We start from the raw sequence: 72,089 nt of genomic DNA on the forward strand, positions 1-72,089 counted from the left end.
AAAAAAAAAAATTATCCATAAGAAAATTTTAGAAAATAATTCTTAAGTCCCTTCATCTTTCGGAGCTTCGGATTTTTTACTTTCAAATTTTTAACTTAACGTCACTACAAAAAAAAAGTTTCCAATTGTAGTAACCTCATACCAATTATACTTTCATAAGTTACTTTTAATGCATTAAATTTTAAGATAAAAGTATGAACAATCTATTTTACATAAAAGAGATTTTGAACAACTTCCAAGAATAATCAATTTTACGGAAGTAATTTTTTGTTGCATTATATAAATTCGCAAAAACAACAAATAACGATTACCAATTTTTTAACAAATTTCTATTGTAAATTAAATACTATTAGAAAGAAAATCTATAAACGAAGCTATATTTAAGCAAAAAAAATTCTGTAAGAAAAATCTAGTAAGAGTATATTAAAGATTAAAGTTCTTAGCTTAGAAATTATTTATGGCAAGCAAAATTATTATAAAGATATCATGAAATTCTATAAAATTACATAACTTGATGATTAGATTAATAAATAAACATCATAACAAACATGACATTTTTTCTCAGCAAAAAATGTGAAAATTTTAAATATATTTTATAAAGTAAATGTTACTCACTATCGATTGCTAATACTTTCATTTTAGATTTTGACGTCCGTTTTGTTTTATTATCTACCCATGTTAGTTCTGCCACAGCATGTAACTTTCGGTGTTCTTTGGGTATCTTTATCAAAGGTAGAATATCCGTTTCTTTAGTATCTATCCACCAAATCAGTGCATGTTTCGTTTTTCGAACTTTACTCATAATTAAAAACTTTTTCTATGATAGTAAATGTCCAATTATTTGAATTAGAATAATATCATTAATCTAACCTTCCGTTGCATATAATCTTTTGTTATTTAGTTTTGTTTTTTTTTTTTTTTTGTTACTGATTAATCTGGATTGAACTATATTCACATTAGTTTATTAAAAAAATTTAACATGGATGGCGAAAATAATAGAAGCGAAGTTAATAATAATCATAATAATATGGATGGTGACGAAGATGATGGAGATTTGAATGCAAATGAACCTTTATATGATGGAGCTTCTATAAATGTTACCGAAAGTAATCTTCTAATATTAACTCTCTTAGTTAATCATAATCTCAGTATGACTTGCATTGAGGACATAATTCGAGTTATACAATTACATTGTCCTAGGCAAAATTTGATAAAAAATAGTTTGTATAAATTTAAGAAATTTTTTAATTTGCAACAAGATGATGAGATTATGGACAAATATTATTATTGCACTACGTGTAACCGAGAATTAGAATCAAAAGATTACGACTGTCCTTCGTGTCAAGATAGCAAGAATTCTTATTTTATTACATTGCCGATTCAAACACAACTACAAGAAATGTTCAATCGAGACGGATTTATTGAGCTATTGCAACATCGTTTTCGAAGAGCTGTAAATAATAATGTTATTGCAGACATATATGAAGGATCTATTTATCAAAACTGGATAAATAATGGATTCTTACAAAACCCAAACAATATTTCGTTTAGTTGGTATACTGATGGCATTCCAGTGTTTAAATCTTCGCAAACAAGTATGACGCCTTTTTTTCTAACAATAAATGAGTTGCCATTTTCTGTGAGAAAATTAAGAGAAAATACTTTACTTCTTGGGTTATGGTTTGGCAAGTCAAAGCCAAATGCTAATTTATTTATGAGTAAATTTGAGAGTCAGTTCACTGAATTTGCTGAAGGAGTCAATATGAAATTGCCAAACCGTGAAGAACCTATCCAAGTTCGAGGTGTTCTGATTTCAGGCACAGCCGATACTCCAGCCAAAGCCGATTTTCTTAATTTTAAAAGATTCAATGGTGCATTTGGATGCATGGCTTGCTGTACTGAAGGTCAAAATACTGCCACTGAAAATGGATCTACTCATGTTTACCCATATGAAGATCAATTAATAATGAGAACATCAGTTAACTGCATCAACTGGTCCCAAGGCGTAACAGAAGAAAATCCTATTTTTGGAGTTAGAGGTCCTACTGCACTTGCCAATTACATGCCTGATTTTATAGGAGGAATGGCAATTGACCGGATGCATTGCGTTGATGGAGGTATTATTAAAAAAATTATTACTCTTCTCTTCGATTCTCAATATCGTGATGAAGGCTTTTCATTATATCATATGATTGAGACTGTTGATGCGCGTTTGATGGCAATTAAGCCAACAAAATTTATCCATCGTATGACTCGGTCTATTGGCGAAGTGGTTCATTGGAAGGCATCAGAGCTTAGAATATGGTCATTTTATTATTCACTTCCTGTACTAGAAGGAATTTTGAGGCCAGATTTATTCGAAAATTACAAATTCTTGATAATTGGATGTGCTATTCTCAGTTTTAATGAAGTTAGTACAGCTTTGATTGAAGCAGCGGAAGAATTTCTAAATAAATTCACAAAAGATTTCGAAGCTCTGTACGGATTAAGACACTGTTCTATTAATGTTCATCAAGTAAGGCATTTACCTAATTGTGTACGGCAAATTGGACCTTCATGGTCCAACACATGTTATGAATATGAGAATCTGAATGGATTAACCTTGAAGGCAATCCATGGAACTAATCATATCGACTCACAAGTGGCAAAGTCTCATATTAGGAACATTAGAAAAATAAGATTTACCCAAGGCATACCGGATGGAGAGATTTTGGATTTCTGCCTCAGTAGAAAAAAGCAAGTAAAAATTATTGAGGAAATTGGGCAAAGTTGTTATAGCGTGGGAACTTATAAGTGCTTAGACGAAATACCATCTAGCCTATTAGAAATGTTGAATGAAGAAAATATTGGCAACGCTACGAAAGTATTTTACTATTTCAGAATATTAAAAGACAAAAAATTGAGCATTTCAAGTATGTACCCGAAAGATCTGCAAACGAGGTCAGATGGAATCAGCTACTCAATGAACAACAATTTACATTTGGGATTAATAGAGTATTTTATAAAATTACAATTTTGCAATTGTAGACGTCAGCTATGCGGATGTCAAGGAACTCATTACGCGATTACACAACAAGTGGTTACTGAAAAATTATATACAGCAACTACCGATAATTTTACAATTAATACTTTGGGATATTTACACAAAGTTTTTCCTGCACAAAGACACTCGTTAGTTCCTATTATAAACATTAATGCTGTGTGTATCGTTATGAATTTCGAAGATAAAATGTACTTCGGTTTACCATTGAATGATTTCGAGCTAGAGTAATTCATGTAGCTATAAAATTATAATTGTTGATAAATTGAATTTAAGACAATAATTGTTTTTTTTTTTTTCGTTTCGAGACGTGAAATTAAACTATACTAAAGTTATTGTCAGTTAAACTGAAATCATCCTTCTTTTAAAAAACTGTTCTTTTTTCAATTTTACTGTAAATGCGATGTGTTTGTATGTTTTAGTAGATTTCATAGAAATCTAACTATTGCATTGGTCCTCATGACGGAACTTTTAAAAAATTTTGCTATATTCCGACTATACTCGTCGAGCTGAGTCGGAAAATGTATATAGTTCAAAAGTTTATATATGTATATATATATATATATATATATATATATATATATATATATATATATATATATATATATCGGATATAACGCGGCCTGTCACGACGATAGCGTCGCCAATTTACAACGGATCTCTACCAAACTCAACATACTTATTCTACAGATAAATACCAAAGTCAAGTTCGAAGATGAGCTTAATCGGTCAAGTAATTTAGAAATACCAGGATTTCAAAATTTTGAAAATCATAATAATTCATATTTCTTCACTTTCTTACTCGAATAACTTTTGAATGGGTTAACTTATTGAAATTTTGTAAAATGCATTTGAAAGCTCTTCAAGTAAGCTTCAATTTGAGTACCATATCATATGTGTAGTCCCAAAATTATGTCCTATTCCGCTATGCCAATGATGAAATTTGCTATTTTACTCGTTTTTTTTTTTTCTTTACTGTACACCAGCAGTAAGGAAACAAGTAACGAGTTAAAGTGAAATAAGGTTTTAGTCGCCGATTTACTCGAAATCCATGATTTTTTTCTATTTATGATGAAATCTACTTCCATTTCGACTGCCGAATGGTCTTTTTTTCCTTGCATCTGAAAAAAAAAATTAAAGTTATTTCCTTTCTACTTTAATATTTATTTTAGGAAATAAAATTACCTTTTCCGACGACCAGATGATTTGCATGGTTTGGCTGCTCTTTAAAAATTTGTGGACAGCATCATTCATACTTATCAACTTTCATAACTAATATTCTGAGCATAAATTTTCATTGATACTATTCATTCATTGTATATTATTCGTTTGATTTTTTTTAAAGCCTGAAGACAGTGACAATTGTTATAATTTTTTGTCTTAATTGATCCCAAAATTCTTGTTTCAAACTCATCAGCCAAGTTTTTCATCTTTATAATTCTCTTTGAATAATATTGCTCTCCACAACCAAAATTTAGTTACGTTTTTTTTTTGTTTTCTAAATAATATTCTTTATTCGTCAAAACTGTCATTCGATCACTTCATTTAACCTTTGAGAAATTTCTCTAAGGTTCTATGAGAGGACGTATATTATTTAAAATTTTTCCAGTTTTATAAATACGAAAAAAACTTTTCCCCAATATCTTCACTATTTTCAGTGTTAATGCATTTTGATACATCTTGATTTTACTATTATAATCGTAGTTACGCTGAACGAATTACTCGTAAGATATTGAAAACCCTGCAAGAATTAAGAAAGTTAATAAAATTTTCTCTCAAATAAATTAAAATTTTAATTTTTTTTGTTCGATCGCATTTAAGTGACGTGGAAAATTTTAATTTAATTATCTTGGTATTGTTAATAATAATCTTTCAAAATATAATTATGAGACTTTTAAATTCCTTATTTTTAACATAAATGTATTATTCTAGTTGAAATTGATTACTTTAGAACGCAACAACAATGAAGTCTCTTCTAATTTTTTTTTTTAGTACATTAATTATACTTCTCAAAATTTAAATGAAAAATTAAGTCAAATTGATACTGAAAAATTTATTGTCTACATATTTGAAATTTCATAAATTGTCAACCGTTGGAAGTAATTATACTTTGTTTCTAGTTTTGAAAAAAAATATTAGGTTATTCATAAGAAAAATAATACTTATAAATAGAAAATGGTTTTAATACAAAAAGGAATCAACAGAGAACTCGAAGTTAAATGACTTTCAAATAACAGTAATAATAATACACATTGAGTTTGAGGTTAATACCATAACCGTGTCAAGCACTAACAAATTAAAATAAATAATTTGTAATGTAAAACCTACCAAATTTTGCTCAAAATAGAATCAATCAATATCATGAATGACAAATAAAAAATATTGTTTTTTATTTAACTTTTATTATCACATTAATTACTATATAACATAATGTTGACAGTTGTTATTGTTTCATTTTTTATAAATACTTACCAAATGTCCGGCTCGTTGACATTCGATTATCCACAATCGATATTCAAATTCGAGTATACAATCGATTCTGTCGGTAAGTAACCCACAAACAATCGATCAGTTGAGCAATCGATTAATCTCATCAAAAGCTAAGAAGTTATATGCTACAAAAATCATAATACACTAAATAATTTTAGTCTTTAGAAGTAAACGTTTAATTTTTCTACTGCTCACTATTAATATTTGAAACTGATTTATAAGACCAAATTTATAAAATTAATGTTTGAAATGTATTTTTACATAAATATGTAAATCGCGAGGTACAAAAATTGATGAGAAGTGAATAAAATCTTTCGAAGTAATCACGTGGTAAAATGGAAGTCATACTAACATTTCTTGTTTTCCGAACCTCTGCGTATTTTGAAAAAAAAATTAGAGTCAATTTTTCAAATACCGTGTAACCAATAACTTTTAAATTCTGGTGGTGCAGAATTTATAACACCCCAAGCGTCACAAAATAAAATATTGACTTTTTGAGAGATTTTATTTAACAAGAAGTCAGAAATTTATAATTATCAACTTGAATTTAACAATACATTAACAAAAAAAAATTTGTGCCGCTTGGGTAATGCTTTTTTTAATATAGCAAGCTCAATTAAATTTTTTACAATTAAAAATTAATTTCTTTCCCAGTATTTATAAAATATTGCAATATAAATCTTCTTTTTATATGGTAGTAGGTCGTCCAAAAGTCTAAAAAAAAAAAAAAAAACAATCAATTCAATCTAATGATCGGAACCAGCCTCAAAGGAGACTCGAGTCATGAACAACGGCTCAAAATCTGGTCATACCAGACTGAGAGCTGAGTCTCAGTCCAGCCTTTAAGTAAAACCTTGCATCAGACATGACCCAAATTTTGGCAAATTGAAGTTAATCTAAAACTCAGTTAATGATCAAATTTGATGATTCCCACCTGAAATGACAGTTTAAATCTCACTTTCGATACGTTAAAAACATTAAATCTACGACTTGAACATTCAATACGTTCAACTGACGATTTTAACGTTCAATACGTTCAACCGACGATTTGAACGTTCAATACGTTCAACCGACGATTTGAACGTTCAATACGTTCAATCGACGATTTCAACGTTTAATACGTTCAATCTACGTTTTATTTTTCGACTCGGGTATTGATACAATTTTTTACCAGGTCTTGGTAAGACTTTCCCGAGAATTCAATACGTGATGAACCATTTAAATTTGTATCTGTATTTGTAATATTACGTTTGCACTGAAGTTTCTAATACCCATAATGATGAACAATCATCTATCATGTTTTCATCCAGAATTCATCTGGAATTCCTATCTGCAACAAATATGAATTCTTTAGGAATTCCGCAGACTCACCGCTGGAATTTATGATTTATTTTTCACGGGATATTAATTGGGAATATGCAACACTGTTATTATATTAATTTGACTGAAAATTGATATCGATAAGATAATGAATAAATTTATTTGTGCTTATAAATATAAAAATGAATATTTTTAATCTTTGTTGTTAAGAAATTCATCATAAATTAAGTGGTACTAAAAAATATATTTATTATTATTCATTTTATAAAGAATTAACTTAAATCGACCGTTTTTTATAATAATTTAACAATATCGTTGTGAAATTTTAGAGAAGATACATCAGACACAATTTACCATTTTAATTTTAATCACTTACATCAGTATAATCATTTAACAAATCAACTTAATAATATTTATGTTATATTTAGCTGTGTTATGATATAATGGAGTTCATCCTTCATGATCATTACAATACATGTTAGCTATTTCAGTTATTAATGATTTAGCTATTTTTTAGCTATTCTTTATTTAGCTATTCTTTCTTAAAAAAAGTATGATTATAAATTCCTACTGTCCCAACAATCAATCGATAAAATTTGAAATCAAAATGTATTTGCCTAACATTGTATAAAATATTAGTATTTAGTAACTTTCTACTTTTATTCTAATCATTCCTCTGAATTTAGTTGACAACCGAATGTGTTATTACAATTTATCTATTTTAACAGTTATTATAGCAACGGTAACCATGGCAACGGTAACCATGGTAACGGTAACCATGGCAACGGTATCCATGGCAACAGTTACCATAGCAACGGTAGCCATGGCAACGGTAACCATGGCAACGGTAACCATTGCAACGGTAACCATGGCAACGGTTGATTAGCGTGGGTGGTTGCGGGGGGGGTGAGTTCTGTAATTGATGGGTGCCACTTGATGGTTTCTTAGATTGGCGAATCAAAATGACATTTTCTAAAAAAAAAAAGAGAGAGAGATAGGGAAGGGGGAAGAAGGCACGGGAGGGGAGGGGAAGAATGAGAGGGGGGAAGGGGGTAGCATACGTGATGGTAGACGGAAAATCTATTTTGGCTAGGAATTGCGTAAAATCCGTTCTTAGTGAGCGTCTACATCACGAATGGAGTAACTATGCTAAATTTCAAGTCAATCGGGCGAATAGTTTCGGAGATCTCGTGATGAGTGAGTGAGTGGTATTTCGCTTATATATATATAGAAGATATTAGTTATTAATAAATAAATAATAAAGTTACTCGAGAATATATTTGATATGAGAGTTACACTGAGATAGTAAAAATGTTTAACTACTACGCTTGAAGCATAAATACTAATAATAGCCGAAAACTGTAGAGGTAACATCCCTACTCCGTGCTGTTTACAGAGTGAAGAGTGATACCGATAGACACATGGAGGGGATAACTTACCAAGTGATAATAATTGATGTTATCGAGCAGGATAGAAAATGATAAAATTATGAAAATGACTATTAAAAAGCAAGGGTTGGTGATAAAAAAGTGCAAATTTAGAGTTGTATGTATTTTTTGATGCCACATAATAAAAAAATAAAAAAATAAAAAAATTTTATCAAAAAAATAAAAAAAAAATTTTTAGGGTGAACACCCCTTATCACTTAGAGGTTAGAAAAATAGATAGTAGCCGATTCTCAGGCTTACTGAATATGCATAAAAAATTTCATGAGAATCGGTCAAGCCGTTTCGGAGAAGTATGGGAACGAACATTGTGACACGATAATTATATATATATATATACAGATATATATATATATATATATATAGCAGCATATATATATATATATAGTATATATATATATATATAGCAGCATATATATATATATATATATATATATATATATATAAACTCGTGTCACGATGAATGTTCTCGATATACTCCGATACTACTGAACCAATTTTTGTCAAATTTTGTAAGCGTCTGTAATTTGGTACAACTTAAAAGATAGGGTAGTTTTTATCTCAATTATTGATCTCAATAATTGTTATTGCAAATTAAATGTTTATTATACGATTTTAATGTGTATATATCGGTTAGTTCTATAGAATCTTAATAGATGGCGATTTGGCATCTAAGTTTCACAGATATTCGGTAGATGACTTAAATCTCAAGGCCAAACACTGTCTATTTGCGGTTTGGATTTGGAAAACACATGTTTCTCACATGGACCGCTATATGTTGCCTGCTCACGTGTAGAAAAACCATGAAATCTCTTCGTGTTAGCGAAAGACAGGTTACATGTTAAATTTAAATTTTTTAATCATTTATTAAACGATAAGCTTTCGTCAGATCTATTTCAAAAAATTAATTTATACGTATGAGATAGCAATTTATAACATATCAAAAAATTAGCTTTTGATCTTTACAAGTCTATAAGTGTCCGAACAACCTTAATTTCAACATTTAGATACTTTACAAATCACACATTACATTTTTGAGCTCTTCGAGCTAAAAAATATAGCTCTCCAAGCTCAAAACTCTAATAGCAGTTTAATAATACAGAATTTTTCGAATTTTCAAACCACAATAACTTTTGAATGAATGAACCGATTTTCACATGGTTGGCAGCATTTGACGCAGTTTTTGAAGCCTCATGAAGAATCTTTGAGTATGAATTGATCAAATGAGGAATTTCGAAGTGATTCCGAAAAAACACTTTTTTCGGTTTTCTTTCGTCAACCGATTTGGACCGGACTAGCGGCAATCGACTGGCGGCAAGCGACGATAATCGATCGGAAGATATCGCAATTGAAAATTTTCAAAAATATATGTTTTTAAAAATCTATAGATTTTTAAGCTTGAAGGGCTGAAAACTGCGGAAAAGATAATCTTTCAAGCATTTTAGCCTCGTTCATAGCGGAAAGTTCCAGGGATGACCCTGCAGGTCGACCGTTTTCCAAATTTTTTTTTAACTTTTTATTTGTTTTTAGGGACTGGAGCCCCTGAACCCCACCGGGGCTCTGCCCCCGGACCCCAATTTTGTACCCATACCTATCACCACATTTGTAATACAAAATAGTAAGTGCAACTCGTGCGACGTTGTCGCATTTGTTTCACAATATACTATTTTCTCTCAAACTATTCTGAAACAATTTAAAATTATTAGCTCAACGTAAAAACAGAATAAAAATTAGATCATAACCTAATGAATGAAAAAAATTTGTACACTGAAAAAAAAGATTTATTTCTTCTAAAATATAATGTATTCTTAAGCAGGTATTCATACAGTAAGTATAATACCGATATAAACAGCAACACCAATTCTAACTCTCGTAATTATACTTCATGCTATGATAGCATACCAAAAGTAATGGTGACACCATGTTTGGGATTCCCATGTAGGAAAGTACGGAAGGCCCAGGCTTTGCCCAACTATGTATTTTTACACTGTACTTTGTAGAGTGCGGTCGTGTTTTACATTGGTATTTTTGGTGTGCTATTTGTGAATAACATAGCGATTTACTGATATAGACAATTCGTTCAAAACATAGTTTTAAATATTTACTTCTTTTTGAGATAATAATCGTTTAGATTCATTATTAAATAAGTTTTATATCTAAATAAACAGTGATCAACTTTATTCTAGATTAGTTTCATTTTAACTAATTTAGCTAAAAATTTACACCACGAGTGCTGCCATCTTACGTTTTGTGTAACAATGTCTATGTCGTGTGGATTGTGTCTAAAGAATATTAGTGACGCTTCGTCAGCTGTACAGACAAAAGCTGACTAAACATTACTTTCACGACTCATGTGTAAAAGTACGATGTTGTTTACCATCGAAAAGCCGTGCGGCAGCTAAAGTCCAGGATTGCTGTCCTGCTTGTGTTGTTGATATTTCACCGATATTAACGGAAATTCGTGATAAGCTAATTAAAATAGATGGAGTCGATAAAAACGTGGTTGATTTTGAAAAGAAGATGGATAAGTTTGATAAAACTATCAAGTCTGTTAATGATAAGGTTGACAAGTTGATAACTGATTATGGTGTGTTGCAAAAAAGTGTCAGGGATCTGGAGGTTAGGGTCTCTAAAATTGAGGAAGCTCGACCTGTCGCTGATAACAATCTTTTGGAAGAAGCTAGAGCTATTGCGAAAAATATTGTTGATGGCGATTTGGAGTCTAGGACGCTGCAGCTGGAATCACGTTCACTTGAGGATGAGTTAACTATTACTGGTATTCCTGAATTGGACGGTGAAAAGCTTACTGAAGTGGTTTTAAAATTGACGCAGGTGCTGAAAGTGCCTGTCACGGAAATCGAGATTATTAATGTCGAACGCCTGGGTAAGAAGAGTAATAGGAACCATCGCAGTGTTTGTGTCAAATTTAATAGTTTGAAGCATGTAAATGAATGCATCAAAGGTATTAAGAATAACCAAGTAAAAGTGGGTAAACTGTTGCCTAGTGTAAAGCCTCCTGATGCTGATGCGGCTATATATCTCCATCGTAGGCATCCGTCGACCCAAAAAATAATTCACCCAAAAAATATTTGGATTGCTCACGCTTTTGTGTTTGTCAGATATGCAGACGATAAGCCGCCCATTAAACTGAGACCTTCAGTGGGAATAGGTCCGCTGCAGGACTTAGTGCAATAACAATTAATTGCTTCCTCACCACCAACGTCGCCTAATGTTTTGCCAACATTTACCACAGTTTCTAAGGAATTACATCTTTGCTACCTTAATGCGCAATCACTACATAGCCACTTTGCCGAATTTAAAGAATTTTTTAGAACGCATTCCTTTGATGTTATTGCAATTTCGGAAACCTGGCTAACTGATATTCCGTAATGAATTAATTTTTCTGCAACTGATGTTGCGCAGAGGAGATGTACGACAAGATTATTTAAGGCTTCCAGCTAGCCATCTTGCTTTTTATGATGTCATTTATAGTATCAGCAATACGCGTTTGGAACACATTACCAGCAAATCTTACAAATCTTGATACTTTTAATGAATTTCGTAGCGCTGCATTCAACTATTTTCATAGTCTAGAATCGATTAATTAAGATACTATGTAGTTGTTTCTGATCTGAACGGATTAAAATTAATTTAATTTAATGTAACTTAAATTTATATTCTATATTTGTACTAAAATTAATACTATGTATTAAACCAATGTAAAAAAATGTAATTTTCTCTTATGTATGGCCACAAGGGATTACGATCTCATGGTCAAATAAATAATATATCTATCTATCTATCTATCTATGTACAACTCTGGGCCAGGCTTGTAAACCAGAGTTGGCCCAGTCTGGTTTAAGTCTGGAATGATAACGCTGGCCCAAGTCTGGTTACCAGGACTGGCCCATGCCTGGTTACCAGGGTTGGGCCACAGTTAATTTTCAACTCCGGCCCATGCCTGGTAACCAGGACTGGGTCATAGTTAATTTTCAAGTCTGGCCCATGCCATTTGATATAAAATGATAAAAAAAGAATTATTTAAAGTTTAATTTTCTTATTATAATTTTTAAGTAGAGCTAACGCAAGTTTAGATTGTTTGACTCTTCATTTAGACCTAACTTTTACTAATTATAGAAATAAAGTGAAAATAGCATTTGCCCTAACCGAGATTCAAACTCGAGCCGCGCGCTTGCCAGACCGATAACTAACTTCTACGCCGTACGACCGATATGTAGAAATACATCTCATCACCCATACAGGAAGCCCCAGAGTTGAACGAAGGGGCCATGCCTGGGACATTATTGGGAAGCCCATCTTGGCAAACCTATATTGTCCCATGCCCGGGCCATAACTGGGCAATCAGCCTTGGCCATTCCAATGATTACTCAGGCTTGAACCAAAAATGAATAACCTAGCCAGAGCCAAGCCTAGAGTCACCCTAACTTGGACCAAGTTTTTGTAACCTAACCTCGGCCGTTGGATGGTAACCCTAACACGGGCCAAGACTGGATAACCTAGCCTTGGCCAATGAATGGTAACCCTAACTTGGGCCAAGATTGTGTAACCTAACCTCGGCCGTTGGATGGTAACCGTAACATGGGCCAGGACTGAGTAACCTAGCCTTGGCCAAGCCTAGAGTCACCCTAACTTGGGCCAGGACTGGGCAATCTAGCCTTGGTCAACCCAATGATTACCCGAGCTTGGACTAGAACTGGGTCCCCCAACCATGGCCATTCAATGGCGATCCAGACTTGGGCCAGGACTGAGCAACCTAGCTTTGGCCGACTTAATGATTACCCGAGCGTTAGCCAAGACTGGGATGCCTAGCCTTAGCCTTTGAATGGCAACCTAGATTTGAGCCAGAATTGGGCAACCTAACTTTGACCATTCAATGGGAAATCCAAATTTAATTAATCATTAAGTATTAGAATTTGGAACAATAAATATTTATTACTTAACGAATATTTGATAGCAAATGCTAAAATTGAGAATTTATTATTTCAACAAAACAATTGTATATTGTCAAAATTGATACGGTCTTCAAAAAAAAATTAAAATATTATAATATGATATTAAAAATATACAGAACGATTTAAAAAGTCTAAAGTTAATGTAAGAACTTGACTTTTGCTTTTTTTTTTTTTAAATTAATAAACATTTGTAAAAAATAGATAATTTTCGTCAAAATACAATATTAAATAACATAAATTATATACATAATAAACCGTCACACTCTGTCACCATATAGATTTAGCTTATATGAATGGTGAGATGTGCGTTAACTTATCGGTCGTACGGCGTAGGGGTTAGTGGTCGGTCTGGCAAGCGCGTGGCTCAGGTTCGAATCTTGGTTAGGGTAAATGCGATTTTCACTTTATTCCTATAATTAGCGAAAGTTAGGTCTAAATTAAGAGTTAAGTCGTCTAAACTTGCGTTAGCTCTACATCAAAATCGAAATAAATTATTAATAATTAAAAAATTCCTTTTTCATAATTTCAGCTAACAACTACTCATTTTATACAAAATAATTTAACCGTTTCGTAGAATTTTACTATTTTATTTCAGAGAATTCAATTTATTCGAAATTGGATTCTTAATACTAATTTGGTTTCACATTAAACAATTAAATTCTAAATATATTTTGTAATCTACTTCTTTGAGTAAATTCTATAGTGGTGAATAAGCCTGGGCTTGCTTTGGCTTAAAAACTTGGGCCAGTCTTGGTTATCATGCTTGGGCCAGTCTTAGCAAACAAGCTTGGCACCCTGTTATCACCAGACTTCTACCAAGGCTGGGCCAAACCGGGTTTACAAGCATGGGCCAGAGATAAATAACATTGCGCCAAGTATGGCCCATATCTGGCCCCGTCGTATTGTCCTGTATGGGCATTTTCATAAACTAAACCCATAAGGTGACGAAGTGTGACGGTTTATTATTTATATAATTTATGATATTTAATATTATGTTTTGATGAAAATTAACTATTTTTTCTAAATGTTTATTAGGTGAAAGAATGCAAGAATCAAATTCTTATATTACTTTAGACTTTGTAAATCGTTCTGTTCATTTTAATATCTTATTATAAATTTTAATGTTTAAAATTATCAATATTAAAAATTTAACCGTAAATTATTATATTTTAATTTTTTAAGACTATATCAATTTTGACGATATGCGATTATTTTGAATAACTAATAAATTTTAAAATAAATGGTGTAGGTAACCTACCCGTAACGGGATGTTATCAGGGAGATCCAGGTTCGATTCCTGGCTTGGTAACCTACCCCATTTATTTTTTCAAAGTTTATCTTTGCTCTCATGTAGTTTCTTTCATTTTCTTTCATTTGTTTAATTGTTAACATCTTTACAACTCGAACAGATACCACAAAACTTCCAGCTTTACTAGTATTCAAGTTCGATGGACCCCATAGAACTAATGCAAAGAGAGAATGTCTCTCGACCAATAGTGCAGATGGAATGTCCATCGCTTGGCTTGAATAAGGTTCACTAGTCACTTGACCAGTAGGCATGAAAAAAACTTTAATTTATATATACATAATGGGTCATGAAAAAAAAAAAAAAAAAAAAAAAAAAAATTTAATAATAACATTCATTCATTTCTCACGGGTTTTGAATAAAATAATATGATAGACCTAAATTTTATAAAATATGTACCTGAAATAAATTACAATTTATCATTACCAAAAAATTACGAACATAATTTTTTTTTAGTTTAGATTGAATTATTATAGCAACACATGTTTCATCTCGATAAATCACTTAATCTCAAAAATAGTAACAAGCAATAAATCATAAACATCGCAGCTATCGATAAAAAATATTTAAGACACCGCATTTTTTGCATTTATAATTTATATTTATAATTGAAAAATACCTTCAGAATTCAAAAATTATTCGTTATTTTTTTTATTCACTGGGGATAATTCGGTGACCTATAAAAAACAGTTTCGGACTTTCCACACGATTATTGTGATTCTTACGATAATTTTTGAAGAACATTTCTTTCCATGTCGATACCATAACAAAATATTAAATGTGTTAAAATAAGACACGTAATTTGAAAGAATACGGATTACTTGTAGCTCCAGGATATTTAAGAATTTATTTATACTCGTAACTTTTCATTAGTTATACTCTGCAAGTGTAAATATTGCCTAAGAGATGTATAGTCTTATAAAGAAGTAGATAACTCACGAGTGGGTTAATTATTAAATCCCCTTTGGCCACAGATGGGATGCTTACGGTAGTAACAAAGTTTGCAGTTTGATAGAGATTCCCTGATGGTTATGGTTGCCAAGAAAATTTGTAAGATTTTATAGAGAAAATTAACTCCCTTCTTATTTCTTCATTTATTTTTACTTTTTCCGTACTGTATTTTTCTGATCAATACCATCGACGGATGTTTATGCAGGTGGCATGGTCTTTGGATTCACCCCAGCCGTGGTCGTTCCAATTACATGTAATTTAATGAAATCACAAGGTCCGTAAACAATTTTTTTTTTCGAGTTAAGTTGTATGTTTATTTTTATTGACTCAGTAAAGGAAGCAGTGGGCTTTTTCAATTGCCGGAGGACGTTAGTGCTTCCGATTGATGAATTGAATTAGGTCGAAGCTACAGTTTTCCCGCTTATTGCTGTTTCAAATAAATTCACCGTTAATTTAGTTTTCAAAACTATAGGGAATTAGGACTGGTTATGACGAAAAAATTTGATAAATAAATTCATCTATTTTTATTATTCAACTATTTTTTAATTTTTAATTATGGCTACTTTACGGGCAGAAAATTTCTCTAACTGCCAGGCGAAAAAAATTAATCATGCTCGAAAAAAGTAATATTAAGCTGCAATTTGCACAACTTTTTATACATTATATAAGAGATTGAAAATTAATCGAGTTGGAAAATTGATTTTATCAAAATTATAATATATATATATATATATATATATATATATATATATATATATATATATATATATATATATATATATATATATATTACTATTTTTTCCGAAGATCGGTGTTTTTACTAATTAAAGAGTTCTATATCTCAAAGCCATTATCCCCGATCCAAATTGATGTTAGACTAATTTTAAATTTTTACATTAAATTTTTATTTATTAAATTCGTTAAATTTTAATTTTTACTTATTATTTATTTTCACCACATTATTGTCGGTATGAGCACTCATACCGTCCTTGGGTGAATATATCTAACAATTAAAAATCTTTTTTTTAATTTAAGATTAATCAAAGATGTTATATTCTTTACTCAGTGAGACTTTTTTCGGCCACCGAAAAAATAATAACTCGGAAATGCTCAGACCAGGAATCGAACCTGGATCTTTTGGTGTCGCGCTACTGCTATATATATATATATATATATATATATATATATATATATATATATATATATATATATATATATATATATATATGTATTAGGGTGTTTCAAAAAAAGACGAATTTTTTTTTTTTTCTTTTGGTGTCTAAAAATTGATAGTATACCTAAAAACAAAAATTTTGGCGCCCATGTGAGCTCTTAATATGAATAGTAAGATTTGCCTGTATCCATTTCTTTATTTTCCATTTAAATAACAAGGGAAAAATTTTTTTTAATTTTTTAATTTTTATTACTTTGGAACGGTTCATCGTAACAACAATCTGAAAAATGATATTAGTAGGAAATTTTACGCTCTACAAAAAACGTCTGAAGACCAAAGTTCCTCAGATTAACGGCTTCAAAGATATCCGCTGTCAAAGATAACACTAATAAAAAATTTCAAATATTTTCCAATAAAATTACAAAAAAAATATCACATGCTATATTTTTATTATTTTTTATGTTAAATTACTTCAATTCCGTTAACCTGAGACTGTAAACTTTTTTTTTTACTAATTAATTCAATACTTAACTCACGAAATGCACTAATATATAAATATAAACGTTAAAAATGTCACATAAATGATTTTTTGGTCTTTCTTATAACAAATTTATTTTATATTTTATAAAATTTATAAATTTTTGTAAGAGGAAAATGTAAAGTTCTTTATTACACAAACTCACCAAACACTCATCATTGCATATTATTCAAAATAATATGAAAATTCTGTAAATACGTTAAATCAATTAAATCTACTATAAAACTTGATCAAATGTTTTTTATTTGAAAAATATCAACAGAGCTTTATTTAGCTCTGTCGGTACAGAGTATTATACTCATTTAATTTGAGTGTTGTAGCTAATAAGCTCTGTGTTGGTAAGCCTGGTTGTTCGGTACTAACTTCATTTAGTTGCTTTGCTCTCAACGCTTTACTATATCTTCTCGTCATTGTCTTTGTTCATTGATACTGACTGTTTTTTCAATCCGTTATATTATTAATTTAATTAGTTAAAATATATTAGTTATAAATTTTGTGACCATAATGGTGAAAACAGTGTACTTGATTGGTGATGTGTTAAGTGAATTAGTTGGAAAAAAATTACCCTCTCTGAAAGAGGTTATGTCGCTTTTATTTTATTATCTTGATACGAAAAATTTTTCAGTTAAAGAAAGTATATCAATCACTATCGACAAAGTTTTTGAAATTTGGTGTGCGGCACAAATCCCGACAAGAGAGAAAAGATCTGCTTTTTTGAAACTAATCTCAAATCACAATCGATGGAAAAATTTACAAAAAAACCGTAAAATGAAAAAGTCAAAGTCTCAAAAAAAAAAGGAATCCGTTTTTCAGGATGAATTAAATAAACTATTTGATGTAGCTCATGCAGATGTTTTAAATATACTGGACAAAGAAAAAAGATTATTTTATTTGGGACAAAAATCTTCCAGTCGACGTGGTTTTATTTCATATAATTCTCAACCAATTTTAGAAGATGTCGAAGACATGGATGTTGATATCAGCAATTATGATAATAATAACAATAATAGTGATAATAATAGTGAAGAGAACATTGATAGCAATGATAAAAACTATAATAATAATGGTAATGATAGTAATAATAATGTCGGAGAGTTTGATAACGACAATGTCAACTATTATTGTGCAGTTGAGACTGATGATGTTGCTAATCATAAAATATCAAGTCATCCATCTCAATTATCCCAGAAATCTTTGGAAAGTAATACTTCTCGTATAATCTCTGATTATGAAGATGAAATGCCAAAACAACAAGTTCCAAAAATTGATATAATGACACCAGAACTTGCTGCGGCTTTGGATAGAGCTAACGTGACTAGTAGGATGGCGACTTACATTATTGCTGCTTTATTATCTTGCTTGAACATTGATTGTGCAAGCGTAAACTTTAGTCATGTGACTATTCACCGAGCAAGGGAAAAATTCCGGAAAGAAGTGGCGTTAAATCTGAAGACTAATCTGGAAACTGACAATTATGTACTACATTTTGATGGAAAACTGTTATCAGATATTACAGGTACAGAACAAGTTGACCGGCTTCCGATTATTTTATCATCATCAGGTAAATTTCAACTGTTAGGAGTTCCTAAACTAGAATCTGGGACTGGACAAAACCAAGCTTCAGCTATTATTAAAACAGTAAAACAATGGGATATTAATACTGACAACATCAAAGCATTGTGTTCTGATACTACGGCGTCAAATACGGGTAAATAATTTATTAATAAAAAAAATATAACATGGTTGATTACCGTAATGTTTAAATGCTAAATCAAATCAGATTTTTAGTATTAACCATTAATTTCCAAGTTATGAGTAATTTTTTTTCAAATTGAAAAGATTTCTCCGTACTACTCTAAAAAATCGATACTTCACTAGCAATTCTCATTTTATTTTTTCAGGAATCAGAAATGGTGCGTGTGTATTAGTAGAAAAGGCTCTTAGTAGAAAACTGTTGTACTTGCCATGCCGACACCATATTTTTGAAATTGTTCTTCGAAGTGCATTTGAAGTATACTGGCCTGCTTCGTCTGGCCCAAACGTTCCAATTTATCAGAGATTTAAAAAGAAGTGGGATGAAATTGACCAATCAAACTTTACGGCTGGTATTTGTGACAAAAAAGTTTTGGAAGTAATAACACCAATCAAAGATGAGATTTTGAAATTCGTTAATAATCAAATAGAAGTAAAATTTTTTAATTCAGCGCTGAAGAATTATTAACTGATGTTAAAGTGGAAAAAGAAAAAGTCTAAAGTTCAGTATAATTGAGGAGCTGATTTTCAAAAGGGTATCTTTTCATATTTTAAAATACCAGTTTTCTGAACTTTTAAATACTAATTACTTTGAGAATTATGAACATTTATAAATGAAAATCGAATTGCAGCTTCATAACCGATTGCACTTTATAGCTAAATTAAAAAGTTCAATACAAATATTTATAATTGAAGATAACTAATTTTTGTCTCGATTAATCAAAAATCAAAAGATACCCTTTTGAAAATAAGCTCCTCAATTATCAATTTTACTCTGATTAATTAACTTGCCGTCGTGATTAAAAATATTGAAAATCAGTTTCACATGACTGTTATACTTTCAATCATCTTTAACGATTAAAATTGCGTTTGTAAAATATTTTACAACTTTTACCTCACATCAGTTAATAATAATTAGTCTTCTCAACTTTGAAATTGCGATATAATCAATTTCATTTTGACTTATAACTTTTTGTAGATGGATCATTGTCGAGACGATTACCGTGAACTTCTGGAATTATCATTAATATTTTTGGGTACTACTACCACAAATATTACATTTAAGCATCCTGGAGCGGTCCATCATGCAAGGTGGATGGCTAAAGCAATATATAGTTTAAAAATTTTTTTATTCAGAAATGAATTTCATCTTACTAAATCGGAAATAGATGGATTACGAGAACTTTGTTTATTTATCATAATATTCTATTTAAAAGCTTGGTTCACTGCGCCGTGTGCTATAACAGCACCTAATAATGATTTAACTTTGATTAAAGAATTAATTTCATATGAAAGATTTAATAATAGTCTTTCACAGACATGCTCACAAAAATTAGCCGATCACTTGTGGTATTTAAACAACGAGCTGTCTGTTTTATCTCTCTTTGATAAAAATGTTTCAGTTGGAACAAAAAAAAAAATAGTTCATGCTCTTAAAAACTGTAAAGCCAATGAAACTACAACAAATCGCTTTATAATAGATAAGAAAAATTTAGAGTCATTATTAAATAAAGATCTTAGTCAATTTATGTCCATGAGATCGATTAATATATTTGAATCGTTTGATTTGTCGTATGAGTTCATTGATGAGGATGTTACTTTGTGGCCTCAGAATCCGAATTTCTTAGAAAACTTGGAGTATTTCGGGAAACTTCAAGCTGTGAATGATATAGCAGAACGCGGCGTGGCATTGATAGAGCAGTATAATCGATGCTTAACGAAAGATGAAGAACAGCTTCAATATTTGTTGCAAGTAGTGACAGAACATAGAAAACAATATCCTAATTGCAATAAAAGTAATTTTATAAAACTGTAATATTTTCAAGTTGAAAAATTGTTGTAACAAGTTGTAAATATAGTTTTTTGTTATAAAGAATTAATTGTTCAATTAAATTTCTTAATATTTAGTAAAAAAAAAAAAATAAATTTGTTATAAAAGAGACCAAAAAATCATTTATAAGATATTTTTAACGTTTATATTTATATATTAGTGCATTTCGTGAGTTAAGTATTGAATTAATTAGTAAAAAAAAAAAAGTTTACAGTCTCAGGTTAACGGAATTGAAGTAATTTAACATAAAAATAATAAAAATATAGCATATGATATTTTTTGTAGTTTTATTGGAAAATATTATAATTTTTTATTAGTGTTATCTTTGACCGCGGATATCTTTGAAGCCGTTAATCTGAGGAACTTTGGTCTTCAGACGTTTTTTGTAGAGCGTAAAATTTCCTACAAATATCATTTTTCAGATTGTTGTTACGATGAACCGTTCCAAAGTAATAAAAATTAAAAAATTAAAAAAAATTTTTCCCGTGTTATTTAAATGGAAAATAAAGAAATGGATACAGGCAAATCTTACTATTGATATTAAGAGCTCACATGGGCGCCAAAATTTTTGTTTTTAGGTATACTATCAATTTTTAGACACCAAAAGAAAAAAAAAGAATTCGTCTTTTTTTGAAACACCCTAATATATATATATATATATATACTTAATTTGAAAAAACGTTGAGATCGTGATTTTAAGGTAATGATAGAGCTGACTTCTACGCTTGCACTTATGACATGTAATTTTTACTAAACTTTCCAAATATTGAGCAATTAACAGTAAAAATACTAATGAAACTACAGCACCGAGAAAAAAAATGAATTTGATTCAAGAAGAAAATTTTTGGACTAAGAAAATTATTTAGAAAAGCTTTATTTTCTTAGATTAACACGGAAAATTTTTGAATTGTCAAATTTATTGAATCCAAGAAGAATTTTTAGTTCACAAAAGTTTTCAGTCAAATCAATACGATGCTTTTCAACATGATTTTCTTGGCTTAAGAATTTGTTCCTTAAATCAATAAAATATTACAATCCAAGGCCAGAAAGTTGGATTTCCTGGCGTATGGGATATGATGGCCGAGGCGTAGCCGAGACGTCAGGGCATCCAACATTCTGGTCGTGGCTTGTATACTATTTTTCTTGCTCTCCAGCCGAAAGTATGCAACCCCGTGGAAGGGGTTTTGCCGGGCGTGAGAGGGGCGCCGCCCGAATTTTGCAAAGCCGAGGCTTTGCTGGTCGGGGCGGGTATAAAAAAAAAATAAAAGTTAATAAATTGAAAAAAAAATGTTATTTTAAACTTTACTAACAAATGCTCTGATTAAGAGTGATATCATGCACAGAATTTGTCACAAATATTTAAACTCATTCTAATTACAGAATTTATTATTTCAAGTTGATTAAAAATTAGTTTTTAATTAGTAATCGACGGCTAAGAAAGACTGAAATTAAATTATTGCAAGTTTGTAGAGTACATGGATCGTTTTATAAACATTGCTTTACTAACTATCAAAATATAAAAAAAAATCAAATAAAATTCACAAAACTATTATGTTTTATTTTTTTAACTTTTTATATAAATTATTTGTGCAGTATTATTATTAAATAGTTCATTAACAATGATCTAGTTAAAAATTTTTTTTTTTGACATTTTTTGGTTAGTTTATGCGCTGACATGTTACATATAGACGATGTTGTGACTGTTATATATACAGTTGAAACTCGCTATATAGGCCGGTCGCGCCACGAAAATACGAAAGAAAGCGAGGTTCTGTGCTGCCGAGCCAGAAAATATGCGTAGCGCGAATGCGTTAGAGCAGGCCATAAAAGTTGCTCTTCTTGGAGTAAATTGCTGCTAGCAAGAGCGTACTTTCGGCTAGGAGAGTAAGAAAATGAATTTTTTTTCAGTGTATTACCGCCTAACGCTGAAGCAATCAAAAAGCGTATCGGCAAAAACAGCAATTAAATCCATGTGATTATTTTAATTAGCCTCTGGACGATAAATTGTCGAGAAGAGTAATAGGATGAGTTTATTTCATTGGATAAGTTGGGTGCAGCTTATGAGTGGCATGAGTACCAACAACGAAATTTCGTATTATTGAATCGTCCGATTGATCACACCGTCACGTTGAGTTAATTGGCCTCAACTACGGACTCACATTTTACCTCACTGGTTTGTCTATTTGTTCGTTTGATTCGTGTGTGAATATATACTAATTTTAGCAGGCGCTTACCATGAGAAAATTAATTGTTGGAAATAATTTAAACATGCATCATGCATATCGGAGAGCTTTCGATGTTCCAGATACAATTAATCGCTTTCATCCGATTTATCAACGATTACTATGTAACACAATACGGTTCTATGAACAACATTATAATATGCTTTTGTGTGTAAATGAGGACTACATTTATCGAAATTCGCGGCGTAAGATATATGTGATGATCGATGATTGATAATAATTAAAAGAGAACATTTTTGCAATCACATGAACTGGTTATTGGGAGGGGGGGGGGGGAATTGATAGTTTTGATTCATATGTTCATTTGTGTACCACTTTTGAAATTGAACATCAAAGTTAAGGTACTATTTGAAGAATGAAGCCTTGTGAAATAAATTTGATGGATTAGATCTAATTTATTTTTAATTGTGATAAGTAGAGGTGCATTTATTTACTTAAAAAATCGAATTAAATACGATATAAATTCCCAATTTTTCAGAAAAAAAATTGTATTGTACTAACGAAATTTCCTTAAAACAAACTTACTATGTAAGAATTTGCAGAGTAAACGCGGACTAAAAAATTCGAATTTTTTTGAATAAAGATAAAAAAACACCCGCAATGGTGTGTGTATGTACGTACGTACGTACGTATGTATGTATGTATGTATGTATGTATGTGTGTGTGTGTGTGTGTGTGTGTGTGTGTGTGTGTGTGGCTGTATGTAAGCTGCTTATAAATCTACGTTCGAATGGCACCAACCGCGATGGAATCGGTCCAGCCGTTCAAAAGTTATGAGAGGTTTACATACGTACACATACACACACCCACACACACACATCCACAGCTGGACCAATATATCGTATGAGTGCCCTACGAGTTGCAAGCGCCTTTCGAACAATATCAGAGGAAGCAGTATGTGTCATTTCCAGAACTCTGCCGCTTAGAGTTCTAGCTGAGGAAAGACGGAACCTTTACCAACGAAAGAGGTCAATCACACTAAGTGCCGATGAACTCAGAGCTGAAGAACGGCAGAACAGCATCGCACGATGGCAATCGCAGTGGGACGCCGCGACAACAGGAAGATGGACACACCGTCTTATACCGAAAATCGACATTTGGATAAACCGGAGTCATGGCGAGGTCAATTACTATCTGACGCAGATGTTGTCAGGACATGGATGTTTTCGGACGTATCTTCACCGCTTCAAGCATGATGATTCACCGGAGTGCCCGTCCTGCCCAGGAATCAATGAAGACGCGGAGCACGTTTTCTTTGAGTGCCCACGATTTTACCCACAGCGCGATGAGCTGGAGATGATCCTGAAGAAGAAAATCCAACCAGAGACAATAGTAGAAGCAATGCTGTCATCAGAGGCTGCCTGGAACGCCGCAAACACGTTTGCAACAGAAGTCCTTATAGACTTGCGTTCCATCGAAAGAAAAAGAGCAAATGACAAAAACTAGAAGAAAGGTAAAATAATACCTAGTTACCAGAAGGAAGAGCAGTCGCTATATCCTCCCCCCACGAAGTAATGCCTAACGGCGGTTTCCATGAGGGATTAGAGGAAAGAGGAAAGGGGTTTAGGGTTTAGTGGGTAGGGGCGTTAGCGTCGAGTTTTAGTATGACGCTGCGTCGAGTCGCCACATATCCAGGCCAAACAGCTACGCCTAGAATCCGTAAAAAGGATTCCCCCCCCCCCCTAAGGAGAAAAAAAAAACACACACACACACACACACACACACACACAACCGCACGGACACCATCGCGGGAATAGTCAGAACAGCTTCCTAGGATCTCAAAACGTCGAGATCTGATGAAAACTCGATTTTCGAAAAACGGGGTGGAAACAATAACTTCCTGATTTTCGAAAATTTTTAATTTTCGTAGCGGGAAGTTGAAAATTTATTCACGCAAATATATTTAGCGCGATAACTCCAAAGAAGTATAATGAAAGAGTGCTCTAACACCAACATTTATTTGTTTTTAAAAACAAATTAAATGATCATTTTTAGTCGTATTCTTTTGGATTTTCAAAACTTTTGTTTCTCCAACTAATTAAAGTAATTTTGGACTCCACGTCCAAGATACATTAGTCGTACAAATTTATGAACAACCACATAGTACCGTAACAAACTGAGTTGACAGTTGTATTAGTGCACATGCTTTTAGTCTTAATCGGCTTATGTTATTGGCTAGCCTCAACAGACTTCAAACATTGAAACTCTAAATCTGATGTGGTTAACAATGGAAACATGGTGTATGTATCTCCAGATAGTTTGCGATCCTCAACGAAGACGGAAAATTTGGATATCGCTTAAATTGTCGAGTCAATAAGCGTTCACTCAGATATTTGATTCAGTAGTAAAATAAAAATCTTTTATTTGTAAGAACTTATCAGAATAATGTCTAATAAAAACTTCTCGAGCAAGTTCGTATTACGGTTATATGACCTTATACATGCATGCTATTCATTGCGCTAGAGCAAATATTATTCTATAAAATATTAAACTTTACAGAACGTTTTAATGAAACCGCACGGTCAAATGATTCATTTTTTTTCTTAAATAAACAGATTGAAAATGTTTCTCTATCCTATACGAATTTTTATTTGCAGGTCTGACGATGGCAAGTTTTTAGTTCGCAGATCTGGCGAGTCAAATATCCAGTCTCGATTGCTTGTTGCAATAAAAATTTGAGGATTCAAAAAGTCAATTAAAATAATGTATGATAATTAAGAGATGAAAATTATGTTTGAATAATTTGCAATTATTTAAACATTAACTGACATCAATATAGCTTGAGAAAACTTTTTTTGGTAAGTTATGCATTTATACATTATGAATTTTGATGAAATAGTTCGAGCTTGGAAATGATGACCATATAATTCATAGGAGTACTTTCGTATGATGCGAATTTATTAACTTGTATTCAAAAATTAACATTTATTCATGAAAATAAAAAAAATTATAAATATCATAGTTGGAAAAATTTTAACTTGTTTTCTGTTCGAGATAGTGGCATGCAAGTTGAAAACTAGAACCGAACAAAAACAGTTTCACTGTAAAAAAATCGCGCCAAGTCCACGTTCATAAGACTATTAAGAAAAAAAATTTGTTTTTTTCTTTACAAAAATATATAAAATAAAAAAATTAAAAAATCCAAGTAACCGATATCCGAACAAAAACAGTTTCACTGTAAAAAAGTCGCGCCAAGTCCACGTTCATAAGACTATTAGGAAAAAAAAAATTTTTTTTTTCTTTACAAAAACATACAAAATAAAAAAATTAAAAAATCCAAGTAACCGATATGATTGTTTATGATTTTCGGAAATTAAAAAAAATTTTATTGTAAATTTAAAAATTAAAAAAAAATTTTAGAACGTATTTAGTGTGCGTGGTTGCAAAATATTTTACTTTTAATGAAATTCGTAAAATCTATTTACTAGGACTTTAAAAAAATTGAAATACACAATGACGCACACCAAGTACGTTCTAAAATTTTTTTTTAATTTTTAAATTTACAATAAAATTTTTTTTAATTTCCGAAAATCATAAACAATCATATCGGTTACTTGGATTTTTTAATTTTTTTATTTTGTATATTTTTGTAAATAATTTTTTTTTCCTAATAGTCTTATGAACGTGGACTTGGCGCGACTTTTTTACAGTAAAACTGTTTTTGTTCGGATTTTAGTATTTTTTGTAATTATAATGAAAATTTACAATTGATAACAACTTAAATCTCGTGTTGACTGCATTTTTTACTGCAAACTATCCCCTTGAAGCTACAGTTTATGTAGATGTAATTCCAGTGCACCCTGGCGGCCGTAAATGTAAGCTGTGAATTACTTTTTTTAACTGTAGTTGCTTATCTATAGGAGGATTACTACACATTTTTATTTTATCTAGTCTGTGGCGCTGACCTTTCTCCATCAAAAAAAAGTCAGGATCGAAATTTGTGAGCGAGCTATAGTATGTGCTGATAAAATTTAATAATTTCAAGTAAATAAATTGTTATAAGTGAATATAATTAATTAATACGGTGAAATAAATTATGAATTACTGTTATGATAAACAAATTGGGTAAAAAAAGTACCGTAGAATTAAATAAAATTTCGCAGCCTCAAAAAACCGTTCTGCTTACAGTAAACATAGTCGGTAGTCTGGCGCTCCGTTTACAACGGATTTGAACGGAACTTGGCGTCAGATTCTACCGAATCTGTGAATGATTGTTTATGATTTTCGGAAATTAAAAAAAAAATGTGTTATAAATTTAAAAATTAAAAAAAAAATTTGGAACGTATTTAGTGTGCGCGGTTGCAAAATATTTTACTTTTAATAAAATTCGTAAAATCTATTTACTAGGACTTTAAAAAAATTGAAATACACAATGACGCACACCAAGTACGTTCCAAAATTTTTTTCTTAATTTTTAAATTTATAACACAATTTTTTTTAATTTCCGAAAATCATAAACAATCATATCGGTTACTTGGATTTTTTAATTTTTTTATTTTATATATTTTTGTAAAGAAAAAAACAAATTTTTTTTTCTTAATAGTTTTATGAACGTGGACTTGGCGCGATTTTTTTACAGTGAAACTGTTTTTGTTCGGATTTTAGTATTTTTTGTAATTATAACAAAAATTTACAATTGTTACCAACTTAAATCTCGCGTTGGCTGCATTTTTTATAGCAAACTATCCCCTTGAAACTACAGTTTATGTAAAAATAATTCCAGCGCACCCTGGCGGGTGTAGATGCAAGCTGTGAAATATCTTTTTTTAACTGTAGTTTCCCATCTAATGAAGGATTACTATGCATTCTCGAATTATTTAGTCTGTGGCAGATCACTTTGCTCATCGAAAAAAAGTCAGGATCGAAATTTTTGCGTTGCTATAGTTTGTGCTGATTAAATTTAATAATTTCAAGTAGATTAATTGTTATAAGTGAATATAATTAATTAATAACAGTCAAATAAAGTATTAATTACTGTTATAATATACAATTTAGGAATAAAAAGTACCGTAGAATTAAATAAAATTTTGCAACCTCAAAATACCGTTCTGCTTACAGTAAACACAGTCGGTAGTCTGGCGCTCCGTTTACAGCAGATTTGAACGGAACTTGGCGCCAGATTCTACCGAATCTGTGGATTAAGTAGAACAAAATAATTTTTAATACTTGAAATGTATGGATGAAGATAATCTGTTCTCTTCAGTTTCCTTCGATTATATTTTGATTAATAAAAAATCATGGATTTAACTGAAATCAAGACTGAAATTTATAACAGTAAAAGAAGCACGAAAATCCGAAAATCGATTGAAAATTTTTAACTTCCCGCTAAAAAAATCGAAGATTTTCAATATTTGGGAAGTTATTGGTTTCACCCCGTTTTGTGAAAATTGAGTTTTCATCAGATCTCGACGTTTTAAGGTCGCTGGAAGCTTCCCTGACTATTCCCGCGGTGGTGTCCGTGCGGCTGTATGTGTGTGTGTGTGTGTTTTTTTGTTTTTTTTTTTTTTTTCAGAGGGGGGAATCCTTTTTGCGGATTCCAGGCATAGCTGTTTCGCCTGGATATGTAAAGACTCGACGCAGCGTCATACTAAAACTCGACGCCAACGCCCCTACTCACTAAACCCTAAACCCCTTTTCTTCTTTCCTCTAATCCCACATGGGAACCGCCGTCAGGCATTACTTCGTGAGGGGAGGAACTAGCTACTGCTCTTCCTTCTAGTGGCTAAGGTGTTAACTACCTTCCTTCTATCTTCTGATATTTGCTCTTCTTCTTTCGGTGGAACGCAAGTCTTTGTGTGTGTGTGTGTGTGTGTGTGTGTGTGTGTGTGTTTGTGTGTGTGTGTGTGTGTGTGTGTGTGTGTGTGTGTGTGTGTGTGTGTGTGTGTGTGTGTGTGTGTGTGTGTGTATAAACTTCTTATAATTTTTTAACGGCTCGACCGATCGGATCGAAATAGGTGGCGATCCAAAGAATATCATTGCCATTAAATTTCGTGAAAATTTGAATCAATTCGATTCGCTAGATTTTGAGAAATCTCAAAAATAAAATTTTCAAAAAATTGTTGTTTTGAAATAACTTCTTAACGGTTGCACCGATCAATTCCAAAAACTATTTCGCTCTTAAGTTTGAAAAACCACGTTGATTGCCACCGGTCCCGTCAAAATCGGTTGATTCGTTCGAGAGTTATCGAAAACAAAAAATTTCAAAAAAAGTGTTTTTTTGGAATTACTTTAAAATTCCTTGTTCGATCGATTTAAACTTAAAAATCCGTTATGAGGTTTTAAAAACTGCGTTGAATGCCACCAACCACGTAAAAATCGGTTCATTCATTCAAAAATTATTGCGGTTTAAAAATTCAAAAAATATCTTTTTATTAAACTCCTATCAGACTTTTGAGCTCGAAGAGCTCAAAAGCATAAAGAAGCTAACCTTTGAGCTCGGAAAACTCAAAACAACACAGAAATTGTACTTTTGAGCTCGAAGAGCTCAAAAACAAAATAAGTGAAATGTTGAGCGTTTAAGTATGGAGTCAGCGGGAAGTTGCAGGGGTGGGCTTTAGGGTCAACCGTTTTTCTAATTTTTAACTTCCCGCTAAGAAAATTGAAAATTTTCAAAAATCGGCAAGTTATTGTTTTTACCCCGTTTTTCGAAAATCGAGTTTTCGTCAGATCTCGACGTTTTGAGGTCCTAGGAAACTTCCTTGACTATTCCCGCAATGGTGTCCGTGCGGCTGTATGTATGTATGAGTGTGTGTGTGTGTGTGTGTGTGTGTGTGTGTATACAAACCTCTTATAACTTTTGAATGGTTCGGCCGATCGGATCGAAATAGGTGGTGATCCAAAGAGTATCATTGCCATTAAATTTCGTGAAAATTTAAATCGATTCGGTTTGCTAGATTTTGAGAAATCTCAAAAATAAAATTTTCAAAAAATCGTTTTCTTGGAATAACTTCTAATCGGCTTTACCGATCAATTTCAAAAACTAATCAGCTCTTAAACTTGAAAAACCACGTCGATTGCCACCAGTTCTATCAAAATCGGTTTATTCTTTCGAGAGTTATCGAAAACGAAGAATTTCGAAAAAAGTGTTTTTTTCACATAACTTCGAGATTTCTTTTTGGATCAATTTGATAAAATGGAATTATTATTAAACCCAAAAAAATCACGTCCATCGCCACCAAGAACGTGAAAATTGGTTGATTGGTTCGTGAGTTATCGTTGTCGAACAAATTTGGAAAAAGTGAATTTTTCAAAATTCTCTAAGATTTTCGGTTCGATTAGTTTGTGTTCGAATATATATCATAGATTCTAAAAAAGTGCGTGGAATACTGCAAACCGCGTGAAAATCGATTCATTCATTTAGAAATTATTGCAGTTTGAAAATTCAAAAAATACTGTTTTATTAAACTTCTATCAGCCTTTTGAGCTTGAAGAGCTCAAAAGCATACAAAAGCTATTTCTTTGAGCTCGGAGAGCTCAAAATAACACACAAATTGTATTTTTGAGCTCGAAGAGCTCAGAAACGTCATAAGTGCAATTATTTATATTAGTATGGCGTTTCTCCTATTATGTATTAAGGGAAAGTGGTTTCGGGAAGCCATTTGTGGCTTAATGTATATAGAATAAGCGAAAGGAAATTTAGTATAGACCGGATAGCTCAAATGGTAGAGTAGCACCTGGGTGTTTACCTAGACAATAAACTAAACTTCTACTCACACATAGACACACAAATTACCAAAGCAAAGAAAGAAAAAGCCTGTCTAGATTATTCTATTCTAAATTTCTGAATAAAAGAGTAAAAATTTTGTGTTACTTACTCTTGATTAGACCAATCATCACATATGGTTGTCTTATATGGTTTAACATCCCACCTATTGAAATGGAAAAGCTGAGAAAATTTGAAAAGCAATGTCTGAGAGCTTGTCTGAACATGTACAAGACACCTGACTCAAATTACACCAAATACTATAGTAACCTCACACTCTTAAACTTAGCTAAAATAGAGCGTATCGACAACCATATCATACGTCTATGACGCAATCACTTTGCTAGTGCCTCCTCCTCCACAATAAACAGCTTAATAACTGGTCCATTTTACTCACAACCAGCATATTTTGAAATAGCAATAAAGTCGGGATTCACTCCTCCCGAAATATTCACTTACTTGGACAGTCTGGGCTACATACAAGACTCAAACAGTATACCCCTAATATACCACGTCAAAAGAGGTCCCAACACAAAAGCTATTACTTATGACCCAAAAGCATTATCATTCTTAGACCTGAAATACTGCACCTCAATACCCCTCAAAGATACAACAAATAAACCTCATTCCCGCAAAGAGTATTGGTGGCTCACCTAATCACAAGTTCTTTTTCTTTAATTGTTTTGTTGTTCTCTTTTAATAGCTTCCTCTTTCTTTTTGTCTTCTTGTTCTATTCTATCATTATGTTATATTTTTTAATTTTAATTGTTGTTGATTTAATGTCTCTCATGTACTATTCTAATAACGTAAGCCTTTTTTATGAAAATCAAGTTTTTTTTTTAGGCTAACTAGTATAAATCATGTATTAACACTTTATGTATTTAACACAATAAGAATAAGAAAAACTATATTATTTACTTCACTATGTACAGCCCCTGAGGCTTATCAGGTATTAAGAAATATCATTTATGTTATCCTCTATGAGAGCCCGTATGGGCCAGGTAGACAATTTATTTTAAGTAACAGGTCTTACGTTTATACCTGTGTATTATGTTTATATCTATGTATCAATGATTTAAATAAATAAACGCTTGAATAAAAAAAAAATGGTAGAGTAGCCGACATGTCTTCGGAAGGTTCTGGGTTCGAATCCCAGTCCGAGCTATCTAATAATTTTTTCTCGCATATTCTATAAACTCACATTAAGATGATCCTCTACACATTCCTTTCTCAATCCTTTCCTACCAATATCCTGTTACGTGAATGTGGAACGCTTCACGTAATAATTACCGTAACTCCTATTCTTTCCCGCTTCACAGCATTATTTATATTTGTAAAAATTTTTGCCGTAAGATGAACGGTGTGGCTTAATGTATATAGAATAAGCGAAAGGAAATTTAGTATAGACTGGATAGCTTAAATGGTAGAGTAGCCGACATGTCTTCGGGTTCCGGGAAAAAAGGAAACCCACAAAAAGACGGGAAAGACAAATACTTCAAAAGAATTTATCAAGCGTTTAGGTATGGAATTGGCGGGAAGTTGCAGGGATGGCCTTTAGGGTCAACCGTTTTCCGGATTTTTTTTTCTGTAGTGCAAATCTTTGAATATGCAGCAACTTTAATGGTTTTTTTCGTGATACTTAAACATTTATAAAAAGTAAGAATTTTTGTTTACAATCAATTTTTTTTGAAATATTTTTCTAATGAAATTGAACAACCTTTTTATCAATATCTTTTGATAATGAATAATTTTAATTCCTTATAAGAAAATCTAAATATTTAATTAACTTGAAGAATAATACACCTTTTACACCACATTGATTATTTAACTTTTAATTACTGCACTTTGCATGAATTACATTAATTTAATTTAAAAATCATTGTTCTGATTGAGTTGAGTAATTAATAATAACAATGTTAAATTGACATTGTTAAACATCGCTAATTGTTGATTCATCAATTTTTGATTAAATTAAAATGAAAATGCAGAAAAAAACTTTTCGATCGAAATATTGGTACATGTTCGATTTTATATAGAGCTATTGAAAAATAATTAATTAAAAATTAAATACGTATAACCGGCATAACAACCCGTGTAAAAATAATATGATATCATTCTGAAGCTCATAATGAATATCATAATGAATCTCATATTTTGGCACTAATATGAGATTCATATAAGAGCCATATCAATACTTTGGAAACCCGTAATAAGTAAAATAACTGTGAGAACGAATCTTTTCTAAGTAGATTAGTAAAATTTTCATTTTTTCTGTTAATCAGAGGAAATGTATGACAATTGAGAAAAACAGTATTTTTATCATGCACTATATTGTTGAACTACTTAACTTCCCTGCTTGACTTTCTTAACATGGAAGAATATTTAGAAAAACATTGACTATCTTGGTTTAAAAAAAATTTTTAACTGAAAAAATTTTTTCGATAATTATTTTTTATTTTGAAAACAATTTATATCGTCCTAAAAATTTCTTTAATTTAATTATTTTGCATTATTTCCTGTATATGGTTATGACTCAATAACTATATATCACGATTTAAAAAGGCTAACAATATCATTATGATTTCATAATGAAATTATGTTAATGTCATTATGGAGATATTATCCTAACGAATTTTCAACAGTAATAAAAAATTTTTTTCTTGAATTATAAATAAAAGGCAACAATATCATTACAATATCACAATGAATTTTAAAAATTTCAGCCTGATTCCATCATGAGTTTACGCAGATACTATTATGACCAGTATGAAATTATGCGTTTGTCACTATGGATTGGTCATGAATCCCCATGTGACCGATTCATGTAGATCAAATTTTATAATAAAACATAATCAAATTACTAGAAATTTTCTTTCTCCAACAAGAAAAATAAAAATTTTATAATCTAGTTAAAAACAATTCGTTTCCATGAGTATTTTACTTATTACAGGTTTCAAATGTATTGATATGGCTTTTATATGAATCTCATATTAGTGTCAAAATATGAGATTCATTATGAGCGTCATAATGATATCATATCATTTTTACACGGGAATAATTCAAGATAATTTTAGCTTCAATAAAATTTAATAAAATGGTATCAAAAAATAGATGTTATTATTTAATTATGATAGTACAATTAAAAATATATTTTATAATGTGTTAAAATATAAAAAAAATTGATTGTTTCCAATAATTGTGCGCAGAACATTTTGAAGTGTCCTATAAATTGTATAATAATTTCAAGGAAATGTAGAGAAGAAAAATTTATTTTCGCGCTATTAAAGCAGGGAAAATCGATGACCCTTTTTTCTGTGTAACCGTATGGAATTTCTGCAATTAAACAGTAAAATGATAAGAGAAAATTTAAACTGACTGATTTTATAGAGAAACTAAAATTTTTATCGACGTTGTTAGTGATATTAGTTTTAGAGTGGCATAAATCAATCATTTAAAAATATAAATGATTTTTTAAAATAAGAAAGTTATTAATTTTAATCACTGCGAAAAATTTTAATATAATAAAATTGTCCACAATGTATTTATGTAAGTCCAAAGAAGTTAAATTGCAAAACTAAAAAATTTGCCAGTGTCCATAGAAAAATTTATGTGCTACTATCTAATAAAGATAGCTGGAAATATTTACTAACATTAACAGCAAAAATTATTAATATTTCCAGTAAAATTTGCCATGACATCATAGTAAATTGAACATCAAATTACTTAGTCCCATGTATGTATTTATGTCTAAATCATTAAAAATACTAATAAAAATTGTTAATATTTATTTAATAATTTTTCATGATAACACACTGATAGAAGGATTTATTTGTATTAAATAATATTTGTTAATAGTTAACAAATCATTTATTAGAGACCACTTTTTAGAATTAAACAAATATTTCTTAGTAATTAAAATGATTTGTTTGTATTTAATAAATCTGATATTCATTTATTAAATATTAATAAATCTTTTTAAATACTAAGAAATATTTGTTAAGGACTAACAAATGGCTCTTAATAAATGATTTGTTAAATATTAACAAATCTTTTTAACTATAAACAAATCCTTCTATCAGTGCATAACCATTAGAAACTTGCTATTTTATATTTTCCATTTTAAGTTATTTTTTACGTTTAAGATTAAATACATTCTAACAATTCGAGTCAAAATTTTTATTTTTGAAAATCACTTGAAATTTTTTTAATTGTTAGAGATACGGGATAAATATATGGTAATTAATATACACTAAAAATAATTATTTTTCTACTTTTTATCAATGTCTTGTGCTTTATTTTTATTCTACAGTAAATCAACCTGATAAAAAAAAATTTGTAAGCTTATTGATTTTCATAATTAGAACTCTAAAGTATTTTGCGTATTTTAATTTAAGGGCTTTAAGCATTTTTTCTAGAGATAACTTTTGAAGCATGATAAATTAACATATTTCCATAGAAGATTGAAAAAATAAACCAGTAGGTTTTATTGCCCTGCTTTACGATGCATACCACATACGCTCCAGTCTGACGTGTGTCTAAATTTTTTTTTCTGTTGAGACCGTAATTTCTAGCCCCCGAGTCTATTATTCTTCCAAATCGATACACATGTATCGTATAATTTTTAAACTGGAATAACATATCCAACCATTTTTAGAATCTGTATGTACGTCTACGTATAATCCTCGAATATTTTTAACCGAATAAACCGATTGAGTTCGAGCTTGCAGCATTCGAGAGAGCTTTTCTAAACTGCGATTTCCTGGAAATTTGACGTCAGTCGTCTCAGTAGGCTTAAAAAAAGCTTGGTCAATTCAAATGTACATGCCTTAAGCACTCGTGTCATACGTGAATTGATGGAAATGAAGTTTAAATATATAACAAGTTTTCACTGATGAATTTAATATTATTTCAATTTTGTTAATAATTTTATATCCAATGTTCAGAAAAAAAACAACTTCATCTACTGTACACGACAAGAATTAATTTGAAAATTAATTTTGATCGTAAGTTAATTACAAATAAATTACAAAAAATTAATTTTATTTGAAATCCAATTTTAAAGCTCGTTTAAATTTTTTGCAGATAGTATTTTTTTCATACGAACTGAACGACCTCTTTCGTTTCAATGCGTGAATCATAAAAAATAACCAATTGAAAATTGTATTAACAGCGGTCAGCCAATAAAACAATATTGAGTACAGTATTATCTTCATTAGAAATAAATTTTTATTAATGGCTACTCAAAGAATAACAAATTTTCCCAGTTTCAAGCCAAAAAAAAAAAAATTAACTAGTTAAACAAAAGATTATTAAGCTGCAATTTTCATTTCACAAGTTTTTATAAGTCAGAAATAGAGATTAAAAAATTAATTGAGTTGGAAAATTGATTCGTTTAAAACTTATCATATTTGCCCCTTAATAAAAACTTGAAAAATCGACACTGTAATCTATTAAAACCACTTTGTTCACATAAAAATAGCAATTAACTGATTAAAAAAAATTTCGATAAGTTCAACGATGATTTTTATTTTTATCATGAGCCTTTTTGTATCATTAATATGTACATCATGAATGTCAAGTATAATTTAATGTGACAAAATGTTAGGATTTTAATTTTTAAGCTAATAAAGCATACCTTTGCTATGGCGCTTAAGACATGCAAAATTTTAGAAATGTAATTTTTGAAAAAAATTCATCAATAGGCTCTGAACTATTGATCGATTAATTGAAAAAACAAAAAATACTTATTAATTTCTAAAAAATTGATCGAATACAGCAATTCATATTCTAATTTTCTAAAAGACAACAGCATATTTTGAAAGTTACTAATTATGTCGTCAAAAAATAATGAATTAGAAAGAACCTGTTTAAAAATCTCAACTGACAAGAAAATTTTGCTTACTTTAGAAAATAAATTTCACAAGATCATATTGCAAAAGCTTATAAATATGAACGAGTTAGTGGTATTCCCTTGCGGTAACTCGTTGCTTTGAGCATCTTACCTTCTGCAGTAAACGTCATCTATTTTTAAAGCAATTGATATCTGAATTTGATAACATGAAAAAACTTTTTTATACGATTAACCAGTTCATTAAATATATTTTTCACATCAATAAAAATAAATTACCTTCATTGAATGCAAGTTATTGCTCGGTGAAATTATTTATAAACTGGTATTGAATTTATTGTGTTTATAGGTAGAATATTATTTTCACTTTACTCAGCTTTAAAGCATAAATTAAACGGTCTAAAAACATACTTTTAACGTAGCAGTCAATATTGGATTTTCGTTGCTCCGAAAGCCGCAAGGGTGGGTGCTGCATTAAAAGCATACACAAGAGGCGACACAAAATAAATAAAATCAAATGACGACTGGATTTACATCAGTGTGGATCACGTGCCGTCAGCGATTTTTTTAGCTTTATTATTATTGTATAATCGCTCATACAAGCTACGTTTTTTATTTTTTTTTTTCATTTTATATTTACTGCGAATTTGATTATCAACAATTTATTTTTGTTTTTCACCGCATCGATTACTATTATATGCATTGCTGTTATATACTATATCGCTATTTCAAAGCATTCACCAGAATTCCTATTTACGATTGACCCTTTGTCCTCGATTAACGCAATTTCGTTTTTATCCAAATTCTAAATATAAGTCACTAATTATTTGAGAATTATGAAAAAATATAAAAAAAAAAAATAAACAAGAACATTTTCAATATAAAATTTATTTTTCGTTTAATAAAATTTATAGTTAGAGTTATCAATTGTTATAATTAATTAATTATGACGAAGAAAAAGATAGTATATTACGACCCAAGGCCAGAAAATTAGATTTCCTGGCGTATGGGATATGATGGCCGAGGCGTAGCCGAGACGTCAGGGCATCCAACATTCTGGTCGTGGGTTGTATACTATTTTTCTTGCTCTCCAGCCGAAAGTACGCAACCCCGGGGAAGGGGTTTTGCCGGGGGTGAAGGTGGGGGGGGGGGTGCCGCCCGACTTTTGCAAGCCGAGACGAAGCCGAGGTTTTGTTGGTCGGGGTGGGCATAATAAAAAAGTAAAAATTAATAAATAAAAAAAAAATAAGTTATTTTAAAGTTTACTAACAAATGCTCTGATTAAGAGAGATAACATTCACAGAACTCGTCACAAATATTTAAACTCGATTGAATAACAAAATAAATTTTTTTAAGTTGATTAAAAATTAGTTTTCAATTAGACGGCTAAGAAAGATTGAAATTAAATTATTAGGAGCTTGTAGAGTACATGGATCGTTTTATAAACATTGCTTTACTAGCTGTCAAAATATAAAAGAAAGCAAATAAAATCTACAAAACTTTTATATTTTACTTTCTAAAATTTTTATATAAATTATTTGTGCAATATTATTATTAAATAGTTCATTAACAATAATCTAGTTAGAAATTATTTTTATTTATTTGACATTTTTTGGTTAGTTTATGTGCTGACATGTACATACAGACGATGTTGTGACTGTTATATATATGTCGTAGACAGATCGTGAAATTAGACAGTTCATGAACCGTCTAAGCATTTCTAGATAGTTCATGAACTGCAGCCAGATCGTGTAATGGTCGATTAGTTACACGAAGTGGCTCAAATTCTTAGACAGTTCATGAAATGCAATTAGGCCTTAGACAGTCCGTGTAATGTTCAAAAATTACACGATATGTCTAAATTTTTTAGACAGTTCATGAAATGTCTAATAGCTGTTTTGCCGATCGTGAAATATTTGTGAAGCAAATAAATACCTTAATTAAATCAAGTCAAATTCCGCGCTCAACAACACACATTTTCATGCGCGCTCACCATAATAATTATACTGTGATTGTGTATTATATGTTGATTTTTTTTATTATTTTTAATTAAATTAAATTAATTTGAATAGATTTTTGTAATTTATTATACACGATGGATAGACTGCGTGCTTCTTGCAGTACCAAAAGTCAATCGTGGTCCAAGTGATCCCCAGAACATTATATGTGTCATCAAAAAGATCTAAAAGAAGAAGTAAATCAGGTGGGGGTTCGAAACGGGATCATAAAAGGGTGGTTTCGGCCCGAAAATCTTGTTCCAGCTGGCTCTCAGTTCTTTGAATAAATAAAAAATGAAATTTTATTCTTTAAATAATTGACATTGGCTGCTACAACTAATATCTTATCTTTTTTTAGTTGTTTCCTTTTTAGAAACTGTCTAAAAAATTTAGACATATCATGTAATTTTGGAACATTACACGATCTGTCTAAGGCCTAATTGCATTTCATGAACTGTCTAAAAATTTTAGCCACTTCGTGTAACTGATCGATCATTACACGGTCTGGCTGCAGTTCATGAACTATCTAGAAATGCTTAGACGGTTCACGAACAGTCTAATTTCACGATCTGTCTACAACATATATACAGTTAAAACTCGCTGTATAGGCCGGTTGCACCACGAAAATACGAAAGAAAGCGAGGTTCTGTGCTGCCGGCTAGAAAATAAGCGTAGCGCGCATGCGTTAGAGCAGGTCATAAAAGTTGCTCTTCCTGGAGTAAAGTGCGTCCCGAAAGAGCGTACTTTCGGCTAGGAGAGCAAGAAAATTTTTTTCTATACCGTGAATTCATATGTAACTAGTAAATTTTAAAATGTAAAAGAATAGAACTTTAGATATTGGAAATCGGTTCCTGGATTATGATATTTATATCGTAATTTTTGGTATAATTTTCTTTCCGTGTAGTTAAAACTTGAGCTACAATTTTTATAATTAAAAACGTAATGTTTAAAATATAACTCTGTAATATTTGAAATTTCTTATGTAACGTTCCCAAATTTTTGGTAGTAAATCTATACTTCTATACTAATATTATAAAGAGGAAAGATTTGATTGTTTGTTTGTTTGTTTGCATCGAATAGGCTCCGAAACTACTGAACCGGTTTGAAAAATTCTTTCACTGTTGGGGAGCTACACTATCCCCGGTTGATATAGACTATATTACATCATAATTAATGTTGAAATTTTTGTTAAATACCCGTGCGAAGCCGGGGCGGACTGCTAGTTGTAAATAATTTAAGTCCAGGTTTGGCTTCGTGAGGGTATCAATAGACCCCAGGTGAGCCTGTCATTGGTCGCGGGTGAAGGATTTTAACTGAACGCTGAACTTCAGCATTTAGGGTAGGGAAACAGGGAAAGCCACGCTATTAAGTGTGCACTCCTGTAAGTTTATTTAAATGAAAACTCATAATTTAAAATTAAAGTTAAGTTTTAATAAAAATGAGTAAAAAGCCAAGAGCGTAGTTAGTCCTCACAGCTTCGGGACTCGCCCTGGACTGACTAACCGCAGAATAATTATAAATCGTCAAATCATAATCTTTGACGTTGCATCTCAGGTTACAGCCTGGTGGAGTTGTCGGAGCCCAGCTCTCACTGTGGTGTTTAGACTAAAACCCGGCGACTCTCTTATCATTGGAAATTTGCTGACGCAAAGTAACGAATCACTCCCAGGGTCATTTAAAACTTTTAAATAAATTTTTAATTGTTAAATTTTTGCAAATAAAATTTCACCAAAATTAAGTCCCGCCCCTGAATTTGACCGGAACGTTACAGTTATTGAAGTTCTTTTATCTTCTCTTCAGTATAAATTAGACGTATTTTTTCCAAAGTTTTCGTGCTGAACTCTTTATAAAGACTTTGAAAATCCATACCATAAGTTATTAAAACCACTTTTTCTCAAGTAAAAAGAGGAATTAATTGATCCAAAAAAAATTTTGATAAGTTCAGTGATGGTTTTTCTTTCTACTGTTGTGCTTTTTATTAAAAAAATTTTATTAGTAACTTAGGCAAAAAAAGTTTCAAGTTTCGAAGTTTCCATTTTTTTTAAATTTTGCAACGTTTTGTTGATTTATTTTCAATTTCTTCAGGCAACCTGCAAAACAAAATATGAATTAAAATACGTCGAATTAATCAACTTCTTAGATGTAAATATAGAGCTAATGATCGACGATATAAATCAGCTAAACGTTGTAACATTTGAAAAATTAACATCGAAACTTTTTTGGTTAAAGTTTGTAATAAAATTTGTTGAATATTATTAAATTGGACGAGAACAATAGTCACAATTGTGCTTTTTGTATCATTTATATATTATGACTATCCGGTATGATTTAATAAGACAAATTGTTGGGATCTTGATATTTCGTTGACAGTAAAGCATACTGTCTCATACGGTCCACGCATGCAAAGTATATTTTTGTCATACTTGCTCCAAAAGTTCAACTTTTGAGCGTTGGGTGGCGCCCATAAAGGGACTTTTTTTACAGCCTAGGCCGTGAAGTTTACCTACCCCTTTTTTACGGACTTTTCGTGTACACCCAGACGGAATTGAGAGAGATTGTAAAAAAAAAGTCACATTCTAGTGTACTGACCGGTGATTTTGAGTAAATATTAGACTTAGTTACTATTGAGTGGCGCTAATTATCTCTCTTCGGGTAGTTTATTACCAGGCGAACCTAATATATGTTAATAAAATAACAACTACGCGTTTTATCAACAATAAATACACGATACAAGTGAATAATAAATATTAATCATACTCTCAACATAAATAAATATTAAGAAACAGATAATTATTATAAAATTAAGTTTTTTGGCCCCTGTGAAACTTCATAAAATTTAAATGTCATTATTTGCCTCACATCATTCAAAAGTTAAACTTATGGAGTGATAATGACAAAAAATATTGTATGTCATTTGGCTGTTTAGAGGCGATATTGACAACGACTTTTTTCGATATTTGCTTTAACATTTGTGACGCAAATGTTCGGAAAAGAGCGTTAAAATTACACCCACTTCGAACATTCCCACCACAAACCTTCAGCTCATATCGAAATATTGTCGCTGTCAGAATACCGCCACTTTACGGCCTTATGACATAAATATCTCTTTTTTTACATCACTCAGCTATCGTCAATTAATAAGGTTGACAATTAGCGTGGCTATAGAAGTTATTAATGTCATTAATGAAAAAAATTTTTCCCAGAAAATAAATGTATCATCACTAAAAATAGATGTTATATTATCACATCAAAATTGAATCAAAAGCCAAATCACAGTTTAGATTGAGACCAGAATTTAATAAAATAAATTTTTAGCATAGGATGTTTTGAATAATAATGCTACTAATTGGAGTGATAAATATGATTCAATGAAATTAATTGTGGCTTACGAATCTCCATTGAGATATAGTCACGCTTCGAACCATATGCAACCACGAATACATACATGTTTACCGCAGCATGAACGACAAATCCACATCATCATTCTCCGCGCATTGATATTATTTATATGCTACACCCACTGAGCACCGTGTAATTTTATTATTCTCTTAGGTTTGATATTCATACATAGACAAAATTGTTGAGAATCTAAAAAGCTATATTTCAAGTGATTATTTGACAGTGAAAAATTGAAAACGGCTGATAGGTAAAAAACATGAATAATTTTCAGTTTTTTTATTATTTTATTTTTTGACTTTCGTTATCTGCTTGTTCTACTGAATCGCACAATATAAGTTAAAGATATCATTTTTTATGCTATACTAACTTTACTCTAATAGTATTATAGAAATTAACTGGATAGAGATAAGTAAAGGCTACAAAGACAGAATAAACATATGGTTGTTTTACTTCGAATGGTTAATTTGAAATTTTTGTTAATTATCAAAAGTAAAACAATTCTAGATAGTAATTGCTAGAAAGGTTTTTTTTTTATTTTATAAAAAATGAAAATTCAACAGCATAAAAGTAGGTCGATGGAGGACATTTTATTCAAATCTCTGTTTTTGCAATGTTTCATTAAAGCAATCAGCTTTGCAGATTTTCATTTAAAAATAATTTTTTTTTCTAATTTTGTTCGTCTCTATTACAGTCATATTACATTTCCAAGATAGTGACAGGATATAAATATCATGAAAATACAAAGAATAAATGAATCCGATGATATAAAAAACAATTCGTTCTGTTTGTTAAAAAAAAAAAAAAAATATTTTTTAAAAAAGATACAAAATCTGAAATAGCACACAGCTGACTCTTATGTTATCATGAAAAATTAGTGAAAAAAATATTGGTAATTGTTGATAAATAGTAAGTATGCAGTTCTACATTGATTGATATTTTTTTATTTGAAAACGTAATAAATAGACAAAAACACTTGAGCTTTGAAAAAACTCTTTCAGTGCAATTTTTCTGAGTTTTTTAACTTCCCGCTAAGAACATCGAAGATTTTCAAAAATCGGGAAGTGATTGGTTTTACCCCGTTTTGCAAAAATCGAGTTTTCATCGGATCTCGACGTTTGAAGGCCACAGGAAGCTTCCCTGACTATCCCCGCGAGTGTGTCACTATGTCTGTATGTTTCTTTTTTTTTTTTTTCTTTTTTTAGAGGGGGGAATCCTTTTTGCGGATTCCAGGCATAACTGTTTCGCCTGGATATGTGAAGACTCGACGCAGCGTCATACTAAAACTCGACGCTAACGCCCCTACTAACTAAACCCCTTTTCTTTCTTTTCCTCTAATCCCTCATGGGAACCGCCGTCAGGCATTACTTCATGAGGGGAGGAACTAGCTACTGCTCTTCTTTCTGGTGGCTAAGGTGTTAACTACCTTCCTTCTATCTTCTGATATTTGCTCTTCTTCTTTCGGTGGAACGCAGGTCTTTGAGGATTTCTGTTGCAAACGTGTTGGTAGCGTTCCAGGCAGCTTCTGATGACAACATTGCTTCCACTAGTGAATCTGGTTGCATTCTCTGGTTCAGGATCCTCTCTAACTCTTCACGCTGTGGATCGAAACGAGGACATACAAAGAAGACGTGCTCCGCATCTTCAGCAACTCCTGGGCAGGACGGGCACTCCGAAGAGTCATCGTGCTTAAAGCGGTGAAGATACTCTCGAAAACACCCATATCCCGACAACATCTGCGTAAGATAGTAATTGACCTCGCCGTGATTCCGGTTAAGCCAAATGTCGATCCGAGGTATGAGGCGGTGCTTCCACCTACCCTTCTCTGCAATGTGTGTCTATGTGTACTATGTCTGTATGTGTGTGTGTGTGTGTGTGTGTGTGTGTGTGTGTGTGTGTGTGTGTGTGTGTGTGTGTGTGTGTGTGTGTGTGTGTGTGTGTGTGTGTGTGTGTGTGTGTGTGTGTGTGTGTGTGTGTAAGTATGTAAACTTCCTATAACTTTTGAATGGTTTGACTGATTTCACCGCGGTTGGTGCCGTTCGGAAGGGCTTTGTCAAACTTAGATTTTAAATACAATTTGGACCGATTCGGACCGATAGATTTCGAGAAATCTGAAAAAAATTGAGAAAAGAATTTTTTTTTATAACTTTTAAGCAGCTCTATCAATCAACTCCAAAAACTAATCAGCTCTTAACCTTGAAAAACGACGTCGATTGTCGCTAATCCGGTCAAAATCGGTTGATTCGTTCGAGAGATATCGTGAAGGAAAGAAAACCGAAAAAAGTTTTTTTTCGGAATTACTCCGAAATTTATAGTTCGATCAATTCGAACTTAAAAATTCTTTATGAGGCCTAAATAACTGCGTCGAATGCCGCCAACCGCTTAAAAATCGGTTCATCCATTCAAAAGCTATTGCGGTTTAAAAATTCAAAAAATAGTGTTTTATCAAACCTCTATCAGACTTTTGAGCTCGAAGAGCTCAAAAGCATAGAAAAGCTATCTCTTTGAGTTATCTCGGAGAGCTCAAAACAATACATAAATTGTATTTTTGAGCTCAAAGAGCTAAAAAACGGCATATAAGTGTCATTTTAAGCGTCTAGGAATGGAATTAGCGGGAAGTTGCAGGGATGGCCTTCAGGATCAATCGTTTTCCTAATTTTTTTTAATCAAGTTTTAATTTATTTTTCAATCTTAAAAAATTATTTATTTACTCAATTAGTCCTTATTCATTTTTATTATAAAATTCATTCATTACTATATATGGTAATTGAATATATCTGCATCAATTTATAAACTAAAATTTTCTGTGGAATAGTATATTACACTCCTAGGGAAGTAAAGTAAGAAATGTCCCAGATCACAGGTAATTGTTGGCCGAGGCGAAGCCGAGGTCAACAAACATGTGATCTGAGGCTTTCTTATTTACTTCCCGAGCAGTGTATACTATTTTTTTCCCCGACGAAGGCGGAAAGCGGCAACTTCGTTTCGCGCAGCGGGGCTAAAGTTGACGCTTTACGCCCGGAGGGGAAAAAAAAATTTTATTAAGCATTAGTTATTTGTTTTAATAAAATTTAAATCATGGTTCTTGATAAACTTAACTGACATTTTTGCACTAATTATTTTTATGATTATCTACCTATTAATCAATTTTTAATTAAAATTATATGAATGAATTTATATAATTCATCTCTGAATAAATGTTAAAAAAAATAAGTAAGTATTTCAATTCTAGAGATTAAGAATTATGTAAACACACGAGGCAGTACGCAAGACTCTCGACTACAGCGAACCATATAGCACGCTCTAAGAGCGATCCCATCAACAGACTCGATAGAGTCTGGCGCCAAATTCCGTTCTCAAGCCAGACTACCGAGTGTTTATAAACCGTAAGCAGAACGGTTTTTTGAGGTTACAAATTTTTTTTCAAATTTATTTTGATTTTTTTTTTATATGATATTTTATAATAGTAGTTCATGCTCTTTATTACACGTATTACTTGATTATTATCAATTATCTTTATAATTTATATTTAAAATTATTAAAAATAATTAGCACAAACTATAGCGACCCAGATTTTTAGATTCTAACTTTTTTTTTATGTAAAAAGCGGACGATCAGAGACTAAATAATGTAAGAATGCATGCTAATCTTATAATAGATGGAAACTACAGTGAAAAAAGACATTTAACAGTTCACAATTACATACGCCAGGCGGCGCAAGAATAACTTTTACATGAATTATAGCTTAAAGGGGATAGTTGGCCACCGGAAATGTATTAAATTAAAATTGTCAATTTTTATTATAATTACAAAAAATACTGAAATCCGAGCAAAAGCAGTTTCACTGTAAAAAAAAATCGCGCCAAGTCCACGTTCATGAGACTATTAAGAAAAAATAATTTTATTTCTTTACAAAAAGATATAAAATAAAAAATTAAAAAATCCAAGTAACCGATATGGTTGTATGTGATTTTCGAAAATTAAAAAAAAATTTTGTTGTAAATTTAAAAATTAAAAGAAACCAATTTTGGAACGTACTTGGTGTGCATGATTGTGAACTTTAATTTTTTTTAAAAGTCCTAGTAGATAGATTTTAGGAATTTCATAAAAAGTGAAATATTTTGTAACCACGCACACTAAATACGTTCCAAAATTGTTTCTTTTAATTTTTAAATTTACAAAAAAATTTTTTTTAATTTTCGAAAATCATATACAACCATATCGGTTACTTGGATTTTTTAATTTTTTTTTTTTTTTATATCTTTTTGTAAAGAAATAAAATTTTTTTTTCTTAATAGTCTTATGAACGTGGACTTGGCGCGATTTTTTTACAGTGACACTGTTTTTGCTCGGATATTTTAGTCACCTAACGCATAGCTATCAAAGCGATCTAGTAGTTGACTACAGTAAGAATCTAAAACATGGTTAAATGGGGATAGCTACTGTAACAATACAGTATAGCTTTAAAATCGATATTTTTTTTTTTATTACTCACGTCTCATGGGAGATAAATATTATGTTAGCACTCGTCTTTAAGTAAAATTAACAGCTGATGACTAATTTTATAATAACAGCATGAGTTTTGTATAAATTAAACGGTTATTAGATGCAGTAAACCTAGTAGAAATAATCAAGTTTTCACTCAATTTAAACCAGTAACTGGCCAGTGATATCACGTAGGAACTAGAAATTGCACCACCCACAACTAAGTCGTAATTAATTTATGTTTTTTGTATGTACAGGTTAATATTTATTTATTTATTTATTTATTTATTCTTTATCAATCGTTGCGTTATGTTAGATTTGATTGTTAATTTTTTAAAACAAATCTTATCATTTTTTGATCGACTGAGAATTTTGATAGCTTCAAAATTTCCACCAAAATTTACATTTTTTTCAAAGCTATCATGTTTCATTGAATCTTTAATGAACTGGCCAGTTACTTGACAGAAATTCGATATTATACTGGCCAGTTCCTGGTTTAAGTCTAGTTAAACTGGCCAGTTACTAGCCAAAATCTCGATGTTATTTCTACTAGTGAAGTTCAATTACCTACCACACAAAAATTATTCTTGGTGACGATCAAGAACTGCTAAAATTGAAATAAGAATGTAAATAAAAAAAAACAAAAAAAAAATTAGACGTGTTAATACTAGAAAAATGAGGTTGACGTGATGGATGAAAATTGATTTGTATAACAAGATCAAAATGAAATAGAAATTAAAGAAAAGTCATAATAATTAATTGTTTCGTATTTAGCACATGCTAATTGCTCAAAATAAAATTACTTTAATTATTTCAATTTTTCTTAGATTTTTTCAACTATCCACCCCCCCCCCCATCCCACCATCAGGGCTTTATCCCTGGATCCCATCGTTGTTCTGGAATTGATCGCTGCATTTGTAATAAAAATTAGTATCTGCTCGTGCGGTGTTGTTAATTGCCCACAAGAGCGAAATTGAGCGCACAAAGTGAGTTTCACGAGTGACTATTTTGTGTATAGGAATAATAGAATATAGATTATCTACGTATTTATGTACAGTCGTATCTTTATTTTTGCTGATTGGAAACAATAGTGACGAGTTTTTTTGTGAGAAATTTGACGTAAAATATTTTATCGACAGTAAAACACAACCAGTAGCGTTCACGCTAACGGCGTGTACAATAGGATGTATATAATATAGTCTGTAAATACATGACTTGCTTGTAAACACTCTAATCGCCAAAATATTCGGTCTATTGATTCTATTTTTTTCTTTATTAGCTTTATAATCACCGTAGTTGTGGCGTATTAAAATGGTTGTCTAATTGGCTGTCGTTTATTTATAACCGATAAACAAAAAAATTCGGCTAGTCCTTCATACACTTGAATTGATTGTAAAATGAATTTTCTAAAATGATTTTTAGTCTTAACCAGCATATAGGCACTGCTAATCTCATTTGTAGTTGCAGCGCATGCATCTTAGTTTTCTCATTTGAGCAGAAATGCCGCGAAACATTTTAAATTATAATTGTCATAATTCGTTTACTTATTTGATAACATGAATTCTTACACTCTCATCTTTGTCCTTTTATAATTTACCGTCTTAGTTATCATAAATAAGTTTTTCTCTTTTCCATTTCACTTTGAGGATTAACAAAACAATTTATGTTTCATTAAAAATTAAATTAGTGTCACGATGCGTATAGTTTGGATTTTCTGAGCTTTTTTGAAATTTTGAGCTAGTGTTGACTCAATAACTTTTGATGAATACAATTTTATTGCTCATATGCATGTCATGACAGCAGATTCGGTCTTTTTACAATTGCACCTTAACTTTAGTCTAGTGACGTCACTTTAATCATCAGAACCGCTCTGTTGGCTTCTATGTATCGATAATAATTGTTGTTTAAATTAGAAAAAATAATTTGTTCGTATTCATTAGTCATCCAGAATAAATTTTTCTCTAACGAGGTAGTTTTTATGAATTTCATAACTTTTTACCAATTTTTCTGTGAGATTTTATTCAAACTACTATGTAAAGATTTTTCATCCACTGTAAAAAATTTAAAGTATATTCAGAGTGAATCATCAATTTCATCACACGTAGTACCGGAGTAAAAAAATAGATCACTTCGCGTACGGATGAAATCTTGAATTTTTTGCGTGCATTTTTAGATGTGTAAACTTCAAAAAATTGAAATTGTTTATCATTCAATACTTGTTTTTAAATTAAACAAAAACTTATAACAAAAATTTTGACTAAGTGACTTGATCTTTAAAAGGATAATTTGTTTTTTAGATTTATCTTCCTCTTTTATCCTCAAAGATATAATTTTGTTACATTTATCGGAAAAGGAAATGTTAAATTGTCAATAGTGAATGAAAGCGTCAAATCATTATTTCAAATAAAAAGATTTGTGTCATAATGTAGTTAGGGTGCATATAAAAAAGTAAATGACATATTTTCAAGACAGCTAAGAAGTCATCATAGGAATATACGTCAAGTCTTTAATCATGTCCTAAGTATTGTCGGGTAGTGTGGGAAAACTGTCACATTTACTATTCAACTACAAGTGCATACAAGTATGTAAAATCTTTCGTATATGCATATATATATGAACTACATGTTCATGAAGATTACTATTTCGATAGTATGAAAGTCACGCTCTAGAAATCACGAATCTGCTACCATAATTATTGTAGAATAGTGTTTTTGTATACATTATCACAAGGATTTTGTTTATTTGAAGGTCTCGCAGTAATTTTTTATTATCACGTCCAACCGATCTGGAATCTTATTCGACAAGTTAAACGATTCATGACACGAGCGCTAAAGTCGAAAGTTTAAATTCATTTTTCTCATTCAAATAGCTCCTTATAATATTAAATTTATTTGCAATAAAATGTTTATTAACCATTTTTAAGTATTTTAAAACCATTTTTATTTTCGGTTGTATATTTTCCTATTATATTTATTTATAGACACTGATGTATAGCGTGACGAAAAAATATTATTAATTCAATTTATCTAGCAAATAGAAAATATACAACAGCTATAAAATATGAATTGAAGAAGTTAAAAATATTCTATATCGAACAGTTAACTGTGAATACATAACACGGTTATTTACACAAAGTCTGTGTTAAAATATCGTTAAATACGGGCATATATACGCACATTGTGCCCGTAAAGTTTTGCATATTTCAAAAGACATCATCATACGTACCCAGAGATTCAATCGATATTTATTGATTGCATGGTCGAAAAAGGTTAAGGGTGGTTATTATCAAGTTTGCTATCGTGGCTTGTACTTTTTGCTTTTTTTTTTTATCAATCTTGAGGTTAATAATGCAATTGTAATACTGATAGTGTTACATTTATATTGTTGATAGCTTGTAATAAATCGATTAACATGATAAAATTCATTTGGGTCTTTTAAATTATTTTGAATTTTAGTGATAAAAATTTACAAATTTTCGAAAGTACGGCACCGCTGCTAATATAAAAAAAAATTTTTTTAAATACAACCCTTAAAAAAATTTACTCTTCTTTCGTTCACTTAATTGTATTAGGTTTCAGCCATTTTTCTAACTTTGTTTATATATTTTTGACGATAATGAGAGAATGCCTCGTTTTACACAGAAAGAAAATTCAAGGAATTTTTTCAATTTTTCTATCGTAATCTATCTTATATAGAATTGTAAAGGTGAACTATACTTTCCATATAATAATTTTTAAGATACAATATCGTTAATTTTATTTAATAAATAATACTAGCAAGAGACTTAAAAAGACTAATACTATAGAGTTAATTATACAAAACGTGTGAGTGAACTTTACAATTCAACTATCGTAAAAATTGACAGTCGGTTTTTTTAAAAGGAATTTACGGAGGGAGAAGGTAGGAGATTGGACTGATTGGTAACTTTGCAGTAACCGAAAAATAAATCGGAATTTTCATCTGGGAATCGAACCCAGAACTCTTAGTTGGTAGCCAGAGATTCTCCCTCTACGCTATCCGAGGTAAACTACTACTGACGTCCTTCAACATTTACCTAAGCTTTTACATACATTTACATAAGCTCGGAGTCTAGCGCTGTGCACGGCCAATCCTCACACTAATTAAAAAACATTCTAATTCAACTATTGTAAAATTTATTAACTTCCCGCAAAAAAAAATTGAAAATTTTCAAAAATCAGGAAGTTATTGGTTTTACCCCGTTTTTCGAAAATCGAGTTTTCATCAGATCTCTACGTTTTGAGGTCCTAGGAAGCTTTCCTGACTATTCCCGCAAAGGTGTCATCATGTCTGTGTGTGTGTGTGTGTGTGTGTGTGTGTGTGTGTGTGTGTGTGTGTGTGTGTGTGTGTGTGTGTGTGTGTATGTAAACCTCTTATAACTTTTGAACGGCTGAACCGATTTCATCGCGATTGGTGACATTCGAATGGGCTTCGCCAAACTAAGATTTTCTGTTGATTTGAATCAATTCGGACCGATAGATTTTGAGAAATTTGGAGAAATTTAAAAAAAATAGGAAAAAAATTTTTTTCTGAAGTGGTTTTTTTGGGATAACTTTTAAACGGCTCTACCGATCGATTCTAAAAACTAATCATCTCTCAACTTTGAAAAACCACGTTGATCGCTGCCAATCCGGTCAAAATCGGTTGATTCGTTCGAGAGATATCGTGAACGAAAGAAAACCGAAAAAAGTGTTTTTTTGGAGTTACTCCGAAATTTCTAGTTTGACCAATTAAAACTGAGATATTCTTTATGAGGCTTAAACTGCGTAGAATGCCGCCAACCGCGTAAAAATCGGTTCATTCATTCAAAAGTTATTGCGGTTTGAAAATTCAAAAAATAGTGTCCTATGAAACTTCTTCTCAAAGAGCTCAAAAGCATAGAACAGGTATCTTTTTGAGCTCGGAGAGCTCAAAACAACACACAGATTGTATTTTTGAGCTCGAAGAGCTGAAAAAAGTGGCCAGGTATTGACGGAATTAGCGGGAAGTTGCAGGGATGGCCTTTAGGGTCAACCGTTTTCCTAATTTTTTCTTTTATTGGAAAGATAAAGAAGCAGTTGTGAATATTTTAAAATATTTGTTAAAATTGTGAATATGTTAAAATATTTGAAAGTTACCGGTAATACAAGTATAGTCCAGCATTACGATAGTTGTATTGGAAATTTTCGTAAAATTTTTTTGCTGTGTACCTAAAAAATTCGACCAAACAGTTTATAAGAAATTCAGTTTTCTACGAAATTGATACTTCGTATTTATATCGCTAAAATGCTTAGTTCCGAAAATATAAGCTGTGTGATATTATGAAATACGGAAAAATTGTATTTTATCTAGCTTAATACATCGTAGCATTAAATTAACGGAATGTCTTTTTAATAACTTTTCATCGCATGACATTTAATTTGTGTTAACAATTTCACTATATATAAGCTGCAATATAAGAAATACGCGACAAAGAAAAGCAAAACGAAGCACGAGGGCAAACTGGAATACTTTAAAAATTCGATAAAAACATTTTTTTTCTGTGAAATATTAAAAAATGTTAAAAAATAGATTTTCACGTTTAGTATGATTTGAAATTAAAAAAAAAAATTAATTCCTCTAAAAATTAAGTTCGATAAAATAATATTTTTCTTCATTCTAAAATATATAAACATATCAAACATTAACTTTTATGGGTCACGGGATTTTCCCCCAGTGAAAAAGAAAACGAATTGTTTCTGTTGGTCTGAGAATATTTTTAATTTTAAATGCAAGAAATGCAATACCTTAAATATTGTTTATCGATAGTCATCATTATTCTTACTTATTACTTGTTACTATTTTTGAGCATAAGTGATTTATCGAGATGAAACATTTGGTGCTATAATAAAACAATGTTGCCTATTCACAAAATTAAAAATTTTGTCACCTCTTAGAGAAACTTACAAGATATTTATTGAGTTTCTGTATTAATTTGTAAACTATTTATTAGATTCTTACATGTATGAAAATATTAAGAATTAACAGCAGTATTTTTCTTACTGGAAAAAAATGATAAATTTTCATAGAAAATATAAAAATATAAATACCCATAGATTAGGTGAAATTTTATATATGTATTTATCGTTGTTTCCAATAGACTTTATAAATTTTTTTTTTGTATAGTAATGCTACCTAGTACGTTATATATCGGTTTATTGATGAGAACGAGGCAAATAAAATTTTTTACAACAGAAAAGTTTATTTTACAATTGAATGATATTAGTACCAAGTATAGAGACTCGGATTATCCAGAAATATACGCTTCCATTTATGTATAAATATATATATATATATATATATATATATATATATATATATATATATATATATATATATATATAATTTAATAAGGGCTCAATCAAAATGTTAATATTAATTGAAAATGATAAAAATTCTTAGTTGTATGCACAAAATTAGCTTAATGATATCGTTCCGTTAATTTGACGAAAAATTCATTTAAAACTTCGGAACAGACAACTCTGAAATTTTATCGAATTCGTCCAATAATACAAAGTTAAAAGAGTTATAAAAATTTGACATTTACTGATTTTGAGATAAATCAGACGACTTGTATAATATGAAAATTAGAACCTGGAATTTAAAAATTTTTTGATCCAAGAATTACGAAGTTTAAAACTTATAACTTTCCGATGAATAAATTGGTTAATTGTTTTTAAGAGTATAAAAAATTGTCATTAGTTTTGAAACATTTTCTTTCCAAAAATCCTCTTTTGTTAAAACTCGAAATTTGAATAAATGACTGTAATTATTATCGAAGTAACATCGAAGAAGATCTGGTTCACCGCTTATAATATAAAAAAAAACTTGGAAATAGTCTTGAGAGACGAAAAAAATGTATAGCTAATCGATGATGGTCTGAATTACCCTCTCTTATTTTTTGGATAATTTTGAAGCTAATGAACGAATTGATTGCAAAATATGATCGCTTTCATAGGTCAGAAAAATATGTCTATCATTTCTTGTAATGTAGGCCAAACCAGTTGATTCGATCTATTGTCAACTACACTTTTTCAAAATCGCAAATTTCATTATTTTTTGAAGATAAATTAAATTATAAATTATGATCATTTTTAATATCTTTCACTCTAATTCGGTATTTGCTTGAAAAGCAGACAATTTAAAATTTATCTTGACCATCAAGATTTTTTTTCGCGTGACTCGTTGTCAATAAAACAAACAAAATGAAAAATAAATTAATTCAATCTTCTTACCTTGAGCATTCAGTCGCTGGGACTTGACAAAAAATAGGCCAGTTCCTATCGAAATTTCAATCAACTCTAGTCATTGTTCTTATCACAAAATTAGTTAAAAATCCATCCACTGAATAATTATCACTATTTTATTTTCTAAACATCAATATAAAATCTTTTTTATTGTATTTAACAAGAAAAACAACCACTTGTACACGTGTAAAAAATATTCGACCCTGTTGATTTTCAGTGATTGCCCGCTAATCTATTGTCCACTTGCCAATCATTGCCTACTTGTTGACTAACACCACATTTCATGATAAAAAAAATTAGTAATAGTAACTAATTTATTCAAAATAAAAACGATGGAAGTTTGACTCAGAAATAAAGTTTTGTTATTTTTATTTTTTTGTTATTAGGAAGACTAATTATTGGAAATATGTCATAGTGTTACGGTGACAGAAAAATACAAAGTGTAAATTAAAGATGTAGTATCTACTAAAAACAAAAAAATAAATAAAAAAAAAACAATTTATTTATAGTTAATATTCATATTCAATTATATACTTTTGAATTGAAGCTCACTGAATAAAGCGCCGTGATGAAACGGACACGCGACGTGAATTGAAAGTGGGCACCGGACAAGAAAGCGTTCATGAAGCGCGTCGTTCGTTTGTTTTGGCGCAAGCGCACTTGTCAAAACGCCGACAACGACTATGACGACACGTTTTTCTCACACCCCCTGTATTACTGTGCGATTGAAGCAACCACCGGTATAAAGATTATGGATGCTCGGTGTACTCTCTTCTTCATAACGTTATTATACTGATTTATTCGCTTCACTTTTTTCTTCCGATTATACTATAGACAAGAGGAAAAAATTTTTCGTCCGATTTAATTTTACTTTTTTTACTATCAATCTGTATTTGTTGGTAGTAAATAACGATCGACTTGGGTAAATTTAGTAGAAAATTTTTTTAAACTCTTGTGATGATAATTACTAACGCTAAGAATTTATTATTTTTATACATGAAAATTGAGTATTAATTTAATTTAATTAACAAACCGTGTTTGACATAAATCGATTTTCTGGTTGTGGGAAATAAAGTGAGGTACTGAGCCGGAGGGTCGAAGGTTGTTACAAGGAATTTTTGGAATAAAATTTAATTTTAGATGTCTTTTTTGATCTAATAATTGATATGTCTAATTTGATTGGTGTTATAACTAATGAAAAAGTTAATTAACCTCTTAATCTAAATAAGTACACAGAAAAAAAATTTACTTGAATCAAGTCAATAATTTTGAAGAACTTTATCTTCTTGACTTGAGAAGAAAAATTCTCAGACTAAGAAACTAAGAAATTTTTATTGGTTCATGAATTTTTCTCTTGATTCAAGTAAATTTTTAATTTCCTTAACTTTTGAAGCTCTAAGAAGCTTCCCTGACTATTTTTACGATGATGTCCGTACGTCTGTGCATGTGTGTGTGTGCGTGTGTCTGTGTGTGTGCATGTGTCTGTGTGTGTGCGTGTGTATGCGTGTGCGCGCGCGCGCGCGCGTGTGTGTGTGTGTGTGTGTGTGTGTGTGTGTGTGTGTGTAAACCTCTTATAACTTCTGAATGGCTTGACCGATTTGATCGCAGTTGGTATCATTCGAAAGATCTTTGCCAAACTTAGATATCCTGTAAGTTGGAACCGATTCAGACCAGTAGATTTCGAGAAATTGCAAAAAAAGTGAAAAAAAAAATTGGTTGTCTGTAAAGTTGGTTTACGGACGATAGTTTTACGTGATAACGTCATAAAGAAACATTGATGAAAAATTGCATACTTTTATGAATTGAAATGAATTATTATCACTGAATTATCATTATTTTGTATTTAAAAATTTAAAAATTTATTTTAACAAAAAAAAGGACTTATTGATACATTGTTAATAAAAAATTGATACAATAATTTGATAATTGATATGATTATTGTTATTTATAATTAACATTAATTATTTTATTAATTTATTATTTTTTATTATTATTTTATTATTAATTATTTTATTAATTTATCGTTTATAATTATTATTAATTAATTTATTTATAATTGATATTATTTATTAACAATTATTAATATTATCAACAATAATAATCTGATATAATTAATATAATTTGTTTAAATATAATCACGAACAATTAGTTATAGAACAATATTCTGACTGCTAGCTCTGACGTTACGCGAAAAGAGAGATACATGTGTCATAAGCCAACGCTTGGGCCTCTCTATCGTTTGTTTAATCGTGCCTCTCTATCGCTTGTTGCGCGCTCTCGCTTGCACGCACAGGCTCAGGCGGAACGCTCAAGCGGAATGCGACATTTTTTCGTGAGTTCTGTTGGAGTTCATCAATTTATAAGACGTTGTCACGTCAAAAAGTTGTTTTTTTTTTTCATTTTTTTAAAATATCTCCGAATTATCTGAACCGATCGACCTCAAAAACTAATTAACTCTTAACCTTGAAAACCTGCATCGATCGCCACCAAAAGCGTCAGAATCGGTTGATGCGTTCGTGAGATATCGTCGAAAAAAATCGGAAAAAGTTTTTTTTTTAATAACTCTGAAATTTTTTATCAGATCAATTTTTTTGTTCTGAATTATTTATTAAGCTTAAAAAACTACATCGATCGCCGCCAACCGCGTGAAAATCGGTTGATTTATTTAAAAGTTATAGCATTTTGAAAATTTTAAAAATCGTGTTTCATCGAACTTTGAGTTTGACAAGAGTTTTGAGCTCTTTGGAAAGCTATCTCTTTGAGCTCGGCGAGCTCAAAATAACACATAAATTGTATATAAAACGTTATAAGTGCAATTTTAAGCGCCTAGGTATGGAATTAGCGGGAAGTTGCAGGGATGGCCTTCAGGGTCAACCGTTTTCCTAATTTTTTATTCAGTGTAGACATTTTTTTTTTGTAAGGAACGGTTCAGTTTCTAACTTTTTAAGACGGTTTATGTTATTCTTGCTAGAAGGTTGACTTTGTGATCAATCACTAAAAGTATTCGATAAGATATATTTTTCTCGAATCAAAACATATTTTATCCATAAAAAAATATTTATTAAGAAAATATAGTACACACTTCTTGAAGTAAACATTTTTTACACGCTTTTTATTTTTTCGGGTTTGTCTATAGACTATATAAATGCTTTGTAATTTTTTTGTAACGTACCACAAAAAATGAAAATTTCACAAATACAGATCTTTGTTTAGCTAGTCTAATTAAACTTAAGTTAAAGTAAAGTTCGGCCATTTCATGTAAAGTGGTTACGAACTGCGTAATGTTACAGTTTTAAAATTAACATATTTATATAAATGTTGCGTGAGTAAAAGTAACAAACTTAATTAAAGAATTCCAAGTAAAGAATTAAAGTGCACCGAAGTTGAAAGTTATAGGTCAAAGAAAAGGGCTGATGATAAAGTGCGTAGATATAAAGTATGGAAGTATCAATAGATGGAAAATAGATGAAAAGAATTGTGGATAGAATATCATGAGAAAAAAAAAGAATTTACTTGCATTAGGTTGTCTCTTGCGCATAGTATCCAACTACAAAAAAAAATTATAACCAATAAAATTCAATTCTTAGATTTTGACTTGTTTCTTCTTACACAGAAAAAGCGATACCAATTTTTCATCGAATACAATATTTCGGGTAGATTTCTCATATAATGGTATCATACATCTGATACACTGAGCTTAAAATTATATTAGTTGACAAAATTTGTATTACTTTATCCTCCGTGCAGCTCTAACACAACTTGTATTTATCAATGTGTAGAAAAAAATACACATAAAGAGGTACATTTTTTTAAAAGTATTACAGTAACTAAAAATGATTTTTTTATTTAAACAAACTTTCCTTTGATTTATTTTTACGTTACCATTTTAGCTCTCTATATGGCAAGAAATTTTCTTTAAAAATTAGCTTAAAAATAACAGTAACAATTTTTCACATCATTATTTGTAGATATTATACAAAAAAATGTAGAATAATACCATTAACTTTTACTTCAGTGTACTAGTGAAAAATAATAAATTTAAAAAATCCATACACCGAAAAAGAAGTTTAAGTCCTATCGCAATACATTTAAGCGTATAACTTATACAGATGGCGCATTTAACATGGGTATAAGCCATACACTTAAACGTATTGCGATAGGACTTATACATTTTTTCAGTGTAAGATGAATAATTATTGTATACTATTTTAATACTAATGGTATTGTTGAGACTCCAATAAATTTTACTCTCATAAAATTTACAAAAAAATTTAGAAAATTCAAATAAGCATGCCTTAAGCGCTCATGTCATACACAAATTATTTAGATTGAATGTTTACATTACGATTTGTTAACTTTTCCATAAAGACTTCTATACTTTTTTAACTTCCCGCTAAGAAAATTGAAAATTTTCAAAAACCGGGAAGTTATTGCTTGTACCCCATTTTTCGAAAATTGAGTTTTCATCAGATCTCGACATTTTAAGGTCCTAGAAAGCTTTCCTGACTATTCCCGCGATGGTGTCTGTATGTATGTTTCCAAACAAAAACAGTTTCACTGCAAAATAAATCGCGCCAAGTCCACGTTCATAAACTATTAAGAAAAAAAAATTTTATTTATTTACAAAAAGATATAAAAGAAGAAATTAAAAAAACCAAGTAACCAATATAATTGTATATGATTTTCGGAAATTAAAAAAAATTTTGTTGTAAATTTAAAAATTAAAACAAACAATTTTGGAACGTATTTAGTGTGCGTGGTTACAAAATATTAATAGTTTATGAACGTGGACTTGGCGCGATTGTGTGTGTGTGTGTGTGTGTGTGTGTGTGTGTGTGTGTGTGTGTGTGTGTGTGTGTGTGTAAACCTCACTGCGGTCTGATCAATTTGTCTTCTAAAGTATATAATAGAATTTAAAAAACTGCATCGAATGCCATCAACCACGTAAAAATTGTTTCATTTATTCAGAAGTTATTGCGGTTTGAAAATTCAAAAAATAGTTTTATTAAGCCTCCATCAGACTTTTGAGCTCAAAGAGCTCAAAAGCTTAGAACAGTCAACTATTTGAGCTCGGAGAGCTCAAAATAATACATTAATGTTAAAAACGCGTTATTCTGTTACTTAACGTTTATTAATAATAAAGAGATCGTACAACTTATATAAGGGTTTACAATAATATAAGTATATGATACAATAGAGATCAAGATAAGTCAAAGTGTGTGAAATGGGGATCTACTCGGAAGTGAAGTCGTCTTCCCTCATCGCTGGGGTCCTAGAGTTACCCCAAGGGTGGGGGTAAGTACAAGGCCCGCCTGTACTTCTCATCCTTCACTATCGGTCCTTGAGACTAGAGAGTGGACCCTCTGGTTACCCTTAATGTGGTGGAAGGGGAATGACGTCACTTTCATAAATTATATTTTTGAGTTCGAAGAGCTCAAAAACTTTATAAGTGCAATTTTAAGCGCCTAGGTATTGAATTAACGAGAAGTTGCAGGGATGGCCTGCAGGGTCAACCATTTTCCTTATTTTTTTTTAGCAGAGAATAGCGAAAAACAGAGGTAGGGTAGGGCGGGGCTAGTTGATCGTAGGGGCAAGTTGTGCAATCGAAATATCTCGAAAACTAAGCAACTTACAACAAAAGTGTAAATGGTGAAAAGAAAGGGTTACGAGAGGAGAACACATCGCGCGAAAGGCAACTACCGTCCAATGTTTAGACTAACTGACAAAACGTTTTCCTTTTTTTTTGCGTCAAAAAAAAAAAAAAAACAGGTCTTTAGAATTTTTCTCCTACACTCGCTTAAAAATGCTATTTTGTGATCACGAAAGTATTCAAAGATGACTTAATGTTTGCCCTTTCGATTATATATGATTGTTTATTTTTAATTCTTATCATTCTTTTATAACCTAACTTTTATTTTGTTGTCTCAATTGGGGCTAGTTGAGCAAGGCGCTGACTGCGTGTTAAATCAGCCCTATTAGATTCACTAAATTAATAATTATCAATTGATTTGTACATCTGATGATTTAATATAATGTGTAAAAATTAAAATAACTCATATTGATATTATATTAATAAATATATAACATAATTATAATTAATGTTGTTATGTTTATAATTATTATTCTAATCATAATTATATGTATGTAGAATTATAATAAATTTAATATTTGCTTGTTAATTACAATTTTATTTTGTTTTCATATCATTCAATACAGTCATTCCGTCTATTTTAGCCATTGCACAACTAGCCTCCCTAGTAGGGAACGTTGAGCAATTTAGAGCGCTCGCGTATTTCCGGAAATAACTTGAAAATTTGTACTCGGATTGTTTTTGTGTCGCTAGACCTTTTGAAGAAGACTAAATTACGAACCTAACAGTATATGGCTTGATTAAATCCGATACATCGTCAAAGTTATGAAAGGTTAAACCAAAAAGTGATCCACTAGCCCAGCCCTACCCTATATTTTCAACATTTATTTCAAAAATCCACTACTTTCTTTATCCTGAAAATTAGGATAGATTGTCTCGTAAGAGACGGTTCCTTTAAAGATGACGTTTTTTTTAAATTCCCAATATCAGGACGAGATGTTTGTACTGGGTATGTCGGACTCGGAAGTCGATATTATTGACAACAATACCGACTAAACATCCTCCTCTCTCTTTCCCCATAGATGTTACGGGGGAGACTGGATCGGGACCGCGTTAGCATTACTTCAATCCAGTCCGTGTTGCGTCTCACGACGGTTGCTCCTAGTTACTAGTCTCTTTCTGCGAATTTTTCCTTTAAAAGACGCTGTGCATAGGCTGTGACAGCTGACCAGTTATCTTCGTTTTTGATCATGCAGATTACTAAGCTCTCAGACTCTAAGACTACTTCTAGAAGAACTCTTCTCTTTTTGGTTCTTGGTCCCATAGTGTTGTTCATGATTCTTGCTAGGCTAGATACCGTCTTGCTGGATTTCTTGCATGCACTGTCAAGGTGTTCGCGGAAAAATAGTTTCTCGTCTATCATTACCCCTAGATAGCGCAGGGCCCGTGTTGACGTCAGTGTTGTTTCTTCCATGTCCACAGCGAATGGTTTTGGGAACCATTTTTGACGTGTCAGAACAACCATCTCGGTTTTATGCTTGGCGAGTTTCAGGTGGTATTTATCAAGCCAGGTCTCGGCGGCGTCAATGGTTTCCCGGATCAGTAATTCGGCTTCTTCTACGCTGTCTACTACTATCGTAGCCGCAACGTCGTCTGCAAAGCCCGTTAGCTCTACTTGCTCTGGCAACGGGATTTCAAGAAGCTCGTCGTAGTCTGCGTTCCATAGATCAGGCCCCATTATTGAGCCTTGCGGCACGCCAGCCGTTATGGCGTATTCTTGTGGGCCTTCAGTAGTTTCCACTATTAGCTTTCTATCGTCAAGGTAGTTGTCGACTAGTGCCAGATTTTCTGGCTCCGCGTCAAACTTGTGCTCTAGAGCGTCTAAAATGTCTCCCCAATTTGCGCTGTTAAATGCGTTTTTGACATCTAGCGTGAGGAGGAGACATACTTTACGAGCTTTGAGGCTATCAGACCATGCTTGTGTTGCTGTCCCTACGACTGTCTGGATCGCGCCGACTGTTGAACGTCCTTTCCGGAAGCCATGTTGGTTTTTGGCAAAGCCTCCCGCACGATCAATGTCGTTTCGTAGTCTTCCCTGTATAAGCTTTTCGAGCAATTTCCCAGCAATGTTCAGCATGCAAAGTGGTCTGAACGACAAGAGTGTTACCAGGCCACCTTTGCCTTTATCTAGCAGAACCAATGTCTGCCGCTTCCAGACCGCGGGAAACGTGTCAGTTGCCAAGCATGCGTTGTAGGTGTTCAGAAGTATGTCTGGGTGTTCCAGGGCTACAATCTTGATCACCGCTGCCGGGATGCCATCAGGTCCAGGTGCCTTTCCTGTTTTGAGTGACTTGGCCGCGTCTTGTAGTTCCTTAGTTGTGAAGGGTGTTCCTTTGCTGTTTCTAGCGTAGTGTTTCTTCTCCCGCGGCGGGTGTTTGGAGAAAAGCTTCGCTACAATGCTGACCATTAAGGCAGGAGACTTCGGCGCTTCTGGTGAAGCCTTTCCAAGTCGTTTGGTGACAATTTGGTAGGCTTTGCCCCAGATGTCCTTGTCGAGATCATTACAGATCTGTTTCCACAATATCGCTTTTCTTGCTTAAATGGCTCGGTTTAGCGTCTTTTTGGCCTGCTTGTTCTCTTTTGAATACAAATCCTCGCTTGGGGAGCGTTTCGCGGCTCTCATTGCGCGGCGACGTAGCTTATGACATCTTTTACAAAGTTCTGCTATGTCTGTTGACCACCAGTACGCCGGCCTGTGGAAACTCCTATTTTTCAGCCGCGGCATAGAGGCGTCATATGCGGCAGCAATCTCCTTCATCATATTTAGCACTCGCTTTTCCGTCTCGCTGCAGGTATCCGGAGTCGGGTTGTTCTGAAGGATAGACCAGCTTCGTGCAAGTGAAGCTCGCAATGCCTCTGGATCAAGCCTTCTGGCATTCCACTTCCGCGTAGAAAGGTCGCGTTGTGAAACCGGAGTAGATGACAATCCAACGTTGAATGTCACAAACTGGTGGTCACTGCCACTGTATTCTTCGATTACAGTCCAGTCTTCGACCATGTTGGCAGAACTAAGAGTCACCAACGAAATGTCGAGGATGGACTCTTGGTACCCTTGTCTTCTAAAGGTCGTGGTGCTCCCGGTGTTCAGCACTATGAGGTCGAGTCTAGCCGCGACGTCAGCGACCTCGTTATCTCTGGTGTTGGAGGAAGCAGGGCCCCACTCAGCCGATTTAGCGTTAAAGTTTCCGTCTACGATGACTTCGCCGTTGAACTTAGTGACTGCATCTTCTATATTTGCCAGTTTCTGTCGGAACACAATCCCTTCGTTAGGTGAGAGATAGACAAAACCTGCTCCACTTCCGCTGTTGTTGACAGTAACGTTCTTTGTGTTCATAATCCAAATTGCTGCCGTGCCAGTTTCGTCTGCGAACCATGTTTTACCTTCGATGTTTAGATATTGCTCGCAGATAAAGAAGACGTTGATTTTATCTTCAAAGACACGCTGGCGCAGCAGGTTTTGCGCCAAGGCGCACCTATTCAGGTTGCCTTGTAGTATGCGTGTCATTTCTGCCCTCTCTTGGCTTCTGCAAGTGCTGTGCAAATGCCCTGCAAGCTCCAGTGCCAGAAAGATGGCATAGACCATCCTGAGCATCTTTGTCCGGAGCACAAAGGTAGGAAGAATTTTGGCTTCTCCGTGCAGTTTACGGTCTTGTGGTTCTCTCCGCCACATTTGCTGGCCTTGTGGTTCTCTCCGCCATATTTGCCGGCCGTGTCTAACATGCATGAGTGGTCGGTAGGATGACGGTTCTTCCGGCGGCTTTTTCCCCTTCGGAAGTAACACTAGCCGTTGCTGTTTCCACTTCTGGGGAAAAGTCCCTTCCTTCAGGCATGTATCGTAAACGTCCAGAAGTAATGTCGGTGCTGCCCTAAGGATTGATTTCAGGGCAATATTAGGGATTCCGTCCAATCCCGGCGCCTTATTATTCCCTACTCGATTGCCTGCCTCTATCAACTCATCCAACGTAATAGTTGGGATGTCATCAGGGTTGAGCTGTTCCAACTTGTAGGTGAATACCGGCTGTTGGGGAAACAGCGCAGTAACAATCTTCTCTAGGAGCTGTGGACACGTAGGTGATGGCATTGGCTGGCATTTCAGGTGGGTCATAACCACCTTATACGGCCTGCCCCATGGATCTTTTTCTACTTCTGCGACCAGTTCCTTCCAGCAGCGTCTTTTGCTTTCTTTGATGGCTCTGTTCAGTTCTCGACGGGCCTTTTTATACTCTGCCATCAGCTCTGAGGAGTTAGGTCGTCTATAGCCACGCTGAGACTTTCTCCTTTTTTTAAGACATTCTGAACGTAAAATGCTAATTTAATCGTTCCACCAGTACACCGAAGGTCTTGAATTCATGCCACGTTTCCGGGACATACTGGCGTCGCAGGCCTGGGTGACTCCTTTCATTAGGTCGTTGGTCTTCTCTTCAGCAGTTTCTACGATGATCGGATCGCACTCTAGGGCTACTACTAAAGCAGTGAGGTCGAAAGATTTAACTTTCCACCCAACCGCGCTAGCGCTCCTGTTGACTCTTGTTAGATTCTGGCCAGTTGATATTTCCCATAGTATCGCACTATGGTCGCTGGCTGTGTAGATGTTCAATACTTTCCAAGAAAAACCTACGACGTAGCCGTAGTAATCGTCGCTAAACACCTTGACGAAATTAACAACATGTTCGACTTCACCTTCGAGCAAGTCCATCGGTGGATGAATACGGTAAACCTGCATCTGGCTACACACAAAACTGAGGCAGTGCTTATATCCAGCAGAAAAGTGTTAGAGACCATCAAGCTGAAAGTCGGCGAACAAGAAATCACATCACAACCTTACATCCGATATTTGGGAGTGATACTTGATGCCCGTCTCAACTTTAAACAGCAAGTGGAACACGTCAGTGCCAAAGCGTCAGTAGTGAGGGCTAGTCTCGCACGACTGATGCCGAACGTCGGAGGGCCAAAGCAGATTAGGAGACTACTACTATCATCAGTTATCACATCGGTGCTCACATATGGAATATCCATTTGGGCAGACGCGCTGAAGTTGCAAGAATCATGGAGAAAAGCTGGACCAGTATATCGACTGAGCGCTGTAAGACTAGCCAGTGCATTCCGCACGATATCAGAAGTAGCAGTGTGTGTCATTTCCGGAACTCTGCCGCTTAGAGTTCTAGCTGAGGAAAGACGGAACCTTTACCAACGAAAGAGGTCAACCACACTAAGTGCCGAGGAACTCAGAGCTGAAGAACGGCAGAACAGCATCGCACGATGGCAATCGCAGTGGGACGCCGCGACAACAGGAAGATGGACACACCGTCTTATACCGAAAATCGACATTTGGATAAACCGGAGTCATGGCGAGGTCAATTACTATCTGACGCAGATGTTGTCAGGACATGGATGTTTTCGGACGTATCTTCACCGCTTCAAGCATGATGATTCACCGGAGTGCCCGTCCTGCCCAGGAATCAATGAAGACGCGGAGCACGTTTTCTTTGAGTGCCCACGATTTTACCTACAGCGTGATGAGCTGGAGATGATCCTGAAGAAGAAAATCCAACCAGAGACAATAGTAGAAGCAATGCTGTCATCAGAGGCTGCCGGGAACGCCGCAAACACGTTTGCAACAGAAGTCCTTATAGACTCGCGTTCCATCGAAAGAAAAAGAGCGAATGACAACAACTAGAAGAAAGGTAAAATAATACCTAATTACCAGAAGGAAGAGCAGTCGCTATATCCTCCCCCCACGAAGTAATGCCTAACGGCGGTTTCCATGAGGGATTAGAGGAAAGAGGAAAGGGGTTTAGGGTTTAGTGGGTAGGGGCGTTAGCGTCGAGTTTTAGTATGACGCTGCGTCGAGTCGCCACATATCCAGGCCAAACAGCTACGCCTAGAATCCGTAAAAAGGATTCCCCCCCCCTAAGGGGAAAAAAAAAAAAAAAAAAAAAAACACACACACACACACACACACACACACACACACCAACACGGCTTCCGGAAAGGACGTTCGACAGTCGGAGCGATCAAGAAAGTCATAAAGACAGCGAGAGAAGCATGGACTGGTAGCCTCAAAGCTCGTAAAGTATGTCTTCTCCTCACGCTAGATGTCAAAAACGCATTTAACAGCGCAAATTGGGGAGACATTTTAGACGCTCTAGAGCACAAGTTTGACGCGGAGCCAGAAAATCTGGCACTAGTCGACAACTACCTTGACGATAGAAAGCTAATAGTGGAAACTACTGAAGGCCCACAAGAATACGCCATAACGGCTGGCGTGCCGCAAGGCTCAATAATGGGGCCTGATCTATGGAACGCAGACTACGACGAGCTTCTTGAAATCCCGTTGCCAGAGCAAGTAGAGCTAACAGGCTTTGCAGACGACGTTGCAGCTTCTATAGTGGCGGACAGCGTGGAAGAGGCCGAACTGCTAGTTTGGGAAACCATCGACAGCGTCGAGACTTGGCTCGATAAGCATCACCTGAAACTCGCCAAACAGAAAACCGAGATGGTTGTTTTGATCCGTCAAAAATGGTTTCCAAAACCATTCGCTGTGGACATGGGAGGAACAACGCTGACGTCAACAAGGGCCCTGCGGTATCTAGGGGTAATGATAGACGAGAAACTATCTTTCCGTGAACACCTCGACAGTGCATGCAAGAAAGCCAGCAAGACTGTGTCTAGCCTAGCACGAATTATGACCAACACCATGGGACCAAGAACAAAAAAGAGAAGAGTTCTTCTAGAAGCAGTCCACTCGGTACTGCTTTATGAAGCGGAGATATGGGCAGACATATTAAAGCAGAAGACCTACCGGCGAAAGATCGCAGCAGTACAGCGGCGAGGCGCTCTCAGGGTTGCCTGCGCCTACCGCACAGTTTCCGAAGCGGCTGTATTGGTCATTGCAGGAGCCGCGCCCATCGACCTATTAGCGTTCGAAAGAGCAAAACTCTATGACGCTAAAGACAGTGATGATAACATGGAGGACGCAAGAACAAGGATAAAGGCGGAAACGCAGCAAGAGTGGCAGGACCGATGGACACTCTGGACGTGATCCTTCTTAATAACGGTGACACGCCAACGTATACTAAGGGAGAGGCAAACTCAACTGTCGACCTTACATTTGTCAGCAGTTGCTTAGCTCGAAGAGGTTTTTCTTGGAAAGTATTGAACATCTATACAGCCAGCGACCATAGTGCGATAGATAGATAGATAGATAAATAAATGTTTATTTAGTCCTTGAGCCTAGGCTCCCTCAGGACGGAGTAAGTAATCACGGCACAAACTACGAAACATTTCGTAATTTTCGGCCCTAACAATCTCTACCGGCAACATATTCCAGATGCGTATGCCAAGAACAAGAAAGGAATTATCATACATACTACAAGTAGATCTCGGTAAACGCAAATAATCATCTCTCACATCTCCTCTGCGTAGCGCAACCGGAAGAAATTCAAGCCTGCCACCAAATTGCTGACAGTAATGCATTACAATTTCCTTATAGAAAAGGCACGCTATAAAATAATTCCTCCTTTCCTTCAGCTTGAGCAAACCCAGTCTCTTATAATACGGCGTAACATGCTCAAACCTTGGGATCTTAAAAATATACCTAACACACGAGTTTATTTTACGCTGTAACCGCATCTGTAAACTGTTAGATATATTTGTATACGCTGCACAGCAATAATCAAAGATAGGAAATATTAACGTAGTAACAAGCTTTATACGTAATATTTCGTTGAAGATCTCATTATTGACCTTCAACTGCGCCAAAACTCGCATTGCTCGATTACACACGCTCACAGTCTGACTTTCCCATGAAAGAACATTATCAATCAGCACACCAAGATACTTAACAGACTTATCATAAGGAACGATACAGCCATCTACCAGAATGACATCTGCATACTCACAGCTATTACAGTTAGCTTTAATTCTACTGCCAAAAATAACAGCCTTTGTTTTAGACGCGTTTAATCTCAAATAATTGATTTTGCACCATTCCACAATTTTAACTATTTCATCATTAAGTACCGCAATACAATCATTCACTTGGTCCGGACAACAAGATAAATATATCGCCAAATCATCAGCATAAAATAAATATTGACAATTTAACCGCTTGGAAAGATCTGAGATATATAGCGAAAATAACAAGGGACCAAGTACACTGCCTTGCGGCACTCCATTCAAAACATCCTTCCACGATGACGCACGCCCATCAACAAATACCTGCTGCCTTCTCTGCTCCAAGTAAGACTTCATCCACATGATAGAATTTTCAGAGAAATTCATACAGTATAACTTACGCAATAGCCTCTTATGATTAACAGAATCAAAAGCCTTACTCAGATCAAAGAAAACGGCAACAGTAACTTTTGACTCATTAATCGCAGAGCGAATATGATCGCAGAGTTTAATTACAGCAGTCTGCGTATTCAAACCCTCTCTAAATGTCATTTGATACTCATCAATAAAATTATTAGATATAACAAATCTGATCATGTGCACACCTTTCCAATGCCTTAGATAAATTACATGTCAATGATATCGGCCGATAATCAGCACAAACCTCCGCATTAGACTTCTTAGGTATAGGGACAATACGAGACAACTTCCACTCCGCAGGGAAAACTCCTGAGGCAAACGAGTTATTAAATAGCAAAGTTATAAATGGCAACACAAATGATAAAGTACATTTGTATGCTTTAATTGAAATAATATCAGGACCTACTGAGTTGGAAGTCAGTCGCATTATCGCCTTTTTAACAGTTTCATCATCAATGCTCAAAAAATCAAAATATACATTATTACTTATACTAAAGGCCGCAATATCAGAGACATCAACATAAACATTAGAAAAATTAGAGGACTGTATAAAGTAATCATTTAGATCATCCAAATCAACCTTAATCATTGATTGCACTCTATTTCGCTTAATTAAACCAAGCCTCCGCAAATCATTCCACATCGCCTGCGCACTATGAGCACAACTCAACTGACCATCAAAATAAGCTTTCTTAGCTTCACTTAACCGCTGCTTTACTAGACGCCGTACAATAACATACTCCTTGTAGGCATAACCCGTTCTTCTGAAGATACGATACAGTTTATCACGACGAGCTTGCAAATCCTTAATCTGACTAGTAAACCAGGGCGCTGGTGGACGACTCGGATGCACCACTTTCTCCGGCGCAACAGAGTCAATAATGCGACAAAGCCGCTGATGAAACCACGAATTCATGTCCTCAACAGTTTGCTGCAACATCATATCCCCAATATCTACAGTGTCAAATTGCTGCCTCAGCAGATCATTATCTATGCTCTGCCAACTGCGACATGTAAAACTCTTTAGTTTCTCCCGTTCGACTCTATAGTTGTAGGTCACAGATATCAAGTCATGATCCGACAAGAATGGTTGTTCAGACTGCTCCGAAGCTAATACTTTCTCCACATCATCTACAACACAGACATCTATCCACGCGATACTATGGGAAATATCAACTGGCCAAAAACTAACAAGAGACAACAGGAGCGCTAGCGCGGTTGGGTGGAAAGTTAAGTCTCTCGACCCCACTGCTTTAGTAGTAGCCTTAGACTGCAATCCGATCATCGTAGAAACTGCTGAAGAGAAGACCAAGGACCTAATGAGAAGAGTCACTCAGGCTTGCGACTCTAGTATGTCTCGGAAACGTCGCATAAATTCAAGACCTTCAGTGCACTGGTGGAACGATCACATTAGCATTCTACGCTGAAAGTGTCTTAAAAAAAGAAGAAAGTCTCAGCGTGGCTACGGACGATCTAACTCCGCAGAGCTGTTGGCAGAGTATAAAAAGGCCCGTCGAGAACTGAACAGAGCCATCAAAGAAAGCAAAAGACGTTGCTGGAAGGAAATGGTCGCAGAAGTCGAGAAAGATCCATGGGGCAGACCGTATAAGGTGGTTATGACCCACTTGAAATGCCAACCAATGCCATCACCTACGTGTCCACAACTCCTAGAGATGATTGTTACTACGTTGTTTCCCCCAACAGCTGGTATTCACTTACAAGTTGGAGCAGCTCAATTCTGAAGACATCCCAACTATCACGTTGGACGAGTTAATAGAGGCAGGAAATCGAGTAGGGAATAATAAGGCGCCGGGATTGGACAAAATTCCTAATATTGCTCTGAAATCAATCCTTAGGGCAGCACCGACATTATTCCTGGACGTTTACGATACATGCCTGAAGGAAGGGACTTTTCCCCAGAAGTGGAAACAGCAACGGCTAGTGTTACTTCCGACGGGGAAAAAGCCGCCGGAAGAACTATCATCCTACCGACCACTCTGCATGTTAGACACGGCCGGCAAGATATTCGAGCGCATAATTCATCAGAGAATAGAGGCTTTAGTCGATCTACTCCTAGCAGAGAACCAGTTTGGTTTCCGAAAAGGACGGTCAACTCTGGATGCTATCAAATTGGTTGTTGATATAGCCAAGGATGCAATCGCCGGAACGAGATGAAAGGGTGGAAAGAAGAAATACTGCTTGGTGGCTGCTTTGGACATCAAGAATGCCTTCAACTCCGCTAACTGGGACTGCGTTATGCGGGCTCTAGAAGAAAAAAACATTCCAGGATACCTTCGCAGAATAGTAGCGAGCTACTTCACGAACAGGCTCCTGAAATATGACACGACGAATGGTACGGAAGTGTACGAAATCTCCGGAGGAGTGCCACAGGGATCAGTCTTAGGTCCTCTGCTATGGAACATCATGTATGATAGCCTCCTGAGAATAGCATTGCCTACGGGAGTCTAACTTGTAGCATATGCGGATGACGTAGCTGTCGTGATTGTCGCAAAGCACCTCGGAGAGATAGAAATGGCATTTGATATTACATTCAGACGAGTCAATTTGTGGATGGACATGATGAACTTGCAACTAGCCAAGCATAAAACCGAAGCAGTGCTCATTACCAGCAGGAAAACGGTAGAAACCATCAAGTTGAGAGTCGGAGAACAAGAAATCACATCACAACCATTTATCCGTTATCTGGGAGTGATGCTGGATGCACAACTTCAAGCAGCAGGTGGAACATGTCAGTGCCAAAGCATCAGTAGTGAGGGCTAGCCTCGCACGGCTGATGCCTAACATCGGAGGCCCAATGCAGAGCAGGAGGCTACTATTGTCATCAGTAGTCACATCAGTGCTCACTTACGGAATGTCCATTTGGGCTGATGCACTGGAAACCCAAGAATCATGGAGAAAAGCTGGACCAATATACTGACTGAGTGCCCTACGAGTAGTTAGTGCCTTCCGCACTATATCAGAAGAAGCAGTGTGCGTCATTGCCGGAACCCTACCTCTTAGAGTTTTAGCAGAGGAAAGACGGGCCCTTTACCAACGAAAAAGGTCAACTGCACTGAGCCCTGAAGAACTTAGAATTGAAGAACGGCAGAAGAGCATAGGCCGATGGCAACTACAATGGGATGCTGCAGAGAAGGGTAGGTGGACGCACCGTCTCATACCTCGGATCGATATTTTGCTTAACCAGAATCACGGTGAGGTCAATTACTATCTTACGCAGATGTTGTCGGGACATGGGTGTTTTCGAGAGTATCTACACCGCTTTAAGCACGATGACTCTTCGGAGTGCCCGTCCTGCCCAGGAGCTGCTGAAGACGCGGAGCACGTCTTCTTTGTATGTCCTCGTTTCGATCCACAGCGTGAAGAACTGGAAAGGATCCTGAACCAGAGAATGCAACCAGATTCACTAGTGGAAGCAATATTGTCATCAGAAGCTGCCTGGAACGCTACCAACACGTTTGCAACAGAAGTCCTTAAAGACTTGCGTTCCACCGAAAGAAGAAGAGCAAATAGCAGAAGATAGAAGGAAGGTAGTTAACACCTTAGCCACCAGAAGGAAGAGCAGTAGCTAGATCCTCTCTTCACGAAGTAATGCCTGACGGCGGTTTCCATGAGGAATTAGAGGAAAGAAGGAAAAAGGGTTTAGGGTTTAGTGGGTAGGGGCGTTAGTGTCAAGTTTTAGTATGACGCTGCGTCGAGTCGCCACATATCCAGGCCAAACGACTATGCCTAAAATCCGTAAAAAGGATTCCCCCCCCCCCTAAGGGAAAAAAAAAAAAAAAACACACACACACACACACACACATACAGACATAGTGACAACCTCGCGGGGATGGAGGGTAGCGTTGTTCGCGTCCGTAGGTTCTGCTTTTATACCCTACAAGTGCTCTCCGGGTAGTGCCAAATGAACAACACTAAACAATGATATGGAAATGTTAGAAGATTTTCAAACATCGTTTACAGTACAGAGGATGGATACCTCAGTGCCGGCGAGGGAAGGCGTGCAACGGGCCTAAACTCGTCGTTATCAAGCGACCGTTTGAACAATGGAGAAGACCCCATGGCTCTGCTGTCTAGCAATGCTAGCAAGGTTACATGGAGTACGAAATCAGCCCAGATGGCAGAAAACGGACAGCTGAGCAAAATTCCTTCAAAAAGTGGAGAACCTTTTGCTCCTGCCACTAATCAAACCCACCGAGGAAGAATGAACTCTCTACCGACCGTCACCGGCCAACAGTCACCAATGGAGAGGCTCGGCAACAAGATTGATGAGTTAGCCGACTTCATAAAAGACAAAAAGAATCTCCAACATGAGATCAGAAAATTGGTTT

General features: G+C 33.3%; 1 protein-coding gene and 2 long non-coding RNA genes across 3 annotated transcripts; all 3 read left to right on the plus strand.

Annotated features, from left to right (window-relative positions):
• Window positions 1-17,383: 17,383 nt before the first annotated feature.
• Window positions 17,384-20,868, plus strand: LOC123264888. Its single transcript, XM_044728406.1, has 3 exons — window positions 17,384-18,945; window positions 19,139-19,422; window positions 19,969-20,868. Exons 1-3 carry the CDS (start codon window positions 17,742-17,744, stop codon window positions 20,803-20,805), a joined length of 2,325 nt encoding a protein of 774 aa, XP_044584341.1. The 5' UTR covers window positions 17,384-17,741; the 3' UTR covers window positions 20,806-20,868.
• A 25,113-nt stretch (window positions 20,869-45,981) lies between these two features.
• On the plus strand, window positions 45,982-55,652 carry LOC123264890. The gene is made up of 3 exons (XR_006509442.1): window positions 45,982-46,004; window positions 53,323-53,327; window positions 55,521-55,652. It is a non-coding gene; the product is annotated as an uncharacterized LOC123264890 (long non-coding RNA).
• Window positions 55,653-55,893: 241 nt separating this feature from the next.
• On the plus strand, window positions 55,894-59,612 carry LOC123265676. The gene is made up of 3 exons (XR_006509634.1): window positions 55,894-55,979; window positions 57,248-57,251; window positions 59,601-59,612. It is a non-coding gene; the product is annotated as an uncharacterized LOC123265676 (long non-coding RNA).
• Window positions 59,613-72,089: the final 12,477 nt, after the last annotated feature.

Source organism: Cotesia glomerata, linkage group LG5 (assembly GCF_020080835.1).
Source record: "Cotesia glomerata isolate CgM1 linkage group LG5, MPM_Cglom_v2.3, whole genome shotgun sequence".
NCBI classification, from domain to species: Eukaryota; Metazoa; Arthropoda; class Insecta; order Hymenoptera; family Braconidae; genus Cotesia; species Cotesia glomerata.

Coding starts and splice junctions, on each gene's coding strand:
- LOC123264888 (XM_044728406.1), top strand. CDS start 17,742: ATGGTGAAAACAGTGTACTTGATTGGTGATGTGTTAAGTGAATTAGTT. Junction 18,946..19,138: donor TACTACGGCGTCAAATACGG/GTAAATAATTTA, acceptor TTATTTTTTCAG/GAATCAGAAATGGTGCGTGT. Junction 19,423..19,968: donor TCGTTAATAATCAAATAGAA/GTAAAATTTTTT, acceptor AACTTTTTGTAG/ATGGATCATTGTCGAGACGA.